General features: G+C 39.6%; 1 protein-coding gene and 1 long non-coding RNA gene across 4 annotated transcripts; both read right to left on the reverse strand.

Annotated features, from left to right (window-relative positions):
- Positions 1-6,759: 6,759 nt before the first annotated feature.
- On the reverse strand, positions 6,760-22,708 carry LOC110724167 (mitochondrial uncoupling protein 1-like). The gene is made up of 9 exons (XM_021903569.1): positions 22,429-22,708; positions 21,571-21,786; positions 21,405-21,483; positions 21,116-21,249; positions 20,932-21,030; positions 20,750-20,854; positions 9,896-9,973; positions 8,000-8,086; positions 6,760-7,321 (listed from the first exon to the last, which is right to left on the reverse strand). Exons 1-9 carry the CDS (start codon positions 22,510-22,512, stop codon positions 7,286-7,288), a joined length of 918 nt encoding a protein of 305 aa, XP_021759261.1. The 5' UTR covers positions 22,513-22,708; the 3' UTR covers positions 6,760-7,285.
- Positions 22,709-33,513: 10,805 nt separating this feature from the next.
- LOC110724168 lies at positions 33,514-37,505 on the reverse strand. Of its 3 annotated transcripts, none has more exons than XR_002511879.1 (3): positions 36,433-37,505; positions 34,012-35,655; positions 33,514-33,762 (listed from the first exon to the last, which is right to left on the reverse strand). It is a non-coding gene; the product is annotated as an uncharacterized LOC110724168 (long non-coding RNA). The 3 variants fall into 3 exon arrangements; XR_002511878.1 differs by having other exon boundaries at positions 34,012-34,109; positions 34,976-37,505; XR_002511877.1 differs by having other exon boundaries at positions 34,012-37,505.
- Between the last annotated feature and the right edge of the window lie 34,584 nt (positions 37,506-72,089).

Genomic DNA, 72,089 nt, shown 5'->3' on the forward strand with positions numbered 1-72,089 from the left:
GGTAGTGGGCTATGAATGGTAGTGAGGTCAGTAGCCGGACGGTGAATTAGTTTGCCAAACCTTTGGCACTTGTCACATTTTTTCACCATCACCATCGCATCTGCTTCTAAAGTAGGCCAAAAGTAGCCCTGCCGCCTTGCCCGTTGAGCAAGCGTCCTACCGCCTATATGGGAAGCACAGTAACCAGAGTGAAGATCGTCCAGTATCTCTCGCCCCTTTTCTGGAGTAACACACTTTAAGAAGGGTTGAAGGTACCCCCTTTTGTGAAGTTCTCCCTTTATTATTTCAAAACTGGTTGCTCGTTTTTTTCAGTGCTGCCGCCTCTTGATGATCATCCGGCAGGGTACCATTTGTCAGATATGCCCTGATTGGATCCATCCAGGTTGAGCTTCTGTCTAAGATTCCAATAGGTTCTTCCTCAATGCTTCTCCTCTCCATTACTTCCCAAAAAACAGTTCGAGGAGTATCACAGGAGGCGGATGATGCTAATTTTGAAAGTGCATCCGCCTGGTTGTTTTCTGATCTCGGCACTTGGGTCAGATGGAAATCCTCAAGGGAGCCGACTGCTTGTCGGACCGCCTGTAAATACTTGATCATGGCCGGATGGGTTGCTTCGTATTCGCCATTGTACTGACTCACTATCAATTGTGAATCGGAACAGGCGTCTATTTTTCTTGCTCCGGCCGCCTTGCACATGCGGATTCCGGCTAGTAAAGCTTCATATTCTGCCTCATTGTTTGAGGCCTGAAAACTAAAGCGTAGAGCATACTCGTACATGTCGCCCTCTGGCGACTGACATATGGCGCCTGCTCCACAACCATTTGAAGTAGAGCTTCCGTCCACATATACCTTCCAGACTTGGTCTGTAACTTGAGAGTCCGGAGGACGAGTCATCTCAACAATAAAGTCAGCAAAGGCTTGCCCCTTCACTGCTTTTCTAGGCTCGAAAGTAACTTCGAGGCTCTGAATTTCTATGGCCCATTTGATCATTCGGCCTGACGACTCCATGATGGTCAGTGGCCGCTTGATAGGTTGGTCTGTATACACGACGACTGCATGTGCCAAAAAGTAGGGCTTCAATTTTTTAACAGCCATGAAGAGTGCAAGACCAAATTTCTCCACTAAGGGATACCTCAACTAGGCATTTTTCAGTACATGACTGACAAAGTAGACCGGGAGCTGACAGACGTCTCTTTCAGCAAGGAGAACAACGCTTAACACATGATCAGAGACGGCCAGGTACATGTAGAGTACTTCTTTAGGCAAAGGGCTGACCAGCCTCGGCAAGGAATGCAAGTGAACTTTCAATTTCTGGAAGGCCGCCTCAGCATCCGGCCCCCATTCAAACCTTGCCTTTTTCTTAATTTCCTGGAAAAAGTATAGGCATTTGTCGCCTGATCGGCTTAGAAATCTTCCCAAGGCCGCCAGACAACCTGTTAACTTCTGAACCTCTCGGACGGTACGAGGCGACTGCATGTCAATGACCGCCTGCACCTTCTCAGGGTTTGCCTCTATTCCTCTCTAATTGATAAGGAATCCGAGAAATTTCCCAGACTCAACTCCAAAGACACATTTCTTGGGATTGAGCATGACATGGTGCCGCCTGAGTGTGGCGAAAGTTTCTCGGAGGTCCGACAGATGATCTTTCTGAAGTTTAGACTTGACAATCATATCATAAATATATGCCTCGACATTTCTCTCAATTTGATCAAAGAACACAGTGTTTATCATTCGCTGGAAAGTGGTCGGGGCATTTTTAAGACCAAACGGCATGACCAGAGTAGGCGTCCATAAAGCTCATCAGTGACGAAGGTCGTCTTCTCCTGATCTTTCTTCCATAAAGGAATTTGATGGAAACCAGAGTAGGCGTCCATAAAGCTCATCAAAGCATGGCCGGCTGTTGAGTCGACCAGGTTATCAATTTTAGGCAGAGGGTAACTGTCTTTGGGGCACGCCTTGTTTAAGTCTGTGTAGTCTACACACATTCGCCAGGTGCCATTCGGCTTTTTAACAAGCACCACATTTGCAACCCAGTCTGGGAAGTAACATTGTCGAATGAACCCTGCATCAAGTAATTTTTTAACTTCGGCGGCTGCCGCCTGACTTCTTTCTTCGCCATGGTTCCGCTTCTTCTGCCGTACCGGCTTCTTTTTTGGATCCACGGCCAGTTTATGTACCGCCAGATCAGGACTAATGCCTGGCATTTCATGGACTTCGAATGCAAAGATGTCCTTGTATTCTTTCAATAGTTTGTGAAAGTCGTCACCCAGGACTCTCAGAGCAGTCGTCACAACTTTGACTGTTCGCTCAGGACGTGAATCGTCTAAGATCAAGTCCGTATGCTCACCAGCCGGCTGAGGGCGGAATTCATCCGACCGCTCCTCTGCCAATGATTACTATTTTCTGTCTTTTCTTGCGGCCCCTGTCTGGGATGCCTTTCTCTTCTTGCCGCCTGCTTCTTGAACAGGCGCACTCTTCTTGACATTGTCAAGGTCTATTTTTCCACCACTCGACCCAGTGGCCATAACAGTGGGCTTGACATCCGAGAGATAGCACTCTCGGGCCATCCTCTGATCTCCCCTTAGGGACCCGACTGTTCCATTATCCCTCTCAAACTTGAGCAACATAAGAGATGGGATTATAACAGCCTTGGAATTATTCAGGGTTGGTCGTCCCAGAATCATGTTGTAGGCCGAGAGTTCTTTTACTACCAAGAACCGGACTACCATGTGTCGTCCTTCCCCTTTTTCGCCCAGACGGATGGGTAAATCCACTCGTCCCACTGGGTGGACGACTCCTCCTCCAAACCCTACTAAAGGGTGGGATGCCGGATGTATGCAATCAGTCTGATATTTTAGTTTCGACAGACATTTGCTACTGATGAGATCTGAGGAGCTTCCGGTATCTATGAGGATTCGGCCAACTCTCTGGTTGGCCACTTTACATTCAATAACGATAGGGTCGTCATGCGGCCCTCTTACCCCTCCTAGATCTTCTTCAGTGATGACAATCTCAGGAAATGAATATTTGGAGGGTCGTTCTTGGTGAACGGAATTTACATCTAACCGTCTGATATTTATCTTTGTTGCCCCTAATAGTGGGGCTGCCTCCTGAGAAGCCGCCTGCAATGGTGTAGATGACTGCATCATCTGTATCGGAGTTGTCGGCCTTTTGATTCTTTTTGGCCGACTGCTTTTTTGAGGAAGTGTTCCCCGTAGATTTCTTGACATAAGTGTCAAGATCACCTTGCTCAGCCAGGCGATCCAGATACCGCATGAGACTGATGCATTCATTGGTGTGATGACCAACATCTTCATGATAATCACAGAATTTTTCTTGGTTCCGGTTGTTTGCAGAACCCTTCATGGGGACCGGCTTCTCAATTGAGATCCGTCCCTTGATTTCCTTTAGGATAAATTGGCTATCCTTGTTAAACGCATACTTTGGGGAGTATGGTTTGAATTCTTTTTTCTTTTTCTGGGCCGGCTGTTTAGAGGAATCAACCGCCCAGACCTCTTTTCTCTTCTCGTCTTTGTTTGACGACTGTTTCTGTCGTCCTTCTCTTTTGTCGGACCTTTTCCCGTCTGACTGTTTTACCGTACTACAAAGATCAGTCGCCTGTATATAGGCTTCCGCTTCAATCAAGGCCTCTTGAAGAGTCGCCACCCTCTTTCGGACCAAATCAAATTTGAAGGTCAACCCGTCTTTGAGACCTCTGAAAAAGTCAGTATAGGCTACTTCATCCGGTAACCCTTGAATCTGTATTATCATCAGGTTAAACCGCCTGATGTAAGAACGAAGCCCCTCCTTCTCGCCCTGCTGAATTGTTCCTAAATCAAGGGTCGTCTTCTTCGCAGGGATGTTCATGGCGAAGTTGGAGGTGAATAAGTAAGCAAGCGCCTTGAAGTTATTTACACAACCAGTCGGCAGGTTGCCGAATCATTGTTGTGCGATTCCTTTGAGAGTCGCTGGGAAACACTTGCACCAAGTGGGATCATCCAACCCTTGAAGGTACATCAGGTTGGTGAATGCCATCAGATGGTCTTCTGGGTTAGTAGTGCCGTCATAGGCGCCTACTAATACATTTTTCACTTTGGCCGGCTGAGCGGCTTCAGTAATTTCCTTGGAGAAGGCCGACGGCTGTTCACCAAGTCTAAGCAACCGTAGCTGCCAGTCCATAGGTTGGACATTTTTTTGCTGCATGTCCACCAAACGGAGGTGGCTGTAAAAAATACTGTTATTGCGGTACAAACGGTAAGTTTGGTACCGCCTGGTCGCTATGAAAGCCGGACTGACGGGAGGTGCCGCCTGACTGACTCTCATGATACGGCTGAGTATGCCTCATCGAGGTATTTTGCAGACTGTCTTGGAAGTTTGAAGTAGAGGCCGACTCTGACAATCGGTCACTCTTCTTCTGCTCTAGCAGTAGCCGAGCGTCTGTGTATGTTTTCCTCGACCCGTCCGCCTGAATATGACGAACAGGTTTCCTATTTCCTGGAGTAGGAAAACGGTATTTTGTGAAATCAAGGGCAGGTGGCTCCCACTTCCTAGATTTAGGATGAGGGGTCGCCTCTCGCCCTTGAACTGGTTTCCTCTTCAGTGAAGTGGAGGGTTTCTTAGCCGACTGCTCCTTGTCCAGAGCAGGCGGCTTCTTGTTGATCAACTCTTGAATTTCTCCCTTGAAGTCCCTCATGAAGGTCATGAGTTCGTTCCTTGTGATGGGAGCAGACCCATCAGTCGGCTGCTGCCGAACAGGCGGTGCGCCTGCTGGCTCGCTTCCAGTTTGAAGATGTTCCCGTTCCCTCCTTTCGGTATGACGGGTACGTCGGGCCCTTAGTCCCGTCTGAAGCTGTGTGAGCTGCAACTTCAAATTCATTCTCAGTATCGTGGTCCGACTGAACTAGAGGGTCGTCCAGGGGACGTCTCTCTTCAGGAGTCGGTACAGACGTGGATGCCATCTCAGAAGTACTCTCCCCACATACGGCGCCAAATGTTTCGGGGTTTTCTGATGTCCTGCGGGAGAGTTACAATTCCGAGACTGGAACCGGACGCCTGTACCTGCAAAACAAACGGATGCTCCGGATGATTGGAGATCCGCCTCCGACGGTCAAGTTAGTACTTGATTAAGGAGTAATTAATGCGGAAATTAAAGTGATTGGGTCTCTCTAGGTGAGAGTGTTTAATGTGTGTAATCTGCGTTTTTAGCGTTATCTCCCTTAATGGGGATTAAGGGAGGTATTTATAACCTCGGGAAACGTGTCAATTTAGGTTTAGGTTAACCTTGGGCTGATTGGGCTTCCCTCGGAAGTTGGGCCTAGGTGACTGGTTATCCCAGGTGTCATGGGAAGGACACGTGTTGTGTCGTAATTGGTCCATAGTGGACGGATCATTGCTTGACACGTGGCAGGCTCCTATTGGCCCATGTGACGGACACATGGCAGAACCTGATTGGTCCACTTGTCAGATGGTGATTGGTGGGGAAAAATCCCCTAATCAACACACTTGAGCATTATAGTCTTTAGCTTTCAAAAGAGTCATAATCCACTTAAGTCCTTGAGTGTCTTTGTACTTAGCAATTTAGAGTCTTAAGTTTAGAGTCTTAATTTGTAATAGGTTGTTTGCCATATTATTATTAAGAGTTGAGTTTAAAATCCCTTGTGGTCGTGGTTTTTCTTCTTGATTAAGGCCAAGAAGTTTTCAACATAAAATCTCTCTTTGTACTTTTAGCTTTTGTTTGAGTTCCTTTATAAATTCCGCAAAAATTACCCTACTTCCTCTACAATACAATTCCCCCCCCCCCCCTATTGTATTGTTCATTTGAGTCAACAAAGGGTCTAACGGCGGTGTAGGTGGGGAGGAGGGGCTGCTGGGGGAGTGGGTGTTGGGGGTGTTCGTGGGGGTTGGGGGTCACTGTTGGAGTTGGGATGGGCTGGTTTTTGTTTTGTTTTTTTTTTTTAAGGTTTTCTTTTTTAATTTTTTTTTTTTGACTAATTCCTTAGTGACACTTGTTACTTAAATAAAATAAAAAATAAAAGAAAAAAACGAGTTTACCTAATGTACAGGTTACCTGTTATAAGGGACCAATAGAAGAAGATGCACTATAAAGGTGGGATTATTAAATAATAATCAAAAGGTGGGATTATTAATAACAAACCGAGCAAAGGTTGGATTATAAAAATTAAATTTTCCTATTTTATATTGTGAGACATTTTATTCTGTCTCACAACCCTCCAAATTTTTCCTATTTTATATTGTGAGACATTTTATTCTGTTTCACAACCCTCCAAATATACTTCCTCCTGTAAAACACATGCCCTTGTGCCAAATTGTCATCTTTTTTAAAGTTTTCATGTAAACGTAATATTTGATACATTTCTTCTTATTCTAACGCTTTAAGCTTTGCCACAACACAAATTTCTGTTTGACCATCTTTAGGAATTGATATCTAAGATAAAATTTAGTCAAGCAATATTAATTATATTCATCACAACATATAATTTCCATAATATCATTATTAAAAAAAAAATTTAAAAAAAAATCCATAATATCAACCTATAATACGAAAAATAATTTCCTTAATCATAGCTGAAGATATTAATAATTTAAGTTTTAAATATATCCCAAAATTTATATTTGCCTTTAAAAAATGCATTAGATTTGTTCGAATATTCTAAATTGTCTCGATTTTTGTGTGATTAAGATTATTAAGAGTTGGCCGAAATTTTTTTTTTTTTTTTTGAAACAAAGAAACAAAAAAAAAATAATAATAATAATCATCGAATTGGAATGGTATAAAGTAATTACAAGCTCACTTGGTACCAAATTTAACTTGAATGCTAGAGCTTCACTTAGAAAGTTCAGAAATCTGAACACAGATCAACTCAAGCGCTTATATCATGGGAAACTGGATAAGCCAAGACTACCTAGTCAATTTCCAAGAAAATTGACCTTCGTCAACGTCATATCATAAATAACTATAAAGCAGAAGTAAATTGCTTTATAAATAATGAAATTTATTGATAGTGCTATGAGTCGAAATACAAGGCTTTTAGGCCTACGAAGGTATAAATTAAATGCTTTTATCAGGGAAGAGGATGGGAGATGACAAAATCCCCATCAAATTTGGACCTGTAACTGTGTTCAAGCTCTTACGATTCGGCACCAGTTCGCCTCTGTTTGTATGCCATACATGACGAATATAGCAACACTTTACAAACTGCTACAAGGCTTTATTTTCAATGATCAGTTTCCACAGATTTCAAAAAAGAATGTATTCAAATCTTCATCAAGAAGATTCCAAATTCCTCACAAACTTCTTTGCCTGCCAAATATGAAGACATATTCAGCACCTAATTATGCAAGAAAATTATTTCCAAGTTTTATTACTAGGCGGAAATCTGACAATAAGCTTTTACCACCCTCTCCCCACCCCCTCCCATTTGAAGTTAAATTTATTTTTTTATTTTTTTATTTATAATAATGCCAACATTGGGTAGTCCAGTATTTCTGTGTAACAGAATGCATTTTTCAGTTTAGTCAAAAGAAAGGAAATACTACGTATATAGATACAAAGTTCTACAGGTTGAAATGTTGTGGTCAATACCAAAATCAAACATATTTCGAAACAATAAAATTTCATCCCCACAACATGTTAAGCCTTAGGACACCCTTCTATCTTTGTGGCAAAAGCACCAATTAAATAGCATAAGTTTTATTGCAGAGAGGTCTATTTAGTTCTTAGATTTTTTAAGCTGACATAATTCCCAACAAACCTAATTTAACTAAGGTTAGTCTTTTTACTAATCATATGATAAGTGTCAAGCATACAGGAAATAAACATTGATCATAAAGAAGTAGAGATCTGTACAGAGAGCAAAAGGTTAACAAAGAGAGCAATGTACAATTAGACTACCTTTCAGTTCAATCCCCAAAGTCAAAGTTGAAGATTTGGTCAACGAATACTTAAGATATAGGATAGTTTAAATTCAAGAGGACATACCTGTTCCAGAGTCAAAAACATAATGACATTCCAAGATCCAAGGCGTCCAAAGTTAGGAACAAAGCCCTTGTAAAATGCAAGAGGACCCTGCATAATAAAGAAGGATAGCTCATGGACTAAACAAAATTTACTGTGTTAACTTTCAAACATCTCACATTTTGCAAAAAGAATAACGATACAAAAGAAAAATTGCTTAGCAATCTAATCAACTAAACAGAAGGTAGCAAGTTACCATGTGACGTTGGGGCATCTTGCCTCAATCAAGTTTTGAACTAAATCTATCCTCATACTTTCCATGTTGATGTATGAAGCCAATGGAGACACTTTGTATAAATTAAACATATAGTTAGACTGGTTAATCCATTACTCTGATGCACTTGGGAGAGTTGAGTTGATAGAGAATCGGCATAAAGATGACATGGTGAAATGGTTATAAAGATAGAACATTCATTACTCGTCTATTGAAGGATAGTACATGACAAGAAAAAGGTGTCACGGCTTTCCAACAATAACTCAGAGACCAGAATTTTAAAAATAAAAACAAATAAATAAAAGTGGATTAAATACTGGACCAACAATACTACTAGACGGGACCAGAAAGTATTAAACCAGTTCATGATCAGAAAAAGTTATAATTTTTTCCGTTTCTTCAATGAAGGTTGTCATTTATTTGGCATGTTTATAGACTTAATTGCTGCTTGAATACAATTAGTATTAAAGACTGTTTATTTTATTGACGGAATCATGGAGGCTTATATTTTTCACGTTTTAGTGACTTGTAATTAAGTAATAACAAAAAAATTTGTACATCTTTATAAACAAAGGTGAGGAACAGACAATAAAAAAGGGTTAAAAGTTATCAGAAGTACATTTTCTTCCCTATATGCAGTCTCAGATATAATCTCAATCACGATAACAGTTACAGAACCATTTCGAGGGCAATGAAGGTGGTATGCAGTCATCACGGTGTAACAGGCACTGTAAGATCAATGTTGCCAAGTTTAATATTGTACGATCAAAAGAGGCAAAATAGGAAGATTTAGACCAGATCAGAACCCAAAAATTTGAAATAAGGAATGAAGACCTTGACAAAGCTTCAGCTATTTGGAGAAAACAATCCGGTCCAGTCCAGTCCAGTCATTAAAGTTTTCAGGTCTGGTTGTGGTTTCAACAGGCCTAACAAGGCGATCAGATGTGCAATTTGAGCAATACACGAGACAAGGTCATTTGAAATTTGGCCAAAAGATATGGTCATTTGAAATAGGCGATGACCCACAAAACCTAGACTGCTACTAGATCAAAGAAAAACGTTGTCTGGGGTAGTCATATTTCTAAAACTTCAAGACACTGGTCTTCTTGATTGATTTCAAGTTACTGTGAGTGATAATTGAAGCATGATTTTGCTTGATGCCCAATGCACCAACACGACTTAAGGTAATTTATTTTGTAATTTATCATAAGCCATTCGTGCAATATGGTGACTCCGCTGTAGGGGAGCTTCACTGTGTTGTAATTTGTAATTGGTTCAAAGGACAATGAATATTCAGCCAAGGTTAGTTCTCTTGCAACATTCTGTTGACAGTGGAAATAATTTTTGTTTAATTATTATATTTAATCCACAGTATAATCACATGTTTGATCTTGAATTATTGTTGTTATACTGTTAATGTTAGTTCTTGAAATAGGTGGCTTTGTGCATCAAACCTCAATTTAAGTTCATATTCCCTTTCTATTATTCACTTAAGACCAAGTATGAGAATTACTTGACACAATTTTTTCATGTTTGTTGAATACACAAGGTTTACCATGCTAGTCTGTTCTATCTTCAACAGTATGGTCATCAATGAGAGAGAGAGAGAGAGAGAGAGAGAGAGAGAGAGATGAATAACAACTTACATCATTCTTTAAGGTCTTGATAAAGCAATCAAGTGTACTCTTGTATGCAGAAGAATCTCCCATCATTCTGGATTTAACCTAAAACAGAAATATCAAGCATTTATATATAAATAGACATCTTTCCAAACAGGGGTAGAATATATATTAATCAAATTCCTCTCTTAGTTAGCAAGCTCCTTTAGATAGCATCTATAAAACACTTATATGAGTTATATCTTTTTTAACATCATCATGAATGTACCTTTTCTTGTTATGAGAATGAGGATGATATTAAAAATCTTAACCCATTCTTATGAGAAATTGTTCATCAAAAGGTGCTTGTCTTGGTAGTTGCAAATGCAGAATCAATATATACAATTCCAATTAGACTGGGGTTGATTTGAACTCTATACTCATTATATGTGTAAATTTAAAACAAAGAGATTTCATGTGCACATTTTTATCTGAAAATGCTCTTATATGAAAAGAAAATGCACCATTCTTACAACAATTCGTTAGTATCATCTGCAACATTTTTTGAATTGAAAAAGTGACTTATCATAAGAGTAGTTGACTTTTTTGAAACACATGTAATATTGGCACAAGAGGGAAGAAAAAAAAAACACTAAAACAAAAAATGTTAGTATGTTACACTATGTACTTGTTATGGAAAAGATAAATAGAAAACAATATAAATAAATAAAAATAAAATAGTAAGAATAAGAAATTTGGAGAAGAATTGATAATAGATTAATGTGGTGAGAGAAGAACGATGACACATAGAGTGACACATGGCGCACATGTTGCACCCAATCATATTGAAGGAAGGGTGACACATGGCGTTAGCATGTTGTCCCTATGAGTTTTAATGATATTATAGATTATTATTAAGGTAAGCCTTTAGCCCTCATTCCTTACCTTTAAGGGTCATGGGTATGAGGGCTTGTGATACTACAAGGGTTTTGTTGTAAGAGTTCAGTGGGTAGAAAATTGGGTTTTAAAATTATGTCGGAAAGTTAACCTGTAAAGTAACACCGCCACCATCCTCATCTCTTTGTTATTATGATTTCACCTCAAAGTAATTAGTATATATATGAATGTTTTATAAGTCATTCTTTTTCACAGTCTAATTTGACAATCTAAAACTACATAGGATGATATAAAAAGTAATTTTTTCCATTTTTTTCTTTTTTTCAAATTTTTAGGGTCAGTAGTTTTTGGGAGGGTTTTGGTGGATTTCCAGTGGTGGTGGGTTTCGGGATGGTTAGAAGATGTTACGAGATAGTTTTAGGTGGATGGAGGATGTTTGAGGGTGATTAAAGGGAGATTTTGGGTTTGTTGGAGGGTGGCGCAGGATGGCTGGTGTTGGAGGTAGTTAGGGATAGGTCGTTGGTACGGTAGGTGGTGAGGTTTCCGGTGGAGTGGATCATGTAGCTTAGGTGGTGGTGTGCTGGTGTGTTATGGTGATCATTATTATGGTGAAGACAGCCGGTGGTCTAGGGAAATTAGGTAATCAAAGGGGTAAAGGGAAAAGATTAAATTGGACAAACAAACAACATAAAAAGCAATTAGGGTAGTTGACTGCCTTTCTCTTTCCAAACAACCCAAAACAAATGCCCCTAAAAGTATAATAAAACATTCTAAATAACAACAGTTCTCGAACTCTTAGTCACCATCTTCTCCTTATTCACTCCATCAAAGGGTTGTGTTAAGAAATCTAACCATAAACCTAATCAAATTCAACAATTCAATCTTTCCAGTAATAGATTTTGTTGTCACAAACCAGTAAAACTCTCCAAGTGTCACATCTAACACCAGCAAACATTATTATGAACTGCAACCAACATAAAAGCATATAACTCAATGATTCGGCTAACTATAGTTGAAAAACAATATGAAGAATTTCACAACACCTAGAAGAGGCACAAGCATGATCAGATTTCATCTAGTAGACTAATATTCCAGCGACTCTTTGAATGCAAGTAACATACTTAATTAAGCACAAGACACATCGCAAAATCATCATAAATGATCTCAAGTAACCAAACATGTGTAATTTTAGTAATATGTTTACTTGAAATACATGTATTATTGATCATAGTTAAACATTTTAATTGCTCATTTTATCATATTTGTTGGATCTTAAGATCCTAAGATCTGATCCTAATAAGATTGCCCACTATAGGCCCACACTGACGGGCCTAACGAAGCTTAAGCTTGATTTGTATAGTTTAGATCATTTTAAAACCATTAGTTCCCATTCTTCTTAGCAAACAATTAATTTACAGAAAAAATAGTTTTTTAAATAACACACTTTACTTTTCACTATTTTTGTGAGCTAGTATCATTTTTAAACTTTTTTTCGAATACTTCATATTACCTTAAAAAGGGACTCTCTCTTTCTCTCTCTCTCTCTCTCTCTCTCTCTCTCTCTCTCTCTCTCTCTCTCTCTCTCGCTTCATTTTCTATTTTTCTCCTTCACCTAAATTTTGCGCAAGCACATACGTGATTAAGTTGACCCATGTCTCAAATAGGTTCACCCCTCATTACCGCCTTATAGCCTTATTACAGTGCCACTCACAATCCTTCTTTGCATATAATTTCAATATTTTGGCTTTAAACTATAATAAGATAAATAGATCTCTCTCAAATTCAATTATTAGCTACAAAGCTTACCATCAAAAAGAAAAATTAGAAGTCTTCAATTCTTCATGATGGTACACACCAATCTTCTACATATAGAACTAGAAGGGCATGAAGTAAGGAGCCCAATAGAGACTAATTCCCTAAACATCATGGATGCCCCCTATATTGTGTATCCACCACGCTTCCAATGAAGTGGTACAAGAGCCACGTTATATATAAGGCATGGCAACAAAAAATAATGACGTAGCTTTTCAATACTCCAAACTCAAAAGGAAAAACTGACAAGAATATTACGACCTTTCAGCGGTCTTCCATACATATAATGACCTTTTAAATATCCCGAAATATTACGACCTTTGACCCCGATCTTCCATAAATAGGATGTAACCGATTGGTGACTTGCTAAAAAGGTTAAGTGTGACACGTGTCACTTTGTAATTGGTCAGATACTTTTTTTAAAAATTTTACAATTTTCTTATATTAAAAAATGAATTTAATAAAAAAAATTAATTTGAATAATTAAAAAAAATGATTTTAATTAAAAAAAATCCCTTAGCCCCTACCTATGTTACTCGGACACGGCATTTTTGCCGTTATACCCGGGTCGATACCACCCGACACGAATCCGAGTATGAAATCCGGTCCGGACACGCCACTTGGCTCTCGAGTATAGCAAGGTTATCTTGTAAAGGTTTTCCAGGGAGGAACATAGGAAGAAACTGAAGAAGGGAAGCTTATAGAGAGGAAAGCAGAAAACACTGGCTGAAGCCCTTGGAAGAAGATGAAGGACTTTCTTTTTATTTTTTTACCTTTATTTGAAAAACTTTGTGGTTTCCCAAGAGTGTACAGTACAATTCTTATTTTATTTTAAAAAAAATAAAATAAAAAAATAAATAAAAACTTTGTGGTTTCTCAAGAGTGTACTGTACATTTAATTTTTTTAAAAAACTTTGTGGTTTCACAAGGTATTTTTTTTTTTTTTTGGTATTGTACAGAGATAGTAAAAATGTTTTTTTTTAAGGATAATAAGGCTTTGTGTAATCATTCCTCTTTGTTTTACTCCGTAATTATTAACAAGCTTCCCTGAGATTTTAAACTTAGTTAAACAATAAGGTGTATGTTGTATGTATCAGTTTATGTAATCAATTTTAATGATTATGTTCAACTTTGTTGTACTAATTATCCGACTTTTTTTTCTTAAAATAATTATTGTCGTATCCATACCCGAGTCCAAAGTTAAGACGGTGTCCCCGTGTCCTAAATTTTTGAAAATGACATATCAAACACTCGGATCCGTACCAATATCGGATACCCGTACCCGTGTCAATGTAACATAGGCCCCTACTGCCCCCCGCACCCCCGTGAAACACCCAACAACCACCACCCCTGTGAAACCCACAATGGCTTCCAGCCCCCACCCACCCTCGTGAAACCCCCATCGTATCTCCCGCTTGCTCGTCCTCTATCCATTGATGCAAGCAAGTATATAGTGTCGAGGGTCGAAAATGAAAGGGTTAGGTAGAATGTTAGATAAAGTGGTCAAAAGTCGATTTCGATGGCGGTGAGATTTAGATGAAGTGGGTAGGTTTCCTGTTAAAGGTTGGTCGGAATTTCAGATTCGCCAACCACTTACTGCTCCTAGAACACCATAATAAAATGTGGTAGCTAAAAGGAAGAATAAAACCATTCTTAACATGACGAGATCCAGGTTGAAAAATAAAAAGATGCCAAAATAAATTTGTGTAGAAGAAATTGCCTATTCAGTTTAATTGTCAAATCGTTCACTAATAAAGAGTACGCCTCAAGATTTTTAGAATGGATGGAAGCCAAGTGTGTGATATCTTCGAGTAATTGGTTTATTTGCTTTAGAACAACTTCATGATCGAAATAAAAAAACTACATTTCATCGGATATGACAAAAAATCTAAGGTTTACAAATTGTTTAATCCAAGTGCCAGCAAGACAATGATTAGTAAAGATGTAGAATTTTATGAAGAAGCAATATGGGATTGGAGTATAGAAGAGGAAGAATCCTTTAACTTTCTTCCTCATATTTCATCACCGTCATTACATTCGAGTGGAGATTTGTTTGGTTTAAGTAAAGCACCAAAGAAATATGGAAGTTGATTTGGGTATTTTATACCTGGCCAAGTGGCCCAATCGGAGCCTACCACGTGTCGCTGGAAGAGGCGCCGTCTTGGACCTTCCAAGATGGTGACACGTGTCATCACCCTTGATTTGGGGTGTTTGATGATCCAAAGTGGACCATTAGGAGAGCGACACCTGTCCCACTAAGAGACGCCCAAATGGCCTCTTAGGATGAGTGACACGTGTCACTCAGATATCGCTTCTGAAATGGCGGCCTTCAAAGGCCCAAACTTTGAGGCGCCGTTTTGCGGCGTGTCCTAATCCCTAGGTCATCAAACCCTAGGGAGGGCACACTTCCCCAAAAGACCCTATAAATAGGAACAATTCCCTCATTTATGGGACAATTACGGAACACGAGACAACACGTCACATCTGCATTTATTACACGGCTGTCGTTCTCAAGAAACAAACAGCACAATACCCGAGCTTGGAATCCGAGCAGAAGATGTACTTAAAAGCAAAGTTCTCGAACGAGCATTCGGCACTCCTAGTTCTAGATTCAGCCGTCCTCGGTGACCGACTGATCGCTAACCTAGGCCGTGCCGGGTGCGTTTGGGAAATCATTTTGATAAAGAAAAAATGCAAAGAATTAAGTAAAAAGAGATCAAGCGGTTACCTTAGAAGAAGGTAGCGAGAGTCGTCGGTCTTGGGCGCTTGTCGAAGCAGGCGAACTAAGGGGGCCGACTGCTGGATGCTCTGGAAGGTCAAAGTCTTTAAAAGTCAAAAGATTCAAGATTCTCTTGAAGATTCACGCAAGTGTGAATCCAAGAGGAAGTCAAACCCTTCTATTTATAGGGGGGTGAAACCTTAGGGTTAAAACCCTAGATTCTCCAAACAGTAGAAAGTAATAATTCGGCCAATCAGACACCTGTCACAACCGTCATGTGCCAAGCACATGACCCCTGTGAGGGGCAAATGATTTGGGTATTTTATACTCGGCCAAGTGGCCCAATCGGAGCCTGCCACGTGTCGCTAGAAGAGGCGCCGCCTTGGACCTTCCAAGATGGTGACACATGTCCACCCTTGATTTGGGGTGTTTGATGATCCAAAGTGGTCCATTAGGAGAGCGACACCTGTCCCACTAAGAGACGCCCAAATGGCCTCTTAGGATGAGTGACACGTGTCACTCAGATATCGCTTCAAAGGCCCAAACTTTGAGGCGTCGTTTTACGGCGTGCCCTAATCCCTAGGTCATCAAACCCTAGGGAGGGCACACTTCCCCAAAAGACCCTATAAATAGGGACAATTCCCTCATTTATGGGACAATTACGGAACACGAGATAACACGTCACATCTGCATTTATTACAGAGCTGTCGTTCTCAAGAAACAAACAGCACAATACCCGAGCTTGGAATCCCCAATAACTTTATTTCCGCACGTTTTACTCCGAATACTTTACTAACTTAATCTTCGGAGGCGGACCACCGACCAACCGGCGGTTCATTTTGGTTGGATCCAGTCTTAGTGTCATAACTCTCCCGAGGGACAAAAAAACCCTGAAACAGATGTCTTTCGAATTTTTATGAAGTTACATAAAGGATAGAAGCTAATGCTTTGTTATTTTTCTTATTCAATGATACTGAACCAATGAGTTTTAATGAAGCAAAGGATCAAAGAGAATGGATTAAAGCAATGAATGAAGAGACTCATGCTATCAAAGAAAAACAGCACCTAGGATGAGCAACAAGTCCAAATGGAAAGAGGGCAATATGAGTCAAATGGGTTTTCAAAATCAAGAGGAATGCCAAAGGTGTTGTAGAAAAGTACAAAGCAAGGCTTGTTGCTAAAGGTTAAAGGTTATGAGGAGGTATTTGCCCCAGTTGCTTGACTAGAGGCAGTAAGGTTGCTAATTTCAATGAAAGATTCATTAAATGGATGTAAAATCTGCGTTTCTAAACAGATTTCTAGAGGTTGAGGTTTAGAACAACCAAAAAGGATATGTTATCAATGGACAAGAAAGTAAAGTTCTTAAATTAAAAAGGGCTTTATATGGGTTAAAGCAAGCACCTTGAGCATGGAATAGTAAGCTCTATAAATACTTACTAGAAAACGAATTTTCAAGGTGCATTCATGAGTATGCACTTTATGTGAAGAAGAAAAACAATGATGTTTTCTATGTTGCATTTATGTGGATGATCTTATATTCACAGGAGCATTATTGAAATGTTTACAGATTTTAAGAAAAGAATGGCACTTAAATTTGAGATGACAGATATGGGACCCATGCCCTATTATAGGATGTGAGATAAAATTATGGGATGTGGGATAAAGTTATACAAAGTGCTGATGGAATTTTCATCTCACAAGATGCTTATGCAAAGTCGTATTGAAGAAATTCTACATGAGTATGTGACGAATATTAATCCTAACACTCCATTGGAATGTGGGATAAAATTATACAAGAATGATTCATATGAAGAAAAAGTGAATCCAACCTTGTTTAAGAGTTTAGTGAGAAGTTCACGATACTTAACTTGTGACATCTTATTTGCTATTGGACTAGTACGCCGTTTTATGGAGAATCCATCTACTTCTCCTCTGAAAGCGGCAAAAAGAATACTCTGGTACTTAAAAGGTATATTAGATCATGTTACTTCACAAAATCACAAGATTTCAAGAATTCTCTTGCTTAGGCGAAAAACCCTGTAGTTCATAACCGGAAAAAAAATAAATAAATAAATAAATAAATATTGACACAAGATTTCATTATAAGACAATGCGTCAAACCAAGAGAAATTGATTTGTTTGTAAAGTCATTAGATCAAATTACTAACATCTTTACAAGGCCGCTAAAGTTTTAACGATTTTAATAGAAAGCAAAAGTAGACCGGCATTGTGAGAAAAATTTTAAGGGGGAGTGTTATAAAACTTAAAAATAGATTAACTTGACAAATAACTTATTACTCCCTTTGTCCCAAATTACTCGCAACATTTTGACTTTTTGCACTATTCACGCATCTCACTTTGACCATATTATTTAGCTAATATATATCAATGTAATCATGTAAGATATTGTTGTCTCTATTTTAATGTATAGCTTCATAATATAAAATTTTTATAGCTTTTGTAAATATGTAATAAAAGATATCGGGTCAAACATATGCATCGGCAAGCGTGTCAAGTAAAAATGTTGCAAGTAAACTGGGACAAAAGGAGTATATCTAATTCATGAAGAATAAAATTAGGAATGTTATTATTATTAGAGAAGAGAGAAGGAGAAATAATTGATTTTCATTGAAAGGGCTAAAGTAGTAACATTATATAAATGCTAAAAATGCTAATTTATTTTATAGAATACACATATAAGAGATTATAAGAGATATTGTTTAGTACATTTGTTTTCCTCTCTATATTATTGAGTGAAATATTTTTGTATCCACAACGCTTCTAACAAATTGATGCAGACATTTTCAAAAATCAATTCCCGCCGATTTCCGGCAACAAATATATTGGTGTTCGACGCTGATGAAGTTACCCTTGTAGAATACCATATCTTTATTTTCTTTTTCTATTCTATCTCTTCAATATTTGCTCTTCTCCATTTTTTGCTCTTTCCCACCTTTTTTTTAAGGAGTGATCTTTGGTGTAAAAACAAGGTTGCGACAACTTGGTTGGACCGTTTTGTAAATGATTTTCTACTAACCGAATCGAGATTGTCCGTGTCAACAAGGGGTGTTAAAAAAAAAAACCCCACGATTTTGTTTGAATCAAACATTTCAACCCCAAATCAACCCTTAGAAAGTTACATCTATTGTTTCACTCAAAAGTTACTTGCTATTCAAAGATATAGTGAAAGATCTCCCCACTAACGGCTCTAATCCTTTACTATTCTAACATAACTCTCTGTTGATGGCTCTAATCCCTACTATCTTTAAATCAAATTTGCATTGCGATAATCGTGATCCGGCCCGAGATCAATGCATCATACCCATTCCTACGACACTGTAACCATTCCCGTGATCGTAACCGAAACTGCATTTTCGAACCATGTCTCTACCCAGTACCCACCTACAATAACACAAAAGAGGAATTTTTTTCTCCTAATTATTTTTTCAAGTCTTTTTTTTTAAAAAATTATGAAGTAACAAAAGCATGTTGCGCCCTTCTTACTTTGTTAATCACGTGACAACCATCCCTCTTTTTTATTTTTTTATTTTACAAAAAAAATTAAATTTTTTTTTATGCTTACATTTGAGTGTTTTAAGATAAATTATTATAAATAACAATAAAGCGATGAAATTTCTTCAAAAAAGCAATAAATAAAATAATTATCAATTTAATTTGATTTTTTATTTAATTATTAATCCCAAAAAAAAAAAGGTAAAATAAAACAATTAATATTAAAATTTGTCCCTCGTATCCAATAGGTAATGCGCTTTTGCTTTGCGGCTTGGCCCCAAGGACCTTTTGCACCTTGCGCTTTTTAAAACTAAGGTTAGTAGAACGTAAAAGAGAGCAACAACCTAGGCAAAATTAAATTGGTGCTCCCTATATCATATACTCCCTCCATTTTTGTTTAGGTCTTCCTATGAAAAATCTGAGAAGTAAATGATGAAAGAATCAGAGAAGGAACAATTCCTCATTTCATAATTAAAAAAAAAAAAAAAGAAAAAAAAAAAAGCATATTCGAATAAAAAAGAGATTCCACTAAATATTCATATAACGTATCACCAATTGCTAAGTGCAATATTCAAGTGTTGAACCTACATAGCATAAGGGGAGTAAAAAATAAGAGTCAAACTCCAAAAAAATTCAAAAATTCTAAGCCTAAGGTACAATTCCTGAGAGTAAAAAAGACCGTACTTCTTGACAAATTTCCTTGCTTGGTCCATTGTAATCAATCTAGTTTCATGTACAAGAAAAAGTGCTATCCAATGAATAGCTTACTACAACAAAGGTTTGGGCCTCCAAAAGTCTGCAATCTCTTACAAAAGCCCTATTCACCAAGTCACAAGCTAATTTTATATCTTATAGCAACTTTTGGATTCACAATCATTCGTCTTCAGACCATATCACTTGACCAATAATAGCCATGGGTCGTATACATCCTTACCAAAAATAATGCAGAAAATAAGCCTTAATTAATATGTTTCTTCCTGTCAAAATCCCTGAGATACATACAATTGTTTGACATAGAATCTTCATTGCGTGAATTAGAAGTGTTATGAATCAATGCTAGTCCCTGAATGGAAATCTACCATTTCTAGATTTTTGTTTCCCGATGTGAGAAGCACATTCTACAAAAGGGAGGAAGGCCTTTCTATATTTCTGCTTCTTCTCACAATATTTTTTTTAACGGATATGCTTCATCCCACATGAGCATTAAGCAAACCTGATAAAGTTGCTAGTTCTTGCTCACTTTATATTTACTGGAAAACATTAGAATATTGTGAAATCATTAACATTTTAACTTTTATAGTCTTATCCAGTTCCATATTTGGATTAAAAAAATTCACAATAACGCCAGCTGGTACCTTACATTATCTATTTGCTTTTGTGAGAAAACTAGTTAATAATTGTGAAAATATAATGTAGCCCATCTAGAAACAATAGAGCTTGCACAAAGATCCTAAATATTCCTCTTCCAAACCAGAACAGGACACTTTAATTTCTTATATTAATCAGCCAGAAACTAGACAGCTAGTTCCCATCTAACTCATCTCATCCTAAATGGAATTACTTTTTTAGTTCTGAAATGCTACATTCCAAGTCCCTATGTCCGTTGTTTTCCATTCACGGCCAAGTTGGCAATGTACTATTTCTAAAACCAGTTTAACTGTTCTAAGCATATACAAGATTCCTTCAAGACAAATGACTATAAATATTTAACCAATAACCACCGGCAACCATATACATTTCTATAATCAGCTGACCAAAATTGTATTCCAAATTGTCCCTATATTGGGCTAGCATTTTAATATATAGGAGTCCATTCCCAGTCATTGGAGAATTTAGAAACCTATTGAGAGTTTCAGTTAATTAATAGTCAATGTCTAGAAATTAAATCGCACATAATACTGATGGCAGGACCACAACAAAGCTCAAGATATCAGGATTTCTCTGTAGAGTGAAAGACAAACCACATCAACAGGTGAGCCAATGCAGACAGCAACGAATCCAGCTCCAAGACCAGATAGCAAATGGGTGACAACATTGTCAGTGAATCCAGGTATCCTCAAAATGGTCTGCATTAACCAATTATAATTATAAAGACAAGAAAAAATAATCAAGAACCAAAAAGTGAACGAAAAACCTAATTTACCTGCTTCACTTGATCATAACTAGCCAGTTCAGCGGCATTTATGATGGCATTTCGTGCTACATTTGGCCCAAGGCCAGTCCATAAGGCCCTGAGTCCTTCCTGAACGTCCAAAGGATTAACCAACAAGAAGAGAGGGGTTTGTATGAAAACCAACTGTTCTAATGTAGCTCAAATAGGAAGTAACCTGCTTCACAATAGTAGAGTAGGCATTTAATGCTCCAGAATAGCGCCTTGGCACACCGGGTGCCAATTTCCCCTCAGCTTGAAGGCGAACTTTTACAAGGTCAGTTGGATTAGCAATCATGATTCCCAAAGCGCCTGCAAAGAATACCGACATCTTAGCCCCTCAATCTGCTGAACAAACACTAATATAGCATGACAATTATCTTTGGTGTCATCACGCCCTCCAATAAACTCACAGCTTGAGTTATTTTATCCCAGCAAAAACTAATAATTTGTATTAAGTTACATACCGGTGGTAAGTCCAGCAAGTATCTTTTTTGACAGGGGAACATCGCCAATATGGTCTTTACCCACATATAATGTCTTAACCTGTACAAATTGCAACATAAAATTACACTCATTTGATGGATGTGACATGACTTATAAGGTTAATCAGGAAAAACCACTGAAACTTACTGGATCATACAACCCAATCCTTAGACCACCAAACAGGCATTGACGATGCAATCCTGGTACAATTCCTTTCCATAGCGCAGCTAGCCCTTCTTCCCTGCCAATAGTTGCCACTGTACCGAGCATGCCTTTATATTTTGGTAAAGCTGCTGCATCTCCGATTGCTTTCTTCTGAAGCTGCAGCCTGACTTTAGCAGTGTCCAAAGGGATGGTACATACCTACATCACCCACATAAATAAAGTTCGCCATCTAAGAAGTAATGGTTCCAACATATGTGCAAAAAACAATTGTTTGAAGGCCATTCATTAATCGTTCTCATCGTTTACACCCATCATCATGTCACATTTCATTAACCTCAATCTGAATTTTTTACTAATTAGCATAAGATTCTTCATCATTAACATAGATATGTAACGACTATTGTCAACAAATTCATCCATTTTATTTCCAACAGCCTCGATCCTTCTATATATTCATATTTAGAATACTACATACTTCGTATTTATCTATTCTACATGATATATGTTCCTTTTAACAGAATTGAAAAGGTCAACATAAACAAATATTATCAGCAAATAAGGTTAAAAAACAAACCAAATGTCACTATCAAAAAACAGTAGTAATCTGAATAAATCCAAAATCACAACAATTGAAATCCCTTGATAATCATACTTCATTTTTCTCTAATTTCACAACAATTCCATCAAATCAAAAGAATTACGGGATAAAATCCAGACCAAATTTGATTCGAAAAAAATAAAATAAAATCGTCAACACTCAAAATTTAGATAAAATATAAACATCGAATGCATGAATTGAATTCAAAGCATAAATTTCAAGAGTGAGCATTGATTGATCACCTCAGCAAAGCAAGCAGCGAATGCACTGCTAGCAAGCGTGCCAGGGAAGGAGATGTTGGGTTGATCGCCAGTTGGAGCCACCATTGTAGAAAAAGCGGCGGCAATAGAGATTTTAATGGAGAGGAGTTGAGGAAGAAGACTAGGGTTGATTGGAGTTGGAAAGTGAATTCAATGAAAATGAGGCCATTTAGAGTTGGGAGATGAGAGTTACAACAAAGCAGTGATGCTATTCTGCATCAGCAGTAGCGCAACTCCACGTTAGCAGGGATTTTTGAAAGTTATTCCTACTCGCTCAAATTTCTCTTTCTTTTCTCCTCTAAAAGTCTGATCTGAATTTTTCTAATTTAGTCTGATCTGATCTGATTTAATAATTTGACTAAACTTTAACCGCATTTTAATACTAAGCTATAAAAAAAATATTATCAAAATGGAACTTGTTAGATTCGTCTTATTATGAACTTTTTAAATATGTAATTTTTATAAAAAAAAAAAAATAATACGCAATTAAAGATATTTAGCAAAAAGTAAATGATAATCAAAAGTTCTGATCTGAATCTTTCTGATCTGATCTGAATTTATTAAGTAATAAGTATCTGAAATAAGTTGAAGAGAACAAGTCCTAATTTTGATTTTGATTTTTAAAGCACAAAGTTTCATACGTGGTTGTCGCATGGCTAGCCACAATATAATTTTTTTTTTAATTTTTTAATTCTTCCCCTCTCTCTTCTCTATCTTCTCTTTCTCTCTCCTCTTTTAATTTCTTCTTTTCCACTTAGCCACCTGTAGACACCTAAAAATGTCTCCCCAAAACCAAACCCGATGATGAACAACCTTTCGCCGTCATTGTTAGTCCGGTTGAGTATTTAATCTTGGAGTGCTTAAATCCATATTTTCATTTCATAAAACCAACCCAACTCTTATCCCATTTCCCCAAACCATAACTTATTTTCCTCTTTTCGTGCCTTTAAACCCAAAATAATTCATTTCGTGTCCTTTAAAATCATTCATTTCGTGTCCTTTTTATAAAAACGTTTAATCCAGTTTATTTTGGTCCATAATATGGGTCCAATGATTTAATAATTGGATAGGGATTGAAAATAGATTTCCAACGATATATTATAAGCCCAAATCCGAGTTATAACGAATAAGCTATGACCAAAATATTAAACTGAGCCCAAACCGAACCTAAACCCACCTTGCCTACGACCCAATGATCATGTGGAGGGTCCAAATTATTTAATCCCATTCCTAAACCAATAAGGATTAATTAGAAGCTTCTATAAGTTTCTAAAGATCTTAATTATCCTTTTTGAAAATATAAGATTAAAGAGTTTGAAATTGAATAAAACTTTTCTTTTTTTGAAAGTCCTAATTCTATTTGAATTGAAAGACGTTCAAAGATAGACAGATATTATTTTTCATGCCTCATAGTTTTTATCCAAATTTTATATGGCTGGATAGCCCTTGAAATTATCTTTCCATTGATATATTATAATATCAATTCCGAGCCATAACGAAAAAGATATGAATAAAATATCAAACTCTATCCAAAACTGATACCGTCTCAATATTTTGGCCATATATTTTATTCTAAAAAATATTTTAATCTGATTCTAATTTGGTTATAAAGTAGACTTCAAGAGCTTTCCAACAATATCTTATTTATCTTATTCCGAACCATATGGAGTTAGTAATCTCATGGACTATGAATGGGGTGTAACCTTCACGGGTCAATCGTTGTTGCCTATCGTTGTCCCTTAATCGTGGTTGCCTTTAATGATCCGTGAACGGTTTACAAGTTCCTTAAAAACTTGTTGGCGACTCCCTACTTTCCTTGTCCCTAATCATATTATGTCAATTCCCACTTCCTATGAGTGTCAAGCATATTCACAACATGCTCTAACGTAGGCGCACTTCAAACGACGCCTACACCACCCATATCACTCCCTTCACCAAGCTATCTTCTCTTTCTCTCTCTCCTCCTTCTCCAAAAAAGGGTAGCATACTTGCAAAACAAACCACCTGCAATTACAAATAGGGGTGAGCAAAAATTTTGGATACTTGGAATTGGAACCGGAACCGATTAGGAACCGACGGGTCCGGAAACAAAATTGGACCCGGTGGTTCCAATTTCGAGTAATAAATTAAGGATCCGGTTATAACCAATTCCAATTCCAATTCTCAACTTTTTGGAACCGGAACCTGTTGGGTACCCGGTTACCTAATATATGCTAAATTAAATAAATTATAAATAATAAAAATATGTTGAATGTATTTAATTTGTAAATTAAAAAAGTATTATTAATACCTAAAATAAATACAAATAGCTTAATGCATATATAAATATAAGTATTTAACCTAAAAATAAACCTAACTAAAATAAGAATTATAATTTGTTTTATATTTTAACAATTACATACATAACTGGGTACCTGGAATCGGTATCTGGTGGTTCCAATACCAATTCCTAAATTTTAGGACCCGGTTGAACCAATTCCAATTCCTGATCCAAATTTAGGACCCGATTTCAACTAATCCCAAGTCCGGGTCCTAAAATTTAGACCGGGTACCCGGTTTTCTCACCCCTAATTACAAACGCACGAAAAGAGGAAATTAAGTTATGGTTTAGGGAAATGGGCTAGGAAATGGATTGATTAATGAAATGTATTGAATGGAAACATGGATTTAAGCACTCAAAGATTAAATACTTAGCCCGACCAATAATGGCAATGAAAGGTTGTTCATCATAGGGTTTGGTTTTGGGGAGACATTTTAAGGTGTATACACCTTCTTCAACTTATTGAATGCTTCGAAAGACTTATCATCAAATACAAACTCAACATCTTTTTGAATAAGATCATTGAGGGGCTTTGCAATGAGTGAGAAATCCTTGATGAATCTTCTATAAAACCTGGCATGTCCTAAGAAAGATCTCACTCCTTTCACATTGACCGGAGGTGGAAGCTTCTCAATAACCTCAATTTTTGCTTTTTCCACCTCTATCCCCTTGTGAGAAATCTTATGGCTAAGGACTATGCCTTCCTCCACCATGAAATGACACTTCTCCCAATTCAAAACCAAGTTCACCTTCTCACACCTTGCTAAACATTTCTCAAGGTTTTCAAGGCATTCCTCAAATGAAACATCTCCTACGGAGAAGTCATCCATATATAAACCCTTCTATCTCCTCCTCCAACATGTCCCCAAAGATACTCATCATACATCTTTGGAATGTTGCGGGAGCATTATAAAGTCCGAACGACATTCTTCTATAGGCAAATGTACCATATGGACAAGTGAAGGTTGTTTTCTCTTGGTCATCAAGGCGGATAGGGATTTGGAAAAATCCCGAAGGAAGGGGGAAGTGATCTTTCTTTGTAGATGTTTTTAGACTTCTATAGTCTATACACACTCTTCATCCCGTGACCATCCTCGTTTGAATGAGCTCACTTGTCTCATTCTTTGACGACTATAGGGAATATTTCAAGCATTATCCCAAACTTGAACCCCACTGTGATCATACACTTAAGTATGGTGGCATCCAAAGGGAAGAAAGCTAGAGCAAAAGAGTCACCAACAAGTTTTAGGAACTTGTAAACCGTTCACAGGGTGAAGGTTATACCCCTTAACGATCCAGGATATCGTTAACTCCAATAAGTCTGGAACCAAGACTTGAAGTTCGGGGATGAACATACAAATTCAATCTAAAAGAGAAAGAACCTGCCCTAATAATAGGCCTCTACTTTATTCTTCTCGTATTCATGTGCGCTTTCTAACTAACATGCAATCAATAGGTTTACCCTAAACTTGTTTATCTATGTTGGTTGAATATTAATGCACAAACAAAACTATTATTGGTGATCACTTCAATTATAATCAAATTAACCCTAACATGATTATTAGTTCTCTTATTAAGCGTGATTACAAGCACAAATTCCCTTTAAACATGCATAAAAGGTGTGATCAAGCAATAAAGAAAATATAATATCAAGCAACATAAACATCATAATAATCATAATAATCAAAATAATAATAATAATTAAATTAATCATGTTAAATCATAATAATAGCAAGATCCTATGCATGATACAAACAAGATTAATAAAAAACCCTAGCATGTCACTAAACATTAAAGATCAAAGCTTTAGCCCGAATATGATACTAACAAGAATATTAAGAAAGACAATAGGAAGCATCACAAAAATCATAATAAGCATATTTGATATTATAAACTTTTCCCTAAACATAATACTAGAAAGATCAAAACACCCTAACATGACATTAGGAATCATAATAACAACCTAAGCATGATTTCTATATCATAATATCAATGAAAACAATTAAAGCACTTACTTGGATTCCTCGTACCTCTTTCTAATAACAAAATACACACATTAGTAAATTCAAGGAAAATAATAAAATCAAAGAATTAAATTAAATAATTGAAATAGGGATTAAGAAATTTTAGACTAGATTTGGGACCAAACCCTCATAAATATCAAATCTTTCACGTCTAGGGCGAAGGCAACTTCGAACTTGGCTAGGTGTGTCTAGATCTTGTGAATGCGGAATTTTGTATTTGAAAAAGTTGATTTAGAATAAGGGAGATAGAGTATCAAGAATTTCTTGATGAGAGTTATTGGTGAGAATTGATGAGAATTGATGATCGAAAACAGGATTTTAGGAGGCTATTTATAACGAAAATCAGCAGGATATGATAAAAAAACGAATCAGAGTTTTGAAAAGAATAAAACATGACTGTAGTGCTATAGAAACCCATTTGTGTCTCCCCAAAACCAAACCCAGTGATGAGTACCTTTCACGTCGAATCATAATCGAATGAGGTGAAAGTGTGGAAAGTCTAGTGTTGCGGTTAGTTTTATTTCTTTTCTTTCTCATTGTTTTTGAAAACCTATTTTAAGAAACAATCAATTCTGTTTTGTTTGGTCCATGGCAAGAGTCCAATAATAGTGTAGTCGGGTCGGGTTCGAAAAGAGCTTTCCAACAATATATTATAAGCCCAATTTCGATGAATAATGAAGAAGTTATGACCAAATTACTAAACTGGGCTTGGTTTGATCTTTATATGCGGCCCAATGATATAGAGGAGGGCCTATTATTGATTTGTCATTCCTAATGTGATTAGGATTGATTATAGTTTTCTAGAATTTTCTAGAAGGTTATGTTCAATCCTAATGTGATTAGCATTGATAAATTAACTTTAATTGACTTTTTAGAGTTTTAATTAGAGTAAAAGAAGTTTTTTTAAGGAAAATATGGTTTTACCCTCTTGTACGCTTAAATTTATCAAAATATGAAAACGCGTAGAGACTGATTACAGCGTCTGGCGACACGCGCAGCGTCATGTTTTATTCTTTTCGAAACTCTGATTCGTTTTTTATCATGTCCGGCTGATTTTCTTTATAAACAACCTCCTAAAATTCTGTTTTCAATCATCAACAACTATCAATTCTCTATCTCATCAAGAAATTCTTTATTACTCTCTCTCTCTCTCTCTCTCTCTCTCTCTCTTATTCTAAACTAGTTTTTCTCAAACAAAATTCCGTATTCACAAGATCTAGACACACCTAGCCAAGTTCGAAGTTGCCTTCGGCCTAGACATGAAATGTTTTAATTTATGAGGGTTTGGTCCCAAATCTCTCTTTCAATTATTTAATTTAATTCTTTGATTTTATATTTTCCTTAAAGTTACTAACGTGTGTATTTTGTTATTAGAAAGAGGTACGAGGCATCCAAGTAAGTGCTTTAATTGTTTGCATTGATATTATGATATAGAAATAATGTCTAGGTTGTTATTATGATTCCTAATGTCATGTTAGGGTGTTTTGATCTTCCTAGTATCATGTTTAGGGAAAAGGTTATAATATCAAATATGCTTATTATTATTCCTGCAATGCTTCATACTTTCTTTCTTAATATTCATGTTAGTATCATTTTAGGGTTAAAGCTTTGAGTTTTATTGTTTAGTGACATGCTAGGGTTTGTTATTAATCTTGTTAGTATCATGCCTAGAATCTTGCTAATATTATTATGCTTTAACATGATTGTTGTTATTATTATTATGTTGCTTGATTATATTTATTGTTATTGCTTGATCACGCCTTTTATGCATGTTTAAAGGGAATTTGTACTTGAAATCACGATTAATAAGATAATTAATAATCTTGTTTAGGGTTAATATGATTATAATTCAAGTGATCGCCAATAATAGTTTTCTTTGTGCATTAATATTCAACCATAGATTAAACAGGTTTAGGGTAACCTAATGATTTCATGTTAGTCAGAAAGCGCACATGAATACGATCAGAATAAAGTAGAGGCCTATTATTAGGGCAGGATCAATCACTTTTAGGTTTGATTTGTACCTTCATCCCCGAACTTCCAGTCTTGGTTCCAGACCTATTGGAGTAAATGATTTCCTGGATCATTAAGGGGTGTAACCTTCACCCTGTGAACGGTTTATAAGTTCCTAAAATTGTTGGCGACTCTTTTGCTCTAGCTTTCTTCCCTTTGGATGCCACCATGCTTTAGTGTATGATCACAGTGGGGTTCAAGTTTGGGGTAATGCTTGAAATATTCCCTACAGTTTTTGGCGACTCCATTGGGGAGGATTTCTATTTTAATTCCTAAAATTTATTTTGGCAATTATTTAGAATGAGTGGATGAGACTCGAAAAGTTTTAAGTATTTCATGTGCGTAATTTTGATTAACATTATTATCATATGCATAAAAAAAAGATCTCATTGGAAAGACCATCCGTAATGAGTTAAAAACATAGGATTTTTACACGTAGGAAATTTGAGAAATATCTTTCACAACTAGGATCAAAATAATGCTGCGCGAAACCGGAAAATTTTATCGAGCACAGAAAGCTACTGAGGCATGTAGGAACTGGCGTCTAGAAAACAGACTCTGTCGCCAACAACATGACTCTGTCGCCAGGCTTCACTCATGTCGCCAGGCGACAGAGCCATATTGTGGCGACAACCTCTGTTCGCTGGCGCCTAGTTCTTCCAATACCGAGCCAGAAATATGTGTTCTAATTTTGACCAGTTTTTAGCACTGTTTGCTCGATTCTACTTCCTAATTGAGTTTTTCTCACTTTTCTAAAACCCATATGTGTTCTACATATGGACATAACCCTCTCGGAATTCATGCTCCATCTACCTGATTGAACTCTCCATGCAACAAAGGGTACATCCGAGAATGTTGAATTCACCAAACCATGGAAGCGAGTTTATAAATCGCGGTGTCCCATCCACTCACACTAACCCTTCAAAAGGTAAGGCTTCCGCGCGGTGCATCTGGACAATTAACCATGGACCCTCTTTGACTAACCCATATCCCGAACTTTAGAGAACTAGAGCAATGGTTAGGTTGCAAACTCATTGCATCATATTGTGCCTACTTGCCTAATTGTGCATTATTTGTTATGCATACTCTATGTGTTTTTCCTAACCGTTTGTTGAATTGTGTTTAAGCTTTAAATAAATTGATTAATGACTAAAAGGACTTTGTCTAATTAATTAATTAATTAATTTGAGTAATTAAAGTCTAATAATTTAATCAGAATTAACTTAGTACGACTTTAGGCATGTCCCGTAGAGTTAAAATACTGAAAGCAGTCCCAGATTAACGCTCTAGTAATGGCGCCACGATTTGGGTTGCAGCCCCACACTACGTTGTGCAACGTCTGGCGAAAACTCTGTCGTCTGGCGCTGCACTGCAGAGTGCGACGACAGTCCTGTTGCTTTGGCGACAGTTCAGAATTTTGCTCGAGTCATCATGACGAGTCTAATTAAACAGTTTGCTAATCAGTTCGGTTATTTTATTAAGTCCTTAATTGAGTCTAGTCACATAGTCTAGCCACATGGTCTCACACAAGAGTCTTAACATGTCACCTACACTCACTACACTTACTAGTCTTAGCACACACTTTGAGTATATTTCACCATGACCATGTCTTAGGTTCATGCATAATTTGGTTTTTTCGTCATTTGAGTTGGGGGTACATTCTATTCCTAATTTTTTCATAACTCTCCATCTACATCATCTTTCCATTCTCTACATGCTTTCTCTATATCACAACCTTAATTCTTCTTACCTTCTTCCATCCATTGCATGTTGAATAGAGTTTGAGTCAAATAATTAACAATGAATATCCCTAATTTCCCTTTCCACAGTACTTGGTCAAGGAGAGAAGGGAGATTAATCAAAGACAACACCTTTGTTCAAGTTCAACTTTTTGATAAACCGGTTGGTCGAAAAAGAAAAGCTAAGAAGATAGTGGCAAGTCAAGAAGAAGTTAATGAGCTTAAGAAGCAAATGGTTGACGTGACTGAGGAGTTGAAGGCTTTAACCCTCCAAATCAATGACCTTGTGAAACAACAACAAATGGATCTTATGCAAGAAAGCTTGAGCAAGCTATCTAGTGATTACAAGTTTCAGGGCATTAGCTTGCAAGGGGTCTCGGTGGAAAAGGAGATTCTTTCGCAGAAGTTCAATGCCATTGACATCCCTAAGTTCAAGGCAACAGATAATCTTTACTTTCACTTAAGAGCCTTTGAAACTATAATGAACATTAAGGGGATTTATAGGAAAGTCTTTCATTCCTTGTTTTCCTTATCTCTTGAAACCGTTGGCCAACAATGGTTATTTTCTCTTGATAAAGAGAAAACTTCTACTTGGGATGCTATTGTAAATGCTTTCATTGATAGATATAAGTGTAATATTGAAGTTGAAACCGATTACAGACAACTTGAGATGCTAAGACAAAAAGAGAATGAAGGATTTACTTATTTCTTTAATAAGTGTAGGGAAACTTCCGCTAAGATGATTGAGGTGCCCTCCAAAAAAGAATCTGTGAGGATGTTCATAAAAAATTTACAAGAAAAGTATTCGAAGCATTTAAAATATCAATATAATTTGAATACTTTCAAGGCCGTTTATGACATCGGTATTGAAATTGAGGATGACCTCGCAAAACAAAAAGCTACTAACAATAGCAATCACAGTGGCTGGAAAGGAAAGAAGAACGACAATCCTTCTTCTTTCGAAAACGCTCACTCTAGTAATAATTTAGTACCTTTGACCATAATGGTGTCTTAGCTGTGGATAATCAAGGATCCAAAAAGAAACCCAGGAGAGAACTCACACCTATTGGCCTGACCTACGATGCTGCTTTTGATCGTCTTTTTGATGGAGGATTAATCAAACCTATTGGCCCTACCGAGGATCCAACGCCAGAAAATCGATCTTCGAGATGGAATCCCAACTCTTATTGCAAGTACCACCGAGGAAACGGTCATACCACTGATGAATGCTACAAGTTTCAAAATTTCATTCAAGATCTCATAGAAGCAAACAAGATCCCATTGCCTCTAGCTAGCGAGAAGACTGGGTGATGATGAAGCAAACAACACAAGACAAGAGGCGAGTTTCAACGACAAGATTTCATGACCTCTTTTTCTATTTCTTTTTTATTTTTTCCTTTCCCCAATAAGTCTAGAATAGGCACCTTTCTTTTCCCTTAAATTTATTTTGTAGGTTTTTTCTTTTTCCCTTTTAACAAAATGAGCATTTATTTCCTCGCATATGATCATTGCATTGCATTGCTAAAAAAAATAAAATAAAAAAAAGTCATTGTCAAACTAAGAACAAGGTATACCAATGATTTGAGGCACTCCTTGTAGCCACATCATATCACCTTTCACCCTTAAAATATACAATCCTTTTTTGATAAACCACTTTGAGCCTCGTCTAACGATAGACCTGTCTTTCTTCAACCTACATCTACCTAACCTTGGGATGGGACATTGTGCAATTTATGCAATTTTAAAAAGCTTGAGTGATTTCAAAAGATTAAAATAGCAAAAAATAAGCAAAAAATAGAAATAATAAAGTGTACAAAAGGGCAAGTTTCCAATGTCTTTGCATGAACATGTCTTTGATATGAACACGTCTCAGATTGCGTCTCTTATCGAGTGCTCGGTACATGCCTGAGAAACATGAATGTCAAGTGAGTGATAGACCGCATGATCGGGATTGCCCAACTTATAAAAATAAAATAAATGCTAAAGCAAAAGAGAGAGGTAAAAAAGAGTTAAAAGCCTCAAGCATGAAAATACAAATATTCAAAAGTAAGGTTGCACACCTTGGGGGGCTTATCAAGGGTCTTGAGCCTTTATCCCCTTCTTCTTCAACCTTTAGCCTAACCACGTTACAACCCTTCAAAAGACCTTTATGAGGTATACACACTTGTGCGAGGTTCGGCTAGAGCTACGTTCGGTCTGATTCCTAACGAATACGTAGGCAACCATTGGGGTGCGGCCGTAATAAAACTGCATTCATATTCACATTCACACACTCACACCATGATCATATCAAAGGATCTCCAATGCTCATCCCTATTCATGTAGAGCTAGACTTAGGGGCTTGACCCTTACATCATTAACCTACCTAGCCTAAGAGTTACCACCATTTGACTCTTTTCAATATATTTTTCCACACACTTAGCCCTTGCGGCCTAACTTTAGTGTCACTATCACACACATCACAGATACATGACCAAATATCACTAGTACATAATTGAACTTAAGTAACACCCAAAAAGTGTTATATAAAGTGGTAAAAGTGTTATTAAAGACAATAGGTAACACTTTAGTGGGTGATACATCCGCCCATGTTACCTTTGGTCTTATGTAACACTTTAAGTAACGTATAGTAACACTTTTAAAAGTGTTATTATAAACCCTCATATGTAACACTTTTTTATATTATTAGTATCATTTTAAAAGTGTTACTTTTTATTTCTTATGTAACACTTATCTTTAGTATCATTTTCATTCATATAGTAACACTTTATCTGACTTTGTGTATCACTTTTGCAAACTTATGTAACACCTTCTTAGTTATAAGGTAACATTTTCTATCATATTTTGACACATAGTAACACTTTATGTATCACTTTTTGCACACTAATGTAACACCTTATTAATTAATGGGTTACATTATATTTTTAATTTAATTTTATTATTACAAAAATCACAAAATGATACGGAGTACTTCACATGTTCACAACAAGCTACATTCATTATCAATAAAACTAAATTCAATCTTTAATTGGTAAGGTGAAGTCAAATACAAGATAAAAGCAAATAAATCAATACTTAATAGTACTCCATTACACTATTACTATACAAAAAAGAACAAAACTGCACAACAACTCCAAGGAAATAAACTAATGAAATCAAGTTTATCTCTATCTTCTACTAATTTCTTGAATATTTACGAGTATTTTTGTCTTCAATCAATCTGCACAATAAGCAAAAAAATAAAATTAAAAACCAATCAAATATGCACTAAAGTTAAGCAAATATAGGTCATATTGTATTACGACCCTATAAATCTATAACAGATAAATTGAGCACCATATACCAAGAGCAATGCAAGTTCATTTGTCAACATAACATTTCAGCCAATTCATACAGATCTTATAGTGCAAAAAATAGAAGCTCAAAGAAATTGATCAACCCACACTTCAAATTTAAAGAAAGCAAATACCTATCCATCTGCAATAATGAGTAAAACATGGTATTGTCCTCCACTCTCCTCAACAATTGTCATGGCCATTTCAATTACAGGAGCAAATGATGTAGCACCTTCCACATCGAGAGATAGATAGCGAGCCATTGAATTATCATGAAAATCAAACAATAAAAGGAAAAGGAGCCAATATAACATAAATACTATGAGAAAAAAATGTCCAACAAACTAACAATAATAACCTTTAGTAATTTCATCCTTAATAATCTGTAATAATTTGATTAGGATTTAGTCTCACATAAAACTGTAGAATAATTTAAACTTTTAATTATGAATATTTATCCCTGTAACTGTTGGTCCTAGTACTAATTGGCTTCATTGTACCATATGTAAGAGTTATTGCTTAAAGATTGCTTATTACTGGTAGAATACAATAATAAAAAAAAAAGAGTGAAAACCATACTAATACTTGGGCAGGCTTATTGGCGATTGCAGTGACAAGTTAATTCAAATTCTCAATTGCTTTTTAAGACCAATTAGTTAAAATTGTATTTCACATGAACAAAAATTAGTTCCAAAGTTTTTACTAGAAATTTTAGCTTGGTTAATTTACCAATTCCAGGTCTCTTTTTATATAAATAAGGTGTATCTAGAAAATTGAAACTGATAATTCCCCTAAAAACCTATAGGTTTCTTAACGTACTCCTTAATTAAGGTATGAATTTTAAAATTAGTAAGCAATTACCGAAAAGATTCATACAAAATTAAACCAAAACAGAAACCAAATTGACAAATAAATAGGTTTAACAACACTAATGATATGCGACAAGATTACAAGATAAATATCAAAATATAGATAAAAACATGAAATTCAAATAAAATCAAAGAGTAACAGTTCATCGATAAAGAATCACAAATAAAATGAGGATATTGAAGAAATAAGCAAAGAATAAAGAGGGGAAGAAAATAGGAGAGTACTTACGAAATCCTCATATCAAACTCGCTTATAAAGACTGAAATTTGCTAGTGAGGTTGATTAGGAGGGGTGATTTGAGGTCTAACAAATGAAGAAGGTGGTTCCCTTTAGATCACCTATTCTCCTTTTACATAAACCCAACCAAAAATCATTAGCTGGTCACTGACTTTTTGCTGTAGATTTACCATTACAAGCATTCAGATCGCAAGAAAAATTAAATTCTAGACTTCTAGCTATGAGTAGTACATAACTTGCCTTTACTTTTCTCATAACAAAGTCATAGAGATTAATATACACTTATCTCATGCTTTATCTCGAATTTCTACCTCTTTGTGAAGAAAGATGAATAGGAATAATACACTAACATAGTGAATTTGGATAAATCATGTGCCTTGCTAGCACTAAGTCAATGGATATTCTAATTACTCATTCAAACTTTAGTCACATTGTATAACTAAGGGTACCACTTTACGGTAATGTAAGACTATCAGGATAAATTACTAGTCCTTGTACAACTACTCAAGAAAAATAAATATGAAAGTATAGAAACTTAAAAGCCATGGCCTCTAAGGCTCAAACAATATTGTAGTTTCTAGTTAAAATACATAGCCACTAATTCATAATATAAATCAATATATTGATTACATGATAGGACTAATTCTCCATCAATATAACTCCTAATTCACCTCTTTGTCATACCACCTGTAGGTTCCCTATTGGCATTATCACACACTTGCCAATTGCTTAAATTAGTCATGTAACCTAACAATTGAGATCTTGACTGGAGGTAACTGATTATATAAACAGAGTAAATATCTTGTGGTTTCAGAGTAAAAAAGTTGTATCTTGACTTCTGGAGTGGGGCAGAAGCTACGTGAACGCGGCTTCATTGACGACACAAATTATGAGATACTACTTAGGCTATGATCCACCCATTGACCCCCCAAGGCTACTACCATCTTCTTGGAAATCATTGATGTGGGAAAATATTTTTTGAGTGTTCTTTCTATATCCTGCTAGCTAATCTGAATTCTGAACTACTCTGTTTTTTGCAAGGGGGTGTTATCTGATTTTTGAACATTGGCTAATTTTCTAGAATGGGAAATGAATCACAACTGATAAAGTTATTTAGGACACTTCTGTTCTTAAAGCGAGGATCAAATTGTTAAAGTCGACAAGAAGCTATCAGAAATGTTGGTGTGGAGAGAAGCTCAATCAAGTGATTCAAGTGGGGGTATAAGTGTTTGCTAAGACTAGCATGGATCATTGGTATATCACGAGGAGGAAGCACGGCGTGCTCACTCTTTGTTTCAGGGAACAGACTTTGAAGATTGGGACAGTAAGACTGCCCTTCCTGTGGCCATAAGAGCTCCACACTCATGAGTCATGGTGTAAGAGTATACATATTCTCGTGTAGCCTCTTCTAAAGGACTAAGTCTCCATCAATATAACTCCTAATTGACCTCTTTGTCATACCACCTGTAGGTTCCCTATTGGCATTATCACACACTTGCTAATTTCTTAAATTAGTCACGTAACCTAACAATTGAGAGCTTTACTAGAGGTAACTGATTATGCTGCCATGAGAAAGAGAGAAACAGAGTATAACTAATCAATCACCTAAAATCCCAAAATCAAGCAAAATCCAGAAAAATGGGTAAATTGCATAATATTATCATCTTTACCCCACAAAATTAAAGCCTGGAAAATGTGACAATTGATGCAGTTATCATAAATTACTTACAAAGTAACAAATAATCAGGAAAAAGTAAAAAATAATTGAGGTAATGAGAAATAAAAATCCAATTATATAATAAGAGCTTAAGATTAATAAAATAAATAAATAAATAAAAGCAAACCTTGCCACTTTGCCAAGAGTGGTGGTTTAAGAAGTAGTAGGAATAGCAGAAGTAATTTGTATATGAAACACCAATTCTTCAATTATAAATGGCATTTTTTGGATTTTTGCATCTCTTTTCCCACAATTATTTGGATTGTCGACAAGCTTACCAGAAATCAATTTAGAAAAGAACATAATTAAATAAAAATTGGTCAGATTAGTTAATAAAAGATCAAATTACAAAGGAAAAACAAATCAGCCATAATTGAAAAACCTAAAAAAAAAAAAAAAAAATCCTAACTTCACCCAATTCAGATGCATGCAAAATTTAGTATGGAAAATAGCGAAATTAAATATGTTAATAGGCGAATTCAACATTAAATTAAGAAATCATCAACAAGATCAGAGAGAGGGAATTGAAACCCTAATTTTAGCTACTCAAATTCATGTTGATAATGGAAGGGAGATGAAACAGAACTAACCTCAACCCTAATTTAAGGGATGGAGGCAAGGAGGTGGCAACCACTGTCTTTGTGGGTGGCAATCATTGTCCCTTTAACTTGGAGCACGGGTTGTTGTTGCTGTGTATGTCTTCAAGTTGGAGCACGAGTTGCGATGGAGGGAGGCTGCAATGGACTGGGGCTTTAGTGGAGCAGCGGGAGCAAGATAAGGGCAACAGTGAGGTTATGGCTATGAGGGTCGATCTTTTGACAAAAAGTATTGGATTTTAAAAAAAAAAATCATGTCAAATTAAGTGTTACAACCAAATGCTACCTAATATCAAAGTGTTACAATAAAGTGTTACATTATATTAAAGTGCTATTAAATATGTTACCTAATATCACAATGTTACAAAAGTGTTACCCAAAAATCAAACACTCATGAAATTTTTACAGTGTTACCATTGGGTGTTACTTAAGGTTAATTATGTAAAAGTGTATACTTCCCTTAGGAACCCTTTGTCATGAAATCTTAACACAATGCTGAAGGTTGCCTTGTCATATCAAGATCACTCATCATTCCATCATAAAGTATGAAGTACTTAGCCTCCGCGCCTAAGTTACCTAAATACTTTCATTATCAAGTCAACTAGGATAGTCTAAGACGTTACAATCCTTGTACTATGAGAATGGATTAAGCTCATTCAACATGCATTCAAAAACTTCGCTTCTTTCTTTTTTCGCGTCTTTCTTTTTCGGGAGAAAGTCGGTACCCACCATAAAAATGACTAAAAATTTGAAAATTTTTACTTTTTTGCATTTTCGAGTAACACGATCACATTACAATGCACACACAAGTCATGTACATATTAAGTCATGTCGTGTTATCACATAGAGTCAAAACTATGCATACACGAGTCACATGAAGTGAGTCGTTATACCTTGAGTCATGTCAAGTCAATGAGTCAAGCTAAGTCTTAGGTCAACCCTAATTAAATGAGCAAAAACCTATACTCAAAGATATAAATGCAGGTGCATCCCAGCAAGCAGGAACATTTCCGGATTTTTTTTTTAAAACCGCGAATGTGACACAAGAGACTTTTCCAAGATGAGAGGAGTTTAAGCAACATTACACGGATCAGTAAATTAGAGATGAAGAGCTTTAATTTACAAAATATTTGAGCGGGTTTGGTCGAAAGAAAACGACCAAATTCAAAGTTCGAAGCAAAACTGAGCAACGAACAACAATAGCAAGAGTAAAATAGGGAAGACCCGACGACAGTGCAAAATCGTGGCACTAGAGGCGTTGTAGCAGCAACAAAAATCGAAGCCTCTTGGAATGGTTATTTCGACCCTATATAGAAATTTCGGGCTCCTTGGTATGCCAATTAGCCCCAATAAGAAAATTGACATGATTAGTAGGCGACTTGATTACAATCGCAGTAAGTGATTGAGCTGATGACGATCGTCTCACTTAGCTTAAGCGCCTAAGCATTGGCTCATTACAAACATCAACGTATCGATTCAAAAGCAAAGCAAAGCACTTATACGACAATATTTCCAAATATGGATTGTCGTGCATTCTTCTTATACGACAATTTTTCCAAGATTGGATTGTCATCCCCAACTGACAATGTTCCAAATATGGATTGTTGCGCATATTCTTTAACGACAATTTTTTCCAATATTGGATTGTCATCTCTGGCAAAGTTTCCCAGCATGGATTGTCGTGCTCCTTCTTTGTTTGGCAAGTTTTTCCAAGTTCGGATTGTCATACATTCATTGATCTTTGGCAAGTTTTTCGAGATTGGATTGTCATACACCCAGTTCCCTATGGCAAAATTTCCCAAAGGATTATCGTAGGTCTCTACTCATCATAAATTTCGGCAAGGATTCCTCAACGTGAATTTTAATTCATTTCAGTAAGTGGCAAATTTTCCCGAATTGGATTGTCGATCGACTCTTTTTTGGCAAATGTTCCAAGACGCGGTTTGTCAATTGTGGCAATATTTTCCTAAAAGGATTGTCGCATAGCATTGGAAAATTTCCAAGGTGGATTGCTTTTCAAGAGTTATATTCCAAGATGTGGATTGTCGATCATAGAAAAGTTCTTATGGCAGATTGTAATGAAGCATTAGCAACTTTTCCCAAAATTGGATTTTGGCAAATTTTTCGAGATACGGATTGTCGCTTCATCGTGACAACATTTCCAAGGATGGATTATTACGAAGCATTGACAACTTTCCCCAAATCGAATTGTCATACATCATACAAGAGTTGTGTTGGCGACTATTCCCAAAGAAAAGAGGATTGTCATCACAGCAAAAGCGCCGACATACTGGCTCATAAACCAAAAGGCACCGACATAGTGATTCACAATTTAGAAGCACCGACATACTGGTTCATAAGCAGCAAAAGTGTCGACGCACTGGCATAACAACATTAAGAATCAACAAGTAGTGGTCTTTCGAAGACTATCACGGCGGAATTGGAGGCAGTTACAGGCGTAGCAGTCTTCAGGCGGTATTCTCTAGCTTGCGGAAGATCGTCAAAACAAACAGCAGGATGGCGTTCCCTAGCATGCGGAAGGTTGTCACAACAGCAAAAGCATCAAATCAATTACCTTCAGAGACGTGTGCTCGACGGTGCAAGACACGTTTCTTAACTCTTTTATCTGTTTTAAACTAACGCTAGTTTGTAGGTATCGGCGTTTTAAGAATGATTTAGGATCGCAGAACGTTCTGAATCATTCTTCGTCCCTATCGATACATTGACTTTTGTTTTCGAAACTTGCATTTCTCCAAACTCAGTCAAAGTGGGGGCTTTTGTAGAAACCAATTTGTGTCTCCCCAAAACGAAACCCAGTGATGAGTACCTTTCACGTCGAATCATAATCGGATGAGATAAAAGTATGGAAAGTCTAGTGTTTCGGGGTTTTCTGATGTCCTGCGGGAGAGTTACAATTCCGAGACTGGAACCGGACGCCTGTACCTGCAAAATAACGGAGACTCCTGAGAGCTCCGCCTCCAACGGTCAAGTTAGTACCTGATTAAGGAGTAATCAATACAGAAATTAAAGGAATGAGATCTCTCTAGGTGAGAGTGCTTAGTGTTGGTAATCTGCGTCGTTAGCGAGATTAGCCGGTTGTTAATAACTCTGTTCTTCTCTGCTTGATTCCTTGATTATTCCCTCCTGTGATTAATGAGGATTAATTAAGTATTTATAGCCTTGAGAAGCGTGCAACTCTCTAGGTTTAAGGTAAACCTAGGGCTGATCGGGCCTCTAGAGTGAATTGGGCCTTGATGGCCGGTTTTCCCATCTGGCATGGGTGGACACGTGGCGTGTCTAAAGTGGTCCGTAGAGGACGTATCTGTGATTGACACGTGGCAGGCTCCTGTTGTCCTTCGTGAAGGACACGTGGCGGAACCTGGTTGGTCCACTTGTCAGACGGTGATTGGTGGATAAAAATCCCCTAATCATTTGCCCCTCACAGGTGGCACGTGACTGGTCACGGGTCGCCTGTGACAGGTGTCGCACGGTGACAGGCGACGACCTGTTACAGGTGTCACCTTGCAAACGGCCGAGAGATTTTCCCGCCCAAATTTTGAATTTGGAAGCGACCCTTCGCCTTCTCACTTTGCCTATAAAAGGAAGTGCTGACTTCGGTCATTTTCACATTTGAGAACTTTGCGAGAACATTCGGACCCCTGAACTTGCTCTGACATTTCGGACTTTTTCTGCCTACCGCCTGTTCTGACAAGCCGACTGACCCGAACTTCCAGGACTTCATCAACCGTCACTCGTTCAGGTAACTCAGTTCTCTTATTCTTAATTTTCTTTTTATTTTTTGAAATGGCACCACGGAAGCACACGACACGACCTAAGTTAGTGATCAGCCGGTCACCGGGAACGGCTGAATCTAGGACTAGGAGTGCCGCCTGCCCTTTTCTGGACCCATCTTTGCTCTTTATACAAAGTCCGACTGTATCTGTGTCTATGCAGAACGTGATGGCCAGAACGAAACAGACTGCTATGATATCAAACTCAGACGGCTCCTCCCAAAGGGTGCTCCTTAGTGAAACATCTGACCAGGCGCCAGATGTAGAATTGAAACGAGCCGACTGTCAAGCCGACAGTTCTGAGAGAGGGGCCAAGGTGGTCCCTTCCCATCTTACCGTTGACATGTCTAATTTTCCTCCTGCTCCTTCTAAGGGAGAGGAGGCGGGCCCCTCTAGGAGAGGGGAGGAGTCGTCCTCTTCGGACTCGTCAGAGGACGAGTCCGAGTCCAGCTCTTCTGGCCACAGTTCTCCTGGCTCAGAAGAAAAACATAGCCGCCTACAAGAGGCGAGACGTTCTCATGCAGTTGAGAAGGGGGACAATTGGGCGGAGCCGTCCGCCTCTTACAGAGAGGAAAACGCCCCCTACTACTGCAGGGTACCCCGGGGCCGGATCGCAACCATGCAAGACAACGTGGCGAGCTTTATTGCTAACCACAAAATGGGCCCGAAATTTTTACTGTTCGTGCCGGATCCAGAAGACACTGTCGTCTGGCCGGCTGGTACCAGCTATGGTGACGGCTGCTTTGGCTGCTATGTGGCGGCCATCAAAGCTGGACTGCGCTTCCCATTACATCCGGCTGTTCAGCGGATTTTAGATGGGTATGATCTGGGGTTATGGCAGTTAGCCCCCAACTCTTGGGTAAACGTACTCGGCTATGTGGCCGGGTGCGAAATGAACGGGGTGGAGCCAAGCTTTGAGGCTTTCGCCCACATGAACTATCTCAGCCGGACCCCTAAGTCGGGAGGTACCGGCTGGTATCAATTAACAAGCCATAGGGGTTACCTCATGACGAGAGGTAAGGCAAACAAATGGAAGGATTGGCGGAACACCTTCCTTATTATCGAGGGTTCAGACACGGAGCTGAACAAACGCTTTAACAAGTGGAATAGGGATCCGCCTCTTCTCGCAGGCGGCCGCAGCATGCCGTCTGTTCCCCCAAAGGCTAAAAGAGAGATCCTAGACAAAGGACTCTTCAAAGTAGAGACTAGGGTGAACTCTACTTCAGGGGTACGAGAGCAAGTACCCCTAAACTGCGTCCCGAGCTTCAAGTGGCTCTATGACGAGTACTTTTTGGCCGCCTGTGGCCTCAGCAGTCGGTGCTCTAGAGGTAGCCGGCCTGACCAATACTCTGTTTTTTCACGCCTTGTTTACTTGGGATTTTTACTAACTTTGCTGTTTATTTCTTGCAGCTGACGCCATGAGTAAAATAACAGCATCCAAGACTGCAGCGGCCATATTGCGGGCCTCGCTCATGAAACAGTCGTATGCCGACTCCCCTAACAAGGAGGCACCCTTGGTTAGCTTCGAAAACTCTTCCTCCTTTAGTTGTCTTATGCATATACTAACTCTTTTTGTTTTCAGTCTGGTACTCCAAGGGCTTCTTCCTCGCAACAGCCGGACCCCAAGGCCCGGAGGACGACTGTTGCAAGCTCTCCTGGGTCTTCCAGGAAAACAGTGGCGGCTGAGAAGCAGCCGGCCACTTCTTCAAAAACCCAGGCGGGGCCGCCTAGATGTATGGACACTTGCTTGTAAAAACTCACCCTTGCTTCCTTCTTGACTAGGTCTAACTTGTGTTTTCCTTTCACTTAATGCAGCCGGCCCCCAGGGACTTGACTTGGTTGAGGTAGCCAAGTCTATGGTTAAAGTAGTTCCTCCATCTGACAGGGAGGCGGTCAGGGGTGCCGGCACCCTTGACCTTGATGGGATTTCAGGGGTCCTAGCTGAGGTACACTTAGCATATTTTTGAGCTTTTGAGTTCCAGGACGCCTGTTAACTTTTTTGATTGGAAACTGACGCCTGTTTTTCTTTGTACTTAGGCCCTGCTCCGAGTCAACAGCCTTCGCAAGCCGATTGATCGGAAAAACAAAGAGGTAAAGGCCGCAAAGGCTATGGCCGCCTCCAGCTGTGATAAGGCAATGTTTCAAATTGCTCAAAATGAAGTACTGACCATTGATCTTCTTTATTATCAGGCGTAGGCTACCGCCGCTGTTCGGGCTCAGTTAGAGGCGGCCCAAAAGAAGGTTGACGAGCTGGAGGCGACCGTCACCAACCTTAAGGCCGAGCTGAAACCTCTTCGCCAAAAAATGCACTCTTACGAAGCCATGGAGAAATCTTTGGCCAACGTAAAAGAACGCCTGGTGAACCAAGAGAAGAGTCTTACCCAAGAGCTCTCGGATAAGGCCGAGCAAGAGAAACAAGAGCTCGTCCGGGAGATGGTGGAAGACTCCGCTCAAATCCAGCGCATGACCTGGGAACGACTGTTCCCCAGTGCCGACTTTGCCTCATGGGAAAGAACGTACCGCCAGTGTTCGGAAATATATAATCAACAGATCCTGGCGGCTGCTGAAGAAGAGGCGTTGGACGGTGCGTTGGAGGAGGAAGAGCCGGTCGTGGCGCTTGTGCCACTTGGGGGTAAGGCATCAAAAGAGGGTGCAGCTAAGGCCGAGTCCAGCAAGAAGAGTGCTGACCAGGCGGCAGCTGCTGATACTGAACTGCCCCCTTCTTAAGCTTTAAGTATTCTTTTTCACGGCCTGCGTGCCGTTTGATTTGTAATTACCCGGCCAGGGGGCCGGGGTTTTGAATATTCTGCTGGTCTTTTATGGCCGGCTCATTTTTAATCAAATTTTTGTTTTGGTTCAAATTTGTCTAAGTATTTTTAATTTGTTCACTAGACCGACTGTTGTGTATGGCCGAATCGTTAAGACAGGTACAAATAGTAAGTATGCCGCCTATGCCCCTGGACGACTGGTTGTCTGTTTCCAGGATAGATGATCAGTTGGCCATTTATTCAATCGGTATTCGAACTCTTTATTCAATTTGTCTGACCAAGTAAATAGAATTACCTAGTCGCCAAGGAATTAAGTAGGAAAACAAGCGGCGGGTACCGGTTGTTTCCCTTTATTGCCAATGTTGGCTTTTAACTCGTAATTTGTTAACCTAGCAAGAGTATTGGTTGAGAGCCTTTGTTTATTAAAAACAAGTGGACGACTCATACCTTTTAGGCTCCATACTAAGTTTGAGTGACTATTAAGTTAACATAGGAGTTACTTAGTCTTCGTCACAATCTTGATTGAGTAGTAGAGGTACCAGGCGGCGTAGGCCGGCTAGACCCCTTGATTCGCCAATGTTTGTTGGCTATTAACTCAATAGGTTATCCAGTAGGAATAGGGGTTCGAGTGCCCTTGTTTGTTTAAAACAGGCGGACGACTCAAACTTTAGATTCCATACCAAATTTGAAGGAGTGACTATGAGTTAACTTTGGAGTTACTCAGTTGTCGTCACTTTTGTTTGAGAAGTAGAGGTACCAGGCGGCGTAGGCCGGCTAGACCCCTTGATTCGCCAATGTTTGTTGGCTATTAACTCAATAGGTACCCCCTGCATTTATCCCAAGTAATACAGGCGGTCATCTGACTCAGATGTCAACTGCTACCACTGATTTGGTTAGTGATAGAGTTATCCTTGTCTCAAAAACGGCTACGTGGTTGTCCTTGGGGACAGTCGTATAGGTGCCGTGTAATTAGTTTATAGAACAATGTTCCACCCAAAAGGGAGCTGCTCTCTGCGACGAATTTCATCCGGAGGGATGCCGTCGGACGCCTGCTATGATGTTGGGACAGGTCGAATTAGTTTTGTAGATTTGATCAGTTGGCTTGGCGCCTGGTCTGATCATTCGGCCGGTGGCCTTGGTAAGTTCTTGGTGAACGTAGGTGCTAAGTAAAAGAAGGGTAGCCTCCTGTTAGGCACAGGATCGGCCAGGCCCTAATCTTTTTAGCTAAGTATTGTGAGTAAAATACCCGATGGAGAGTAGCCGACTGTAAAGGAACAGACGGCATGCCCCTCTGAAGGAGAGTGAAAAACTCAATGGAGAGTAGCCGACTGTAAAGGTACAGACGGCATGCCCCTCTGAAGATAGAGTGAAACTCCATGGAGAGTAGCCGACTGTAAAGGTACAGACGGCATGCCCCTCTGAGGATAGAGTGAAACTCCATGGAGAGTAGCCGACTGTAAAGGTACAGACGGCATGCCCCTCGTAATACAAAATTTAATAGTAAGTGCAAACTTTATTAAGTAGCTCTTTACTTTACATCATTCAGAAGAAATATTTTTTAAGGTTATCTACATTCCAGGTTCGAGGCAACGGTTGTCCGTCTGGTGTTTCCAGACGGTAGGTACCGTCCCTGACTTCCTCATAGATTCGGTAGGGTCCTTCCCAGTTGGGAGTTAGTTTGCCAGACTCATTAGCCCTACCAACTGCTTCCATTTTTCTAAGTACAAAGTCCCCTACTTTGAGTGGACGCCTGTGTACTTTTTTGTTGTATGATCTAGTCATTCTCAGGCGATAGATCTCATGGCGCAAAACAGCATTGCCCCTCTTTTCAGGAAGTGAGTCTAATGCCAGGCGCATGGCTTCCCAGTTTGCCTCTTCGTCATATAGCATTACTCGAAGAGTCGGCTCGTAGTGTTCTATTGGAAGAACAGCTTCCGCACCATAAGTTAGGAGGAATGGAGTTTCTCCAGTCGCCCCTTTTTCAGTCGTCCTAATGGCCCAGAGAACATGTGGTAGTTCATCCGCCCATAGGCCGCCTGCTCGTTCAATCTTTTTCTTGAGACCGTCTGAGATGATTTTATTAAAGGCTTCTACCTGGCCGTTTGCTTGTGGACCGCCGACGGATGCAAAGTAATGTGCAATTCCTTGGTCTCCCAACCAGCTTTTGAGAACAGGCGTCTCAAATTGGGGACCATTATCAAAAACCATAGACATGGGAACCCCGAACCGAGTGATGACGTTTTTCCAAATGAATGAAATTACATCTTTCGTCTTGATTCCCTTTACAGCCTCCGCCTCTACCCATTTAGTGAAGTAGTCAACGGCAACAAGTATATACCTTCTGCCGCCTGTAGCAGGCGTATATGGACCCAGAATGTCCATGCCCCACTTAGCAAACGGTAGTGGGCTGTGAATGGTAGTGAGGTCAGTAGCCGGACGGTGAATTAGTTTGCCAAACCTTTGGCACTTGTCATATTTTTTCACCATCTCCATTGCATCTGCTTCCAAAGTAGGCCAAAAGTAGCCCTGCCGCCTTGCCCTTTGAGCAAGCATCCTACCACCTATATGGGAAGCACAGAAACCAGAGTGAAGATCATCTAGTATCTCTCGTCCCTTTTCAGGAGTAACACACTTTAAAAAGGGTTGAAGGTACCCCCTCTTGTGAAGTTCTCCCTGTATCATTTCAAAACAGGAGGCTCGTTTTTTCAGTGCTGCCGCCTGTTGAGGATCATCCGGCAGTGTACCGTTTGTCAGATATGCCCTGATTGAATCCATCCAGGTTGAGCTTCTGTCTAGGATTCCAATAGGGTTTTCCTCAATGCTTCTCTTCTCCATTACTTCCCAAAAAACAGTTCGAGGAGTATCGGAGGAGGCGGATGATGCTAATTTCGAAAGTGCATCTGCCTGGTTGTTTTCTGATCTCGGCACTTGGATCAGATGGAAATCCTCAAGGGAGCCGACTGCTTGTCGGACCGCCTGTAAATACTTGATCATGGCCGGATGTGTTGCTTCGTATTCGCCATTGTACTGACTCACTATCAATTGTGAATCAGAACAGGCGTCTATTTTTCTTGCCCCTGCCGCCTTACACATGCGGATCCCGGCTAGTAAAGCTTCATATTCTGCCTCATTGTTTGAAGCCTGAAAACTGAAGCGTAGAGCATACTCGAACCTGTCGCCCTCTGGAGATTGACATACGACGCCTGCTCCACAACCATTTGAAGTAGAGCTTCCGTCCACATATACCTTCCAGACTTGGTCTGGAACTTGAGAGTCAGGAGGACGAGTCATCTCTACAATAAAGTCAGCAAAGGCTTGCCCCTTCACTGCTTTTCTAGGCTCGAAAGTAACTTCGAGGCTCTGTATTTCTATGGCCCATTTGATCATTCGTCCTGATGACTCCATGATGGTAAGGGGCCGCTTGATTGGTTGGTCGGTATACACAACGACTGCATGTGCCAAAAAGTAGGGCTTCAATTTTTTAACAGCCATGAAGAGTGCAAGACCAAATTTCTCCACTAGGGGATACCTCAACTCGGCATTTTTCAGTACGTGACTGACAAAGTAGACCGGGAGCTGACAGCCGTCCCTTTTAGCAAGGAGCACAGCGCTTAACGCATGATCAGAGACGGCCAGGTACATGTAGAGATCCTCTTTGGGCAAAGGGCTGACCAGCCTCGGCAAGGAATGCAAGTGAACTTTTAATTTCTGGAAGGCGGCCTCAGCATCCGGCCCCCATTCAAACCTTGCCTTTTTCTTAATTGCCTGGAAAAAGTATAGGCATTTGTCGCCTGATCGGCTTAGGAATCTCCCCAAGGCCGCCAGACAACCTGTTAACTTCTGAACTTCTCGGACGGTACGAGGCGACTGCATGTCTATGACCGCCTGCACCTTCTCAGGGTTCGCCTCTATTCCTCTCTGATTGATAAGGAATCCGAGAAATTTCCCAGACTCAACTCCAAATACACATTTCTTGGGATTGAGCATGACATGGTGCCGCCTGAGTGTGGCGAAAGTTTCTCGGAGGTCCGTCAGATGATCTTTCTGAAGTTTAGTCTTGACAATCATATCATCAATATAGGCCTCGACGTTTCTCCCAATCTGATCAAAGAACACTGTGTTTATCATTCGTTGGAAGGTAGCCGGGGCATTCTTGAGACCAAACGGCATGACCCTGTAACAGTATAATCCTTGATCAGTGACGAAGGCCGTCTTCTCCTGATCTTTCTTCCATAAAAGAATTTGATGGAAACCAGAATAAGCGTCCATAAAACTCATCAAGGCATGGCCGGCTGTTGAGTCGACCAGATTATCAATTTTAGGCAGAGGGTAACTGTCTTTGGGGCACGCCTTGTTCAAGTCTGTGTAGTCTACACACACCCGCCAGGTGCCATTCGGCTTTTTAACAAGCACCACATTTGCAACCCAATCTGGGAAGTAACATTGCCGAATGAACCCTGCATCAAGTAATTTTTTGACTTCGGCGGCTGCCGCCTGACCTCTTTCTTCACCATGGTTCCGCTTCTTTTGCCGTACCGGCTTCTTTTTCGGATCCACAGCGAGTTTATGTACTGCCAGATCAGGACTAATGCCTGGCATTTCATGGACTTCAAATTCAAAGATGTCCTTGTATTCTTTCAACAGGTTGTGAAAGTCATCACCAAGGTTTCTCAGAGCAGTCGTCCCAACTTTGACTGTTCGGTCAGGACGTGAGTCGTCTAATATCAGGTCCGCATGCTCACCAGCCGGCTGAGGACGGAACTCATCCGGCCGGTCCTCTGCCAATGATTGCTATTTTCTTGTTTTTCTTGCGGACTCTGTCTGGGACGCCTTTCTCTTTTTGTCGCCTGTTTCTTGAACAGGCGTACTCTCCTTGACGTTGTCAAGGTCTGTTTTTTCTCCACTTGACCCAGGGGCCATAACAGTGGGCTTGACATCCGAGAGATAGCACTCTCGGGCCATCCTCTGATCTCCCCTTAGGGAGCCGACTGTTCCATTATCCCTTTCAAACTTAAGCAGCATAAGTGACGGGATTATAACAGCCTTGGAATTATTCAGGGTTGGTCGACCCAGAATCATGTTGTAGGCCGAGAGTTCCTCTACTACTAGGAACCGGACTACCATGTGTCGTCCTTCCCCTTTTTCGCCCAGGCGAATGGGTAGATCTACTCGTCCCAGTGGGTGGACGACTCCTCCTCCAAACCCTATTAAAGGGTGGGAGGCCGGATGTATGCAGTTCGTCTGATATTTCAGTTTTGACAGACATTTGCTGCTGATGAGATCTGAGGAGCTCCCGGTATCTATGAGGATTCGGCCAACTCTCTGGTTGGCCACTTTACATTCAATAACGAGAGGGTCGTCATGCGGCCCCCTTATTCCTCCTAGATCCTCTTCAGTGATGACAATCTCAGGAAATGTATATTTGGACGGCTGTTCTTGGTGAACGGAATTTACATCTAACCGCCTTATATTATCTTTGTTGCCCCTAATAGTGGGGCCGCCTCCTGAGAAGCCGCCTGCAATGGTGTAGACGACTGCATCATCTGTATCGGAACTGTCGGCCTGTTGATTCTTTTTGGCCGACTGCTTTTTTGAGGAAGTGTTCCCCGTAGATTTCTTGACATAAGTGTCAAGATCACCTTGATCAGCCAAGCGGTCTAGGTACCGCATGAGACTGATGCAGTCATTGGTGTGATGACCAACGTCATCATGATAAGCACAGATTTTGTCTTGGTTCCGGTTGCTCGCAGAACCCTTCATGGGGAGCGGCTTCTCAATTGAGAGCCGTCCCTTTATTTCTTTTAGGATAAACTGGTTATCCTTGTTAAACACATACTTTGGGGAGTATGGTTTGAATTCTTTTTTCTTTTTCTGGGCCGGCTGTTTAGAGGAATCAGCCGCCCAGACCTCTTTTCTTTTCTCATCTTTGTTGGACGACTGTTTCTGTCGTCCTTCTCTTTTGTCGAACCTTTTCCCGTCCGACTGTTTTATCGTACACAGATCAGTCGCCTGTATATAGGCTTCTGCTTCAATCAAGGCCTCTTGAAGAGTCGCCACCCTTTTTCGAACTAAATCAAATTTAAAGGTAGACCCGTCTTTGAGACCTCTAAAAAAGTCAGTATAAGCTACCTCATCCGGTAACCCTTGAATCTGTATTCTCATCAGGTTGAACCGCCTGATGTAAGAACGAAGCCCCTCCTTCTCGCCCTGCTGAATTGTTCCCAAATCAAGGGTCGTTTTCTTCGCAGGGATGTTCATAGCGAAGTTGGAGGCAAATAAGTAAGCAAGCGTCCTGAAATTGTTTACACAACCAGTCGGCAGGTTGCCGAACCATTGCTGTGCAATTCCCTTGAGAGTCGCTGGGAAACACTTGCACCAAGTGGGATCATCCAACCCTTGAAGGTACATCAGGTTGGTGAATGCCATCAGATGGTCTTCTGGATTAGTAGTGCCGTCATAGGCGCCTACTAGAACATTTTTTACTTTGGCCGGCTGAGCGGCTTCAGTAATTTCCTTGGAGAAGGCCGACGGCTGTTCACCAAGTCTAAGCAGCCGTAGCTGCCAGTCCAAAGGTTGGACGTTTTTTGCTGCAGGTCCACCAAATGGAGGTGGCTGCATAAAATATTGTTGTTGCGGCACAAATGGTAAGTTTGGTACCGCCTGGGCACTATGAAAGCCGGACTGACGAGAGGTGCCGCCTGACTGACTCTCATGGTACGACTGAGTATGCCTCATCGAGGCATTTCGCAAACTGTCCTGAAAATTTGAAGTAGAAGCCGACTCTGATAATCGATCACTCTTCTTCTGCTTTAGCAGGTGCCGAGCATCTGTGAACGTTTGCTTTGACCCATCCGCCTGAATATGACGAACCGGTTTCCTATTTCCCGTAGGATAACGGAGTTTTGTGAAATCAAGAGCTAGTGGCTCCCGCTTCTTGGATTTAGGATGGGGAGTCGCCTCTCGCCCTTGAACTGGCTTCCTCTTCAGTGAAGTGGAAGGTTTCTTGGCCGACTGCTCTTTGACCGAAGCAGGCGGTTTTTTGTTGATCAACTCTTGAATCTCTCCCTTGAAGTCCCTCATGAAGGTCATGAGTTCGTTCCTTGTGATGGGAGCAGACCCATCAGTCGGCTGTTGCCGAGCAAGCGGTGCGCCTGCTGGCTCGCTTCCTGTTTGAAGATGCTCCCGTTCCCTCCTTTCGGTATGACGGGTACGTCGGGCCCTTAGGGTCCCGTCTGGAGCTGTATGAGTTTCAACTTCAAATTCACTTTCGGTATCATGGTCCGACTGAACTTGAGGGTCGTCTAGGGGACGCCTCTCTTCTGGAGTCGGTACAGACTTGGATGCCATCTCTGAAGTACTCTCCCCACAGACGGCGCCAAATGTTTCGGGGTTTTCTGATGTCCTGCGGGAGAGTTACAATTCCGAGACTGGAACCGGACGCCTGTACCTGCAAAATAACGGAGACTCCTGAGAGCTCCGCCTCCAACGGTCAAGTTAGTACCTGATTAAGGAGTAATCAATACAGAAATTAAAGGAATGAGATCTCTCTAGGTGAGAGTGCTTAGTGTTGGTAATCTGCGTCGTTAGCGAGATTAGCCGGTTGTTAATAACTCTGTTCTTCTCTGCTTGATTCCTTGATTATTCCCTCCTGTGATTAATGAGGATTAATTAAGTATTTATAGCCTTGAGAAGCGTGCAACTCTCTAGGTTTAAGGTAAACCTAGGGCTGATCGGGCCTCTAGACTGAATTGGGCCTTGATGGCCGGTTTTCCCATCTGGCATGGGTGGACACGTGGCGTGTCTAAAGTGGTCCGTAGAGGACGTATCTGTGATTGACACGTGGCAGGCTCCTATTGTCCTTCGTGAAGGACACGTGGCGGAACCTGGTTGGTCCACTTGTCAGACGGTGATTGGTGGATAAAAATCCCCTAATCATCTAGTGTTGCGGTTAGTTTTATTTCTTTTCGTTCTCTTTGTTTTTGAAAACCTATTTTAAGAAAACATCCAATCTAGTTTGGTTTGGTGCATGGAAAGGTTCCAATAATAGTGTAGTTGGGTCGGGTTCGAAAAGAGCTTTCCAACGATATATTACAAGCCCAATTCCGATGAATAATGAGAAAGTTATGGCCAAATTACTAAACTGGGCCCGGTTTGATCTTTATATGCGGCCCAATGATCTAGAGGAGGGCCTATTATTGATTTGTCATTCCTAATGTGATTAGGATAGATTATAGTCTTCTACAATCTTCTAAAAGGTTCTTTTCATTCCTAATGTGATTAGCATTGATAAATTGACTTTAATTGACTTTTTAGATTTTTTTTTTTTGAAACAAACTATTTAGAGTTTTAATTAGAATAAAAGAAGTGTTTTTAAGGAAAATACGATTTTACCCTTTCGTACGCTTAAATTTTATCAAAATATGAAAATGCGTGGAAAACTGATTGCAGCGTCTGGCGACAGGTCCATGTTTGGCGACAACCCTGTCGTCTGGCGACAGGCGCGTGTTTGGCGACAACGTCGTGTTTTATTCTTTTCTTTATAAATAGCCCCCTAAAATTCTATATTCAATCATCAACAACTATCAATTCTCTCTCTCATCAAGAAATTCTTGATTACTCTCTTTCTCTCTCTCTCTTATTCTAAACTAGTTTTTCTCAAACAAAATACCGCATTCACAAGATCTAGACACACCTAGCCATGTTTGAAGTTGCCTTCGCCCTAGACGTGAAAGGTTTAATTTCTGAAGGTTTGGTCCCAAATCTCTCTTTCAATTATTTAATTTAATTAATTGATTTTATATTTTTCTTAAAGTTACTAACGTGTGTATTTTGTTATTAGAAAGAGGTACGAGACATCCAAGTAAGTTCTTTAATTGTTTGCATTGATATTATGATATACAAATTATGTCTAGGTTGTTATTATGATTCCTAATGTCATGTTAGGGTGTTTTGATCTTCCTAGTATCATGTTTAAGGAAAAGGTTATAATATCAAGTATGCTTATTATGATTCCTGCGATGCTTCCTACTTTCATTCTTAATATTCATGTTAGTATCATGTTAGGGTTAAAGCTTTGAGTTTTATTGTTTAGTGACATGCTAGGGTTTGTTATTAATCTTGTTAGTATCATGCCTAGAATCTTGCTAATATTATTACGCTTTAACATGATTGTTGTTATTATTATGTTGCTTGATTATATTTATTGTTATTGCTTGATCACGCCTTTTATGCATGTTTAAAGGGAATTTGTACTTGTAATCACGCTTAATAAGATAATTAATAATCTTGTTTAGGGTTAATATGATTATAATTCAAGTGATCGCCAATAATAGTTTTGTTTGTGCATTAATATTCAACCAATATAGATTAAACAGGTTTAGGGTAAACCTAATGATTGCATGTTAGTCAGAAAGCGCACATGAATACGATCAGAATAAAGTAGAGGCCTATTATTAGGGCAAGTTCAATCTTTTTTAGGTTAGATTTGTACCTTCATCCCCAAATAAATAATAGGCCCTTCTCTAGATAATTGGGCCGCATATAAATATCAAACCGGGCCCAGTTTAGTAATTTGGCCATAACTTCCTCATTATTCATCGGAATTGGGCTTATAATATATCTTTGGAAAGATCTTTTTGAACCCGACCCAACTACACTATTATTGGACCCTTGCCATGGACCAAACCAAACTGGATTGACTATTTTCATAAAATAGGTTTTCAAAAACAAAGAGAGGAGTAAAGAATTAAAACTAACCGCAACACTAGACTTTCCACACTTTCACTTTATTCGATTATGATTCGACGTGAAAGGTACTCATCACTGGGTTTGGTTTTGGGGAGACACAAATGGGTGTCTACAAAAGCCCCCACTTTGACTAAGTTTAGAGAAACGCAAGTTTCGAAAACAAAAGTCAAAGTAGCGATAGGGACGGAGAATGATTCAGAACGTTCTGCGATCCTAAATCATTCTTGTAACGCCGATACTTGCAAACTAGCGTTAGTTTAAAACAGATAAAAGAGTTAAGAAACGCGTATCTTGCACCGTCGAGCACACGTCTATGAAAGTAATCGATTTGTGTTGCATTTGCTGTTGTTGACAACCTTCCGCAAGCTAGGGATCACCATCCTGCTGTTTGTTTTGACGATCTTCTGCAAGCTAGAGAATACCGCCTGAAGACTGATACGCCTGTAACCGCTTCCAATTTTCGCTGTGAAAGTCTTGAAAAAGACCACTGCTTGTCGATCCTTAATGTTGTTATGCCAGTGCGTCGGCGCTTTTGCTGCTTGTGAACCAGTATATCGGTGCTTTTAAATTGTGAACCAGTATGTCGGTGCCTTTTTGTCTATGAGCTAGTATGTCAGCGCTTTTTGCTGTGATGACAATCCTTTTTTCTTAGGGAATAGTTGCCAACACAACTCTTTATGATATATGAGAATCCGTTTCAGGGAAAGTTGTTAATGCTTCGTAACAATCTGTCCTTGGAAATGTTGCCACGATGAAGCGACAATCCGTATCTCGGAAAATTTGCCAAAATCCAATTTTGGGAAAAGTTGCCAATGCTTCGTAACAATCTTTTATAAGAACTTTTCTATGATCGACAATCCCCATCTTGGAATATAACTCTTGCAAGCAATCCACCTTAGAAATTTGCCAATGCTATGCGACAATCCTTTTAGGAAAATATTGCCACTATTGATAATCCGCGTCTTAGAATATTCGCAAAAAAGAGTTAATTGACAATCCACTTTGGGAAAATTTTCCACTTACTGAAATGAATGACAATCCACGTTGAAGAACCTTTGACAAATTTTATGATGAATAGAGACCTACGACAATCCTTTGGGAAATTTTTCCATAGGGAACTGGGTGTATGACAATCCAATCTCGGAAAACTTGCTAGCGATGTGATAAGTGGTTTATTTGACCACTTATAGGGTTGATTTAAACCCGATTTTGTAATCTTTTCCCCTCTTTCTAACTTGTTTTTGAATGAAAATGTTGTATCTTGGCCTCGCCCCTTCTTTGCTTGTGTTTGTCCATGTTTTGCAGGTATTATATTTTAATTTAACAAGCACTCAAATCATGGAGTAAATTTCAATGCTCGAAGACAAAGAAGGGAGAGCCTGCTCTAGTGGGAGCGGGCGTGCACCTCCCTTGGAACGGGCGCTCCCCAACTTCAGCAACATTCTGCCCAAATGCAGAGTCAATGAGGAGTGGGCGTGCACATATACAGGAGCGGGCACTCCTTCCTTTGAACTTAAAGACTGCCTATGCTGTAGAACAGGGGAGCGGGCGTGCACCTGACTAGGAGCGGGCGCTCCTCTTTGTTACTTTCAAGTTTGACTTCCCACTGAAGTAGGAGGACCGGGCGTGCATCAGAACGGAGCGGGCACTCCAAGACTAGGAGCGGGCTCCTCTTTGTGGAGCAGGCGCTCCTCGCTGGGATTTCATTTTCTTTTGACGGATTTCCCTATGTTTTTTGGGGAGTATAAATACTTCCCCTTTAGCTCATTTGAGGACAACGAACAATAACCTAGTTTTCAGATATCTCTCTTAGTTTGAAACATTCCTTTTAATTAATTTAGCTTAGTTTTCATCAAATTAATCATTGTAATAGTTGGTTTCAAGATTCATCCTCAAGAATTGACCCTTTGTATTCAACATTTCCAAGCTTCAATTAGTAACTTCCGTATACTTTTCTCTATTAAAATTCTGGTTTTATTTGTTCTTGCATGATATTTAATCTTCTTAGTTCTTGATAATTTGTTATTGGATGATAGTTATTTCAATTGTTAATCACTTTTCCCCAATTATTGAAGAATTTAGAACCCTAATACTTGTTTGCATGTTGATAAACATGATTTGTGAGTAGTCTTCTTGCTAGGGGTTGGGTGAAGCTCAACCTGTTGGGTTAATTATGCAAGTGGGAGAAGCATTGATGTTTGTATTGCAATTAAATTGATTATATGAGATTTCTTGTTAGTTCTTCATGATAGGATTAGCTACCCTTGACTTAGGAGCTTGATAGCATGATATGCTTAGTTTGACATGGGATTGAGTATGTCTTTACTTATTGCAATTTGATTATGTATCATTTATTGCTAGACTAATGAGGAATCTAAGTTTAGTAATGTGAGTTGTTTTCTCATTGCATGAGGTTGATTTTGCATATTGTCCTTGCTATACCTTGTCTATTTTACTCCCCGTTTGCCTAATTGCCTTGGTTGAGTGGATCCCATTCCCTATTTTCTTTAATCCATCGATTTAGAATCATAGTTTGTTTGTCTACTTGATGAACCCCAATTGACATAGACTTCGAATTAGCTTAAGTGTTAAGATCTTTAGCAACCATATCCCGTTCCTTGTGGACCGAACTCTTACTTATCATTATGCTTGGTATATAAGGTGTTTGTTAATAAATGTGTTTGATTGAGTGTGGAATGTGCGACCCTTCTAACCCCATCAAATTGGCGCCATTGCTGAGGAACGATGTTGTTGATTGCTAATTGATTACTTGAGTCTAGTTCACCATAATACAACAAAAATTCAAAAAAGAGTGTGTTTCTTTTTGGCTACACTTGTAGCCTCGTTACTAATTGCAATTTTCGAGAGTGTATGCGCAGAAATCATAACATGATTTTGGTGCCTTACGATCCCGAGATTGAGCAAACCTATAGGAGAAGAAGGAGAGCCGGTTATAGGCCATTAACTACTTCCCCAACTAGGAAGATCAATTTCGAGGAAAGACAAGAAAAAATGGCTGGCGAGGAACAACCGGTACAAAGACCCTTGAAGGAGTTGGGAACTCCGGGAGCTTATAGAGCTTCAAGTGGCATTGCTCCACCCGTTACTCAAGCCAATGATTTTGAAGTACGCCTCGCAATGATTAATTTGATCGAAAGGAGACAATTTAGTGGAGCAAAACATGAGAGCCCTCTTGCACATTTGAACGAATTTGAAAAATATTGCAACACGATCAAGGTAAATGGGGTAACTCAAGAATTTATGAGACTAAAGCTATTTCCTTTATCCTTGATAGGAAGGGCTATTGAATGGCTTGAGAAATAAGTAAGGCCAAACTCCTTGAGAACTTGGGACGAGGTCACCACGGTTTTTTTAGGGAGATTCTACTATCAAAAGAAGACGGCCGAGGCAAGGGCTTTGATACAAGGTTTCCGTCAACGGGCTATTGAAACCATTTATGAGGCTTGGGAAAGGTATAAAGAATATCAAAGGGAGTTTCCCCATCATGGCATTCCAACCTACCAAGTGCTTCAAATCTTCTATGGGGGCTTGAGCCCACAAGGAAAGACTAGCCTAGATGCGGGAGCGGGTGGCCCGATTATGAACAAGATGGAGGAGCAAGTCATAGAGATAATTGAGGATGTGGTGAGGCACCACATGGATTGGAAATAAGGAGAGAGAGAGTCTCTAAATAAGGGAGGAAATGTGGTTTATTCCGCTGATCACCTTAATGCATGCCATCAACAATTTGACTTCCCAAATCGCCAATCTTGGAAATGAGATGACGTCCATCAAGGCAAAACTAGAGACCTCTAGTTCAACACAAGAGAATCCCTCCCAATATAAGGGGAGAGGTATGAATTCTAACTCTTCTCCTTCTACTTCTAATAACATGCCTCATGGATGTTTGTTTTGTGAAAATTGTGGGTCATATGACCATGATTCCTCTTCTTGTAATTATGATTCCAAACCCCAACCCCAATACGAAGATGGTAATGAAAATGAAAATGAACAATTCAATGCCTTGTCTTATGATAATAGACATAGGAATGACAATCAAAGATACTTACCACCAAATCGAAGAGAACAAGGGGGAAATTCCTATAACCAAAGAGGAAATGATTACGATTACCATAACCAAAATCAATGGGGAAATAGGAACCAAAGGGACCAAAATCCCCAATAACTACAACCAAAGGGGCCTTCGAGTTAGCTTTCCTTGCTCATTGGTCCTAACAGTTGCCTCCATTTTTCGTAGCACAAAGTCCCCAACTTTCAAGGGCCGTTTGTGCACTCTCTTGTTGTAGGCACGAGTCATTCTCAGACGGTAAATCTCATGACGCAAGGCGGCATTGCCCCTGTGCTCCAGGAGTGAGTCCAATGTTAGCCGCATGGCCTCCCAGTTTGCCTCTTCATCGTAAAGCATGACTCGTAGAGTCTGCTCATAATGTCTGATGGGCAAAACGGCTTCAGCACCGTAAACCATGAGAAATTGAGTTTTATCGGTTTCCCTCTTTTCAGTTGTCCGGATTGGCCATAGGACATGAATTAACTCTTCAACCCATTAACCACTGGCTTTCTCAATTTTCTTTTTAATACCATCTGAGATGAGTTTGTTGAAGGCTTCAACTTGGCTGTTTGCTTGGGGTCGGTCGACTAATGCAAAACAATGTGAGATCCCTTTCCAACCAAATTTTAATCTGAGGCGTCCTCAAATTGAGGTCCATTATCAAATACCATAGACATAGGTACCCCAAATCAGATGATAATGTTCTTCTAGATGAAGGAGATGCCATCTTTTATCTTTTATCTTGATGCCTTTGACTGCCTCTGCTTCTACCCACTAGGTGAAGTAATCCACAGCCACAAGAATATAGCACTTCGGCCTGGTGCAGGCGTATATGGACCTAGAATGTCCATGCCCCATTTAGCATACGGGACTGGGCTGTGGATTGTCGTCAGGTCAGTAGCCGGCCGATGGATTAGCTTGCCAAATCTTTTACACTTGTCACATTTTCTAACAAATTCCATGACATTTGACTCAAGAGTGGGCAAGAACTAATGTCGCATGGCTCTGACGGCTAAGGACCTACCGCCTGCATGAGAGGCGCAGTATCCCACATGCAATTCTTCGAGAACTTCTATCCCTTTTTCTAGGGTAACACACTTCAATAGAGGCTTTAGAAACCCCGCCTTGAAGAGTTTTCCTTCTCTCATCTCAAAGTTTGCAGCACGCTTCTTTAGCACGGCTGCCTCACGGGATGAATCAGGGAGTGTGTCGTCTGTCAGATACTCCCGGATGCCATCCATCCAAGTAGAAATTCGGTCCCATACTCCAATGGGCTCATCATCATATATAATTTGTTTTCCCATAACTTCCCAGAAGACTAACCGAGGTGTATCACAGGAGGAGGAGGATGCCAATTTTGACAGAGCATCCGCCTGGTTGTTTTCAGACCTGAGCACTTGACTTAGATGAAATTTTTTAAGTGTCCCAGCTTCAACTTTGACCGCTTGCAAATACTTGATCATAGCCGGATGGGTGGCTTCATACTCACCATGGTATTGGCTAACGACCAACTGAGAATCAGAGCAAGTGTCAATTTTTGTTGCCCCTAATGCCTTACACATTTGGATTCCGGCTAGCAAGGCTTAATATTCCGCCTTATTATTTGAGGCCTTGAACTTAAATTGTAGTGCATACTTATATATATCTCCTTCCGAAGACTGACAGATTATGCCTACACCACAGTTGTTCATAGTATAACTCCCGTCTACATGCACCTTCCAAACCTGATCAAGGTTATCCGGAGATACCGGCCTTATCATCTCGATAATGAAGTTGACAAATGCCTGACCCTTCACTGCCTTTCTTGGTTTATAGGTGATTTCAAGACTTTGTATTTCAATAGCCCATTTGAGCATTCTGCCGAATGAGTCCGGGGGGGTTATCATTGGCCGCTTGAGGGGTTGATCTGTGTAGATCACCACCGGATGTGCCAATAAGTATGGTTTCAACTTCTTAACGGCCATGTAAAGAGCAAGGCCAAAATTTTCAACCATGGGGTACCGGAGTTCAGCATTTCTGAGCACATGGCTAATGAAATAGACCGGGAGCTAATTGTCGTCTCTATCAGCAAGGAGAATAGCACTAAGGGCATGATCTGAGACGGCTAAGTACATAGAGAGCGTCTCCTTTGGCAGAGGGCTAACAAGTCTTGGCAAGGAGTGTAAATGTTCTTTTAATTTTTGAAAGGCCGTCTCAGCATCATCTCCCCACTCAAATCTAGTCTTCTTCCTGATTGCTTGGAAAAAGTAAAGGCATTTGTCACCTGATTGGCTAAGGAATCTTCTAAGCCCATCCAGACAACCGGTAATCCTTTGATCTTCCTTGATAGTGCGGGGTATCTTCATGTCAATCACCGCCTGTATCTTCTCGGGGTTAGCCTCTATCCCCCTTTGATCAATCAAGAATCCGAGAAACTTCCCAAACTCAACACCAAAAACACATTTTTTTGGAATGAACATGACCTTATGCCGCCTGACTATGGTGAAGGTTTCTAAGAGATCAGCCAGGTGATCCGTCTATAGCTTGGATTTGATTATCATGTCATCAATGTACGCCTCTTCATTCCTTCCAATCCGATTAATGAAAACTGTACTAATCATCCGTTGGAAAGTAGACAGCGCGACCGTATAATAGAATAGACCATGATCAATGACAAAGGCCGTCTTCTCTTGTTCTTTTTTCCGCAAGGGTATCTAATGGAAGCTGGAGTAGGTGTCCAAAAAGCTCATCAATACATGCCGGGCTGTAGATTCGACAAGGCTATCGATCTTTGGAAGCGAATAACTGTCCTTTGGACATGCCTTAATTAAGTCAGTATAGTCAATACACATGCGCCAAGTACCATTCGGCTTCTTTAAAAGAACCACATTCGCAACCATATCAGGGAAGTTACATAGCCGAACAAACTCGGCGTCTAACAACGTTTTGACCTTGGCAGCTGTCGCCTGACTTCTTTCCTCGTCGTGATTTCTTTTCTTTTGCCATATGGGCTTCTTTTTTAGATCCACGGCGAGTTTTTTGACAACGAGATCCGGGATGATGCTCGGCATCTCTTCCACTTTGAAGGCAAAAATGTCTATGAATTCTTTTCAGTAGAAGGTACAAGTCTGCCATCCCCACCTTAATTGTTTGCTCTTGACACCTGTTGTCCAGAGGAATATAAATGTGCTCACCAGCCGGCTGGGGACGGAGATCATTTGACCGTTCCCCGGTCAGTGATTACTATTTCTTCTACCTCTTCACTTCCAACAGCTGTTCAGTTTTTCTTTTCTTTGCAACGGCTGAAGGGGGTGAATCAAGATCCTTAACATCGTCAAGGGGTCTATTGGCTCCTCCGGTTGACCAGCTGTAGCAGAAATCGGCTTGACGTCTAGGAGTAGCACTCCCGTGGCGTCTTCTGATCCCCTTTGAGAGAGCCAACATAACCATCATCCTTTTCATACTTGAGAAGCATGAAAGTTGGAATGATGACGGCCTTACACTTGTTTAGAGTGGGTCGACCAAGAATGATGTTGTAGGCGGTTAACTCTTTAACCATCAGGAACCGGATATCCATGTGTAGCCCTTTTCCCTTCTCTCCCAATTGGATGGGTATGTCAATTTGTCCGACTTGGTGCACGACCCCTCCACCAAAGTCAACTAATGGATGGGAGAACGTCGCACAAGCTGTCCTACTAGTAATTAAGCTGGGACATACACTTGTAGCTGATGAGATCAGAGGAGCTATCCGTGTCTATTAGGATCCGGCCAACCAGCTGGTTGACGACCTTGCATTCAGTGACGATTGGGTCATCATGCGATTGGTGCACTTTGCCCCGGTCTTTCTTAGTGATGAGGACGTCTGGGAATGTTCCACTGGAGGACGCCTATCCAACATCAACTGAGTGGATCATCCTCTTCAGATGATCCTTGGTGCCCCGAATGGTCGGGCCACCGCTAGCGAATCCGCCTGCTATAGTGTAGACCGGATCCTTGTCTGTATCTGAGCTACCAGTAGGCTGGACAGTTTTTGACGACTGCCCTGAATTCGTCTTAGAAGCCGCTTTGGACTTCAAGACATAAGACTTAAGGAAGCCCTTGTCAGCCAGACTATCCAACGCCCGCTTGAGGCTATAGTAGTCGTTGGTGTCATGGCCCACTTCATATGTTTCGACTTCTCAATAGTCAGTTGGTCCTTCACCTCCGTAAAGAGGGTGTAACAGTCTTTATTAAATTTATACCATGAGACATATGGTTTGAATTCTTTCTCTTTCTTTTTGGACGGCTGATCAGGTTCCTCAACCGCCAGACTTCTTTTTTTTATTTTTACTCTCTTCAGCAATTTGAGCCGGCTGAGCATACCGACTCTCCTTTTGCTTGTCGGACTTTTTGGAGTCTAACTCATGGCTGGACGAGTAGAGGTCGGTAGCTTAAATAAATCACTCCGCCTTTATTAACGCCTCTTGAAGGGTGAAAACCCTCATTCGGACAAGGTCAAACTTAAAGGTCGACCCGTCCTTCAGAGCCTTGAAGTATAGGCTACCTCATCAGACAGCCTCTGGATTTGAATCCTTACCAGGTTGAACCGCTTGACATGGGAGCGGAGTGTTTCTCTCTCTCCCTGCCGGATGGTGCTCAAGTCAAGACTTGTTTTCTTGGCAGGGATGTTCATTGAGAAGTTGGAGGAATATAGGAAGACAAGCTTCATGAAGCTGTCAATTCATCCGGCAGGTTGCCAAACTATTGTTGGGAAATGCCTTTCAATGTAGCCGAAAAGCACCGGCACCACATAGCATCCTCCAACCCTTGCATGTGCATGAGGTTGGAGTAACCCATGAGGTTGTCCTCCGAGTTGGTGGTACCATCATAAGCACCCACCAACACATTCTTTACGTTGGCCGGCTGTGCGGCCTCGATTATCTCCTTGGTAAACGCAGAAGTTTGTTCCCCAAGTTTGAGAAGACGAAGCTTCCAGTCCAAAGGTTGGGCGTTATATACTGCCTGACCCCCATAGAAGGTCAGCTGCATAAAGTGAGGAGAATACGGACCGTAGACCATAGGGGGTACGTACGGTGCTGTAGACACCCATTAGTGTCTCCCCAAAACCAAACACAGTGATGAGTACCTTTCACGTCGAATCATAATCGAATGAAGTAAAAGTGTGGAAAGTTTAGTGTTGCGGAAAGTTTTAATTTCTTTTCTCTTCTCTTTGTTTTTGAAAACTTATTTTAAGAAAACAGCCAATCCAGTTTGGTTGGTCAATGATATGAGTCCAATAATAGTGTTTGGATGGGGCTTGACAAGAGCTTTCCAACGATATATTATAAGCCCAATTCTGATGAATATTGAGGAAGTTATGGCCAATTTACTATACTAGGCCCGGTTTGAGCCTTATATGCGACCCAATGATCTAGGGGAGGGCCTAATATGATTTATCATTCCTAATGCAATTAGGAATGGTTTTAGTCTTCTAGAAGGTTCTTTTCATTCCTAATTCAATTAGCATTGATAAATTGACTTTTGTTGACTTTTTAGAGTTTTAATTAAAATCAAAGAACATTTTTGAGGAAAAGATACGATTTTATCCTCCTGTACGGAAAATTTATCAGATTTTAGAAAGCGCGTTAAAAACAGTGTTAGCGCCAAACGCCAGGCATTGGCGCCTGGCGCTAAGCATTGGCGCCAGCTCTGTTTTTGTTGCGCCAATACTCTGTTTTGTTTATTATATCTTTTTGGCTGATTTCTCTATAAATAACGTATTAAAAACTCCGTTTTCATTCACCAATTCTCATCGATTCTTATTCATTTACCTACAACCAGTTTTCATTCGCAATCATTAATTCTCTTATTCTCTTCTCATTCATCCATCTCTCTTTCTCTTTCTTTTTTCTAAACTAGTCTTTTATATACAAAATTCCGCATTCATTAGATCTAGAAACACCTAGCCATATTCGAAGTTGCCTTCGCCCTAGACGTGAAAGGTTTAATTTTTGAGGGTTTGGTCCCAAATCTCTCTTTCAATTATTTAATTTAATTGCTTGTTTATTATTTTCCTTGAAGTTACTAATGTGTGTATTTTGTTATTAGAAAGAGGTACGAGGCATCAAAGTAAGTGATTTAATGGTTTTAATTGATATTATGATGTATAAATCATGTTTAAATTGTTATTATGATATTCCTAGTATCATGTTTAGGGAAAAGGTTATAATATCAAATATGCTTATTATGATTCCTGCGATGCTTCCTATGTTCTTCCTAATACTTATGATTGTTAGTATCGTTAAGGTTAAAGATTTGATTTTAAATGCTTAGTGACATGCTAGGGTTTGTTATTAATCTTGTTAGTATCATGCCTAGGATCTTGCTATTATTATGCTTTAACATGATTATGATTATTTTTATGATTCATGATTATTATTATTATGATTATAATTATTATTATGATTATTATGTTGCTTGATATTGATATTTATTGTTATTGCTTGATCACGCCTTTTTATGCATGTTTAAAGGGAATCTGTATTTGTAATCACGCTTAATAAGATAATTAATAATCGTGTTAGGGTTAATATGATTATAATTCAAGTGATCACCAATAATAGATTTATTTGTGCATTGATATTCAACCAACATAGATAAACAGGTTTAGGGTTAATCCTATTGATTGCATGTTAGTCAGAAAGCGCACATGAATACGATCAGAATAAAGTAGAGGTCTATTATTAGGGCAGGTTCAATCTCTTTTAGTTTGGATTTGTACCATCATCCCCGAACCCTTATTTGGTTCTAGACCTTATGGAGTTGACGATCTCTTGGATTGTTAAGGGGTGTAACCTTCACCTCGTGAACGGTTTACAAGTTCCTAAAACTTGTTGGCGACTCTTTTGCTCTATCTTCTTCCCTTTTGGACGCCACCGTACTTTAGTGTATGATCACAGTGGGGTTCAAGCTAGGAGTTAACGCTTGAAATTATTCCCTACAGTTTTTGGCGACTCTACTGGGGAGGATTTCTATTTTAATTCCTGAATTTGTTTCGGCAATGATTTAGAATGAGTGGATGAGACTCAAAATGTTCTAAGTATTTCATGTGCGTAATTTTGATTAACATTATTGTCATATGCATAAAAAAAGATCTCATTAGAAAGACCATCCGTAATGAGTTAAAAACATTGGATTTTACACGTAGGAAATTTGAGAATTATCTTTCACAACTAGGACCGAAATAACACCGCACGAAACTGGAAAATTTTATCGAGCACAGAAAGCTGCTGAGGCATGTGGGAAGTAGCGCCAGGGGCCAGAGCATTGGCGCTAGAATTTTAACCGTAGTTCCAGACGCCAGCATTGGCGCCAAGCGCTACAGATAAAAGCTGGCGCCGGTCTCTGTTTGCTGGCGCCGATTTCCCCCAATACCGAGCCAGAAATATGAGTTCTAATTTCGACCGGTTTTTCGTATTGTTTTCTCACTTTTCTGAAACCCATATGTGTTCTACATGTGGATATAACCCTCTGGGAATTCATGCTCCATCTACCTGATTGAACGCTTTGTGCAACAAAGGGTACATCCGAGAATGTTGAATTCACCAAAGCATGGAAGCGAGTTTTTTCTAAAGCTCGCGGTGTCCCATCCACTCGTGCCAACCCTTCTTGGTTAGGCTTCCGCGCGGTGCATTCGGACAATTAACCATGGACCCTCTATTGACTAAACCATATCCCGAACTTTAGAGAACTAGAGCCATGGTTAGGTTGCCAACTCATTGCATCATATTGTGCCTACTTGACTAATTGTGCATTATTTGGTGTGCATATATTCTATGATTTTCTTAACCGTTTGTTTGACTTGTGTTGAGATTAAATAAATTAATGACTTAAAGAACTTTGCCTAATTAATTAATTAATTAATTAATGTGAGTAAACAAAGTCTAATATTTTAATCAAGAATTGACCTAGTACGACTTTGGGCATACACCAGCTGATTAATAACACCGAAAACAGTCCCACATTGAAGCTCCAGTATTGGCGCCAAAATCTGGACTGTAGCGCCACCCTGTGGAGTGTGGCGCCTGGCGACAGCTCTGTCATCTGGCGCCAAGCTACACAGTGTGACGCCAGTCCTGTCGTTTGGCCGACAATTTGGATTATTGATCGAGTCATCACCTAGTGTCTAATTAACCAGTTCGCTAATTAATTCGGTTAATTTTCGCTGTCAGTAACACCTTGTCGAGTCATTAATTGAGTCTAGTCACATAGTCTAGCCACATGGTCATGACACGAGTCTTAACATGTCACCTACACTCACTAGTCTTAGCACGCACTTTGAGTATATGTCACCATGACCACGTCTTAGGTTCATGCATGAGTCGGTCTTTTCCGTCATTTGAGTTGGGGGGTACATTCTATTCCTAATTCTTCATATCCCTCCATCTAAATCTTCTTTCACATTCTATTCCAATCTTTCTTCACTTCCTCCATTGCATGTTGAATAAAGCTTGAGTCAAATAATTAACAATGAATATCCTTAAATTCCTTTTCCACAGTACTTGGTCGAGGAGAGAAGGGCGATTAATCAAGGACAACCTCTTTATTCAAGTCTCACTTTTTGATAAACCGATTCGTCAAAAGTGGAAGGCTAAAAAGATAATGGCAACTCAAGAAGAAATCAATGAGCTTAGGAACCAATTGGTTATCGTGACTGAGACACTGAAGCTACTCACACTTAAGATCGATGATCCCGTGAAGCAACAACAAATGGACCTCATGCAAGAGAGTTTGAGCAAGATATCTAGTGACTATAAATTTCAGGGCATGAGTTCACAAGGGGTCTCGCTGGACAAGGAACTTCTTCCGCATAAGTTCAACGCCACTGACATCCCTAAATTCAAGGCAACTGATAACCCTTATTTTAATCTAAGAGCTTTCGAAACTATAATGAACATTAAGGGTATCGATAAGAAGGTTTTCCCCTCTCTGTTCCCACTATCTCTTGAAACCGTTTGCCAACAATGGTTCTTCTCCCTTGACAAGGAAAAAACCTCTACATGGGAATCGATAGTGAACGCTTTCGTTGATAGGTACAAGTGTAACATCCAAGTTGAAACCAACCATAGACAACTTGAGATGCTAAGACAAAAAGAGAATGAAGGCTTTACTTCTTTCTTTAATAAATGGAGGGAAACTTCCGCCAAGATGATTGAAGTCCCCACCGAAAAGGAGTCTGTGAGGATGTTTATCAAGAATCTCCAAGAAAAGTATTCAAAGCACTTAAAATATCAACACAACTTGAATACTTTCAAGGCCGTTTATGACATCGGAATTGAAACCGAAGACGACCTTGCAAAGCAAAAAGCTACTAACAATAGTAACCACGGTGGCTGGAAAGGAAAGAAGAATGACAATCCTTCTTCTTCCGAAAACGCCCACTCTAGTAACAATGTTAGTACCTTTGACCATAACGGTGTCTTAGCCATGGACAATCAAGGATCTAAAAGGAAACCCAGGAGAGAGTTCACACCCATTGGAATGACCTACGATGCTGCTTTCGATCGTCTCTATGATCGAGGATTAATCAAACCTATTGGCCCTACCGAGGATCCAACACCAGAAAATTGATCTTCGAGATGGAATCCAAACTCCTATTGCAAGTACTATCGAGGGCGCGGTCATACTACTGATGAATGCTACAGGTTTCAAAACCTCATTCAAGATCTCATAGAGGCAAATAAAATTCTATTGCCTCTAGCTAGAGAGAAGACTGGATGATGTCGGAGCAAACAACACAAGACAGAGGCGAGCTTCAATGACAAGATTTCATGACCTCTTTTTCTATTTCTTTTTCATTTTTTCCTTTTCCCAATAAGTCTAGCATAGGCACCTTTTCTTTTCCTTTAGATTAATTTTGTAGTTTTTTTCCTTTTTCCCTTTTTAATAAAATGAGCATTTATTTCCTTATATATGATCATTTCATTATATTGCATTAAAAAAAATCCATGTCAAATTAAGCACAAGGTATACCAATGATTTTAGACACCCCTTGTAGCCACATCATATCTCCTTTCACTTTTCAAATATGCAATCCTTTCTTCATAAACCACTTTGAGCCTCGTCTAACGATAGACCTTTCTTTTCTCAACCTACATCTACCTAACCTTGGGATGGGATGGTGTGCACTTTTGCAATTCTAAAGAAAGCTTGAGCAAATACAAAAGATTAAAATATAAAAAATAAGCAAATAAAAATAAATAAAAGTGTACAAAAGGGCAAGTGTTCCAATGTCTTTGATATGAAAATATCTTTGATATGAACACGTCTCAGATTGCGTCTCTTATCGAGTGCTCGGTACCGTTCCTGAGAAACACGAATGCCAAGTGAGTGATAGACTGCATGATCGGGATTGCCCACACTTGCAAAAATAAAATAAATGCTAAAGAAAAAAAAAAGAGAGCTAAAAAAGAGTAGAAATTCAAGCATAAAAATACAAAGATTCAAAAGCAAGATTGCACACCTTGGGGGCTTATCTAGGGTCTTGAACCTTTATCCCCTTCTTCTTCAAACCTTTAGCCTAACCACGTTACAACCCTTAAAGAAAAGATCTTTTTGAGGTATACACACTTGTGCGAGGTTCTGCTAGAGCTACGTTCGGCCTGATTCCTAACGGATACGTAGGTAACCTCACAAAGGGGTGCGCCCGTAATAAAAATGCATTCATATTTACATTCACAATTGATCATATCAAGGAATCCCCTGTGCTCATCCCTATTCACATAGAGCTAGACTTGGGGGCTTGATCCCTACATCATTAGCTTACCTAGCCTAAGAGTCACCATTTGACTCTTTTAAATAATATTTTCTCCACACACTTAGCTCTTGCGGCCTAACTTTAGTGTCACTTTCACACACCACACAGATACATGACCAAATATACTTCCCTTAGGAACCCTTTGTCATGAAATCTTAACATAACGCTGAAGCATGCCTTGTCAACATCACTCATCAATCATAATTGTCATTGCATATCGAAGTATGAAGTACTTAGCTTCCGTGCCTAAGTTACCCAAATACTTTCATCATGGAGTCAACAATTGAGATAGCCTAGGATGGGTTAATCCTTGCACCTTGAGAGATAGTATCAAACAACATTTGACTAAGCTCGTTCAACATGCACCTTCAAAACTTTCGATTCTTTTTCGCGTCTTTCTTTTTCGGGAGAAAGTCGGTACCCTCCACAAAAATGACGGAAAATTTTTGCTTTTTTGCATTTTCGAGTCGCATAATCAACACTATGCACACACGGGTCATGAGTCACACGTGTCATTTCGTTTCGAGTCGAGTCAACCTCGAGTCAATCATATCGAGTCAAGTTTATACCTTGAGTCGTGTCGAGTCAATAAGTCAAGCAACATTAAACCTTAGGTCAACCCTAAGATAATTAAAGAGATTGGAAAAGTTCTATAGTAAAAAATAAATATAGGTGCAGCAGAATAGGGAAGACCCTATCACAGCGTTCGGCGACAGAGTTAATTCTTGGCGCCAGAGATATTTCAGCAGCGACAGAGCTCGAAGCCTCTCAAAAAGGCGATTTCGACCTCAAACAACAATTCCGGGTTCCTTGCTTGAAGCGCCTAAGAATTGGCTTATCACGGAAACACCGGCGTACTGGTTTTAGCGGAAGCAAAGTTCAGGCGAGCTTTAGAGATCGACAAACGTTGGTCTTCGGAAATTTTTCTTCAGAATATTATTGCAACAAACGTTCAAGTACCGAAGCTCTATTGTTCAGAGACGCGTGAACATCTCCATCAAAGCTCTTTGCTCCAGAGACGCGTGGGCATATTATTTAAGCTCTTTTTTTCAGAGACGTGTGAACATTTCCATCAAGCTCTTTTGTTCAGAGACGCGTGAACATTTCCATCAAGCTCTTCGTTCAGAGACGCGTGGACATATCATCAAAGATCTCCTATTTTCAAGCTCTTTTGCTCAGAGACGCGTTGGCGCCAGCTCTGTTTTTGTAGCGCCAATACTCTGTTTTGTTTATTTTATCTTTTTGGCTGATTTCTCTATAAATAACGTATTAAAAACTCCGTTTTCATTCACCAATTCTCATCGGTTCTTATTCATTTACCTACAACCAGTTTTCATTCGCAATCATTAATTCTCTTATTCTCTTCTCATTCATCCATCTCTCTTTCTCTTTCTTTTTTCTAAACTAGTCTTTTATATACAAAATTCCGCATTCATTAGATCTAGAAACACCTAGCCATATTCGAAGTTGCCTTTGCCCTAGACGTGAAAGGTTTAATTTTTGAGGGTTTGGTCCCAAATCTCTCTTTCAATTATTTAATTTAATTGCTTGTTTATTATTTTCCTTGAAGTTACTAACGTGTGTATTTTGTTATTAGAAAGAGGTACGAGGCATCAAAGTAAGTGATTTAATGGTTTTAATTGATATTATGATGTAGAAATCATGTTTAAATTGCTATTATGATATTCCTAGTATCATGTTTAGGGAAAAGGTTATAATATCAAATATGTTTATTATGATTCCTGTGATGCTTCCTATGTTCTTCCTAATACTTATGATTGTTAGTATCATGTTAGGGTTAAAGATTTGATTTTTAATGCTTAGTGACATGCTAGGGTTTGTTATTAATCTTGCTAGTATCATGCCTAGGATCTTGCTATTATTATGCTTTAACATGGTTATGATTATTTTTATGGTTCATGGTTATTATTATTATGATTATTATGTTGCTTGATATTGATATTTATTGTTATTGCTTGATCACGCCTTTTTATGCATGTTTAAAGGGAATTTGTATTTGTAATCACGCTTAATAAGATAATTAATAATCGTGTTAGGGTTAATATGATTATAATTCAAGTGATCGCCAATAATAGATTTATTTGTGCATTAATATTCAACCAACATAGATAAACAGGTTTAGGGTTAATCCTATTGATTGCATGTTAGTCAGAAAGCGCACATGAATACGATCAGAATAAAGTAGAGGCCTATTATTAGGGCAGGTTCAATCTCTTTTAGGTTGGATTTGTACCATCATCCCCGAACCCTTATTTGGTTCTAGACCTTATGGAGTTGACGATCTCTTGGATCGTTAAGGGGTGTAACCTTCACCTCGTGAACAGTTTACAAGTTCCTAAAACTTGTTGGCGACTCTTTTGCTCTATCTTCTTCCCTTTTGGACGCCACCGTACTTTAGTGTATGATCACAGTGGGGTTCAAGCTAGGGGTTAACGCTTGAAATTATTCCCTACAGGTGCATTCCCAATCATCTAAGGGCCAGAATGGACGGTATTACCGCCTGTATGGCTTTCATGCAAGGATTGAATATTCCCTACATATATGTTCTTAAAGCCGTTTGGAAAGCTTAAGATAGAGGCTGACTCAGACAACTGCTGACTTCTCCTACGGGTGATGATTTCTTGAGCGTCAGGAGTAGATTTTTTGTTACCCACCGGTTGTTCCTCCCGGCGGGGATTTCTTGGACTTTTATGAGGCCAAAGGATCTTGGACCAGTCAAGGGTCCCGGCTGCCTTGTCCTTTGGATGCGGAGTTGGCTGCCTGTCCTTAACCGACTTCCTCCACTCCTAAGGAGTCTTTCTTTCCAACTGACCCTTGCTTGGTCCAGCCTTACTTTTGGTGATCAGATCCTTATTTTCACCCTTGAAACTAGTCATGAATTTCATGAGTTCGTCCCGAGTGACTGGTACGGATCCATATACCGTTTAGGTTTCCCATTCTGGCTTACCAGTGGGCCTGCTTGTACCCGCCTGGCTTGCACCCCGTTCCAGTGTATCTCTAGGACGTATGCGCTTTTTGATGAGAGAGCCATCTTTGGCTTTGTATGTTTCGACCTGAGGATCATCATCCTCGTGGTCAGTAAAGACCTGCGGCTGATTAATCGTGAGGTTAAGAGGCGGTACAAACTCTTGAACCATCATTGAGGTACTCTTCCCACAGACGGCGCCAAATGTTTTGGGTGTTTTTGTCCCTCGGGAGAGTTACTGCTCGAGGACTAATCCGACTGCGCCTGTACCTGCAAAACAACGGAGACTCCGGGTGTTTGGAGCTCCGCCTCCGACAGTCAAGTTAGTACTTGAATATGAGTAGGAGAAAATGCGGAAAATAAAATGAGATATTCTTGGATTCCGAGATCGGGTGTTCTTTGATGTGAGGGAATATAGGGTAGGTGTAATAAATGATTGAATGTGTCACAAAATTTGAGGAATATCTCCCTATTTATAGGGTCATTGGAGAACGTGCCCCTTCTAGGTCGTTTGACCTCGATTTGGTGGGCTGCGCCGTTTTACGACGTTCTTGGGAATTGGGCTTGGAAGGTCGCAATTCAGGAAGCATCTAAGGTGGTGTAGACACCCAAATGCGTCTCCCCAAAACCAAATTTAGTGATGAATACCTTTCACGT

This window comes from Chenopodium quinoa, unplaced genomic scaffold, assembly GCF_001683475.1.
Source record: "Chenopodium quinoa cultivar QQ74 unplaced genomic scaffold, ASM168347v1, whole genome shotgun sequence".
Lineage (NCBI taxonomy): Eukaryota > Viridiplantae > Streptophyta > Magnoliopsida > Caryophyllales > Amaranthaceae > Chenopodium > Chenopodium quinoa.

Excerpts from the sequence above, each read along its gene's own strand:
- LOC110724167 (XM_021903569.1), bottom strand. The coding sequence starts at position 22,512 with ATGGTGGCTCCAACTGGCGATCAACCCAACATCTCCTTCCCTGGCACG. Across the intron at positions 21,787-22,428 it reads TCGCTGCTTGCTTTGCTGAG|GTATGTACCATCCCTTTGGA; the intron begins GTGATCAATCAA and ends TGGGTGATGTAG. Across the intron at positions 8,087-9,895 it reads TCAAGACCTTAAAGAATGAT|GGTCCTCTTGCATTTTACAA; the intron begins GTAAGTTGTTAT and ends TTTATTATGCAG.